This window comes from Melopsittacus undulatus, chromosome 6 (assembly GCF_012275295.1).
Source record: "Melopsittacus undulatus isolate bMelUnd1 chromosome 6, bMelUnd1.mat.Z, whole genome shotgun sequence".
NCBI lineage: Eukaryota > Metazoa > Chordata > Aves > Psittaciformes > Psittaculidae > Melopsittacus > Melopsittacus undulatus.
This window is the reverse complement of record NC_047532.1, coordinates 76,357,268-76,429,356: the sequence shown is the minus strand read 5'-3', so window position 1 is coordinate 76,429,356 and position 72,089 is coordinate 76,357,268. Positions and strand designations below refer to the sequence as shown.

General features: G+C 45.6%; 1 protein-coding gene across 1 annotated transcript; it reads right to left on the bottom strand.

Annotated features, from left to right (window-relative positions):
* Positions 1–39,767: 39,767 nt before the first annotated feature.
* Positions 39,768–68,311, bottom strand: LOC101868260 (transmembrane 9 superfamily member 2-like). Its single transcript, XM_034064064.1, has 17 exons — positions 68,116–68,311; positions 67,555–67,622; positions 66,169–66,262; positions 64,114–64,241; positions 63,767–63,896; positions 62,450–62,577; positions 60,098–60,209; positions 57,938–58,017; positions 56,934–57,042; positions 52,559–52,691; positions 51,683–51,802; positions 51,450–51,507; positions 48,871–49,030; positions 48,226–48,377; positions 46,718–46,829; positions 46,122–46,293; positions 39,768–40,356 (listed from the first exon to the last, which is right to left on the bottom strand). The coding sequence occupies exons 1-17, from the start codon at positions 68,230–68,232 to the stop codon at positions 40,289–40,291; spliced, it is 1,941 nt and encodes a 646-aa protein (XP_033919955.1). The 5' UTR covers positions 68,233–68,311; the 3' UTR covers positions 39,768–40,288.
* Between the last annotated feature and the right edge of the window lie 3,778 nt (positions 68,312–72,089).

Below are 72,089 nucleotides of genomic sequence, written 5' to 3'. Positions count from 1 at the left end.
TGATCTGTCTGCAATGGAGCTGGGCTCAGGGAAATGGCAATGCCCGCAGAGTAGCACGAAGGCAGATTTTTCCCCTCTTCTGAGCTATAAGCAATAGGAAATTCAGGTGATAACTTACTCCGCAGCACAGCGCGTAAAGCAGGAGCAGAGGTCCTGCTGCCCCTTAAAAAGCACACACACAGGGGAGAAGGATAAAATAAAATCTGAGATATTTATAGCTGCCAATTTGCAAACCCTTTTTTTTCCCCATAAGTTATAATTGTAAATCAAGGGGGGAAACAGGATTTCCAATTCTGTCTGCATGTTTTCTGCATCTGCACTTTCAATTAATCCAAGTTGAATGGGAACGGAAGAGGTAAATGTTTACCTCCTCGCCTCTGAAATGAAGGAAGAAAACTTCATTTTACAATTATCGCATGATACAGAGACAAAACTAAGAATGTGTTTCCCATTTTTGCTTCTCTTTTTCCCCCCCTTCTCTGCTTCCCAGAAATAAAAATATAACATTTTAGATTGTAAATCTATTCCAGAGCAAAACACTGGTCCTCACAGGAAGGGAATTTAACCTGATAAATCAGTTTTCTGTAGATTGTGATTGAAGTGGGTCATGTTCATATTTGAATGGGTTTTTTTTACCTGCATATTTTTGTTAAATAGTTTAATAAATTATGACAGAGATTTAAACCCTGATCGGGGCTGTACTGGATAGATTTATGATCAGCCAAACAGCGCAATGGAAGGTAAAGGCACAAGATTTTAGTGCTTTCAATAGGAAGATTCTCTTTATTATTATTATTAACTGCTCCAAAAGAATAGCTGAAATCCAACACTGTTTGGTGATCATTTTTCAAAGCAAACTGCAGAAATGGAAAGTGTTTAAATCCAAAACTATTTTGACCAAACGAGTTGGAAAAGCTAAATCAGAACAGCATCGTAACGACAGACTCAAAGCACAGAGTAAGTTAAAACTGCAACAAAACTGGAAAAGGGAAAACAGATATTCAACAAATAACTTTTTCAGCTCAGTCATTTGGGTTAGTTTATGGTATTTCAAGTCTCTCTTTTCCTTTCCACACTTTCTCCTAAAGCTTCTGCAGCCAAAGCAGCAACGACTTCTCATTTCTCATGAAGCAGCTGATGGGATCAAAATGCCGTTCCCTAAACCACAGAACAAACCAGGTCCATGCCCTGCAGTTTCCGAGGTGGTGTTAATAAATGACGGACAGATGACTGTACCCTTTTGTGAGCAAACTGTGAGAGCCAAAGGGATCATCACTTTTTAAAAATACCAAGTAATTTATATGTTAAAAGTAAATGTCACCATTTCCTATGACTAGTTCTATTTAGGTCCCTTCTGCATTTAATATTATTGCAGAAATCCAACATAGATATCTATATTTTTTGTTAAATTGAGATCCATAGAAAATACAAACTAATTAGCCACATGTATCAAAATTATTAATGCAATCTCAGCTATTCTCTTGCCTTATATATGATCCAATAAATCAGGTAACGTAACAAAACAAAAATGAGGCTTAAGTCTCGGAACAAATTAAACTATAAAACACTATATTCAGTGCTTGGAAACATCCCATCCTTCATTTCTGAATTAGAATTTAAAACCCAATAAAAGTGGTTTCATAAAATAAGCAGAAACTTGTTCCCATCTGGGGCGAAAAAGAATTGAATCTGACAATGTTACGAAAGGACTTTGTACAAGCAGAGCTACAAAGGCACAAATAAACCCCAGTGATTACAAACCAGCTCCAAGCACCCGAGCTGTGTTTTACGTGCTCAATGCTTGTAAAAACTGGAGATTATAAACGTGAACCATGCACCATAAAACCCTGCACAGCCCAGGAATGGAGAAACCCCCCAGACTGGAGAACACAATCGCTCTGCACCCTTCCTACGTCGCAGCCATTCTCAGCGAGAAGGCTTTTAACCAAACCTGTCTCCAGGACGGGGATGGAACGTGGATGAAATGTGGGTTTGTTCTGCTCTTTCATCCTTTTCTCACAGCAGCAGGAGAAGGGACACTTCGATGTCGTGTTAGTCACAGGCTGGAATTTCCTCCAATGTCCTGACCACGACACTGGGCTGAATAACCCCGAAATGAGGCTGTTTGTAATTAAATCTGCTTTCTCAAATACAAAGAGGGGGCTAACGCTGTCCCTACCTGTGCCCTTCGTTTCATCCCACAGCCGGCTAAGGAGAAATCCTCTTACACCCACAGTAAGAGGGTAAATGCAGCCAAAATGAAACAGCAAACTTGTGCTTAAAAGTGGTGGCAGAGGCAATGCTGAATAACTCCAGCAAAGGCAGAGAGTGTTTTGAAGGTTTATATCCCTAAATGAATCTGGTGTTTATTCTCTAAAACATCATTCCTGAATTAAGAAATCCCCCACAACCCAACTTTACCTTTAAAACCCCCTCTAAAACTTTAACTGATTAACACCCAAAAAAGACCAGGAGAAAGCCCCAGAATAGCCTCTCCAGTTGAACCAAAGCCTCACATCAGCACAGGGAAAACACTGGAAATCGACATGAACTTCAAGGCAATGTTTTTGTCCTTGTTTAGTAACTACACAGAGCGAGAACACTCCAGTAGAAGCCGTCACACTTGATATAGGTGAACCACCAAAACCAGCACCACTTTTTTCTTTAATACCCTGGTGCCCCCTTTTGGTCTGCACAGTTCAAGGCATTTTTTCCCCCTTTCCCGATTAAACCATAAAAATACAGTAACTTTTCACTGGTGAGGTCTTAATCCGGAGCCTCACGGCTGATCCGTCTCTAGTGACTGTCCCCACTATGGCTTTAGCCCCCGTGAACACACACAAGCAACAGCAAAGGTCAAAGGAAGGGGCTGATTTCCATTAGGAAAATCGCCCTAGTGCAAAAGGCTGCTTTATGCGGTTATCCTGAGAGATGGGAGGGAAAAAGATGATAAAGAAAGACCCATTCATTACCTTTGCTACAGTACACTCAAGGGGGGAAGCTGAGGCTGGTGTGCAGATAACTTTGCCTTGCTATGCTTGGGCATGCAATACTGAGGAGAGAAAAGCTCCTGAGCCTTTGCTCGTGTCCAGGTCCTTGGCGGATGCTACCATTGCACCCAAACCTCACTGATCTTTAAGAAGAAAGCAAAGTTTGATAGATATTAATTAGGAAAAAAATTAATAACCAAAAAAACCCAACAAAACCCCCTCATCCTGAAGACTTTCATATTGCAGCTTGAGTAATTATGCCACAGAAACAAGATCTTTCCACGTTCAACATCGCTGTGTGAAGACGAGCTTATTTCCAGCAGGGATATTGAGTCCTGCCATCTGAAGGGCCAATCAAGTGTGAAGTACAGTATAGTTTTAGACTCAATTGAAAGGAAAAAGCTTGACTACTAGTTCATAGCATGACAACTTTCATGGATTAGCTCAGACCCTATTCTACTCCGTGAAAGGGTATCACAGCATGAAGACAGTTTTCAATGCACTAAACTTTAATAGCTGAGTGGGGGAGCCAAAGCTTCCTTTTGGTCTCTATAGAAACAGTATAGCCAAAATTTGAGGCAAAATTAAGATTCTTGGATTGCAGTCCTGTATTTACCCTCCAAGATCCCTATTCACAAAAAGCCTTCAGACTTTATGCACATGTACATATATAATTATATAGATAATTACATATGTGCTTGTGCAATGGAAGATAAAGTGAGTTGAACCCAATTAACTAATTCCCCAGAGCCCCACCACTGCTTCCCAGTGTGCCCAAAGCCCTGGGAGGAAGCAGCGGGTGAGGAGAGGCACCCGAGGAGGCATCACCAGTGCTCACAGCCATTTTCTTCCTATCTGAGCTGCAGAGCTGTCCCCCCTACATGTCATCATCCACCCCCTTAGCATCATCCAGAAAGACAGAGGTTTTATGTAGGTGCCAGCTCCCACAGCAAGGCACTGCCAGCACCAGGCATCTCCTTAGGGAATATCTTGTTTCCCCTGCTGATGCCAGAGGCTGATGGAAACAGAACCTGGAAGGAGCGGTGACAGAGGAGCAACAGCATTTGACCCAGCAGAAGTTTCCCATTTCCTTTCGGAGACAAGCACTCTCCTGATGGAATTAAACACTGAGAACAAGGGAAAAAACGCATTCCCAAGACAAACTCTTCCCCATCCTGCAGTGGCTCCCTGCAGGCAATGTGCCCATGGGGCCAGCCTATGTCACGCTGCACATGCACATCACACATGGGTGCAGAGCAAACCCTGCCAGCTCCTCCACAGCATTAACCTCATTTCTTGTGTCACACTTGACCGTGCATTCACTCACTACAGTTCCCAGTAGACATTACCCCTACACACAGACACACACACGAATACATTGCCTATTCCCACCTCCCGCATGTCTTCTTTTTTGCATCCCCCCATCCGTGCTGTGGGGTATCGGGGCCAGGATGAAGGCAGGAGGGATGTTACCTGCAGGTACCCACGCTGCGCTTTCCACCCATTCTACTCGGGTTTGACACCTGCGTCTGGGCAGCGGCAAGGGTGATCTGGCTCCCTCAGCAAACTTGGCCGGGCCACAGATGCCTTTCTCCCGCCTCCTTCCCTCCCCGCACCACCGGGATGTATGGGTGCCTCCTATGGAGAGTCTACATTTCACTATAATGCTCCTACCCTCCCTTTGTGGAGCACTAATCCTGAGTCACCAGAGCCAGAAACTCGCCTCGCATGGGCAGAGAAGCAATTCCACACACCCCAACCCCCCCTGTTTTGGGTTTGAAGTTAATCCAGCCATGGGCAGAGTCTGGAACCATGAATCCCTGTGCAGGCAGTGGGGTTTGATGAGGATCTGATGCACGGGCAGGGGGATTCTCAGGGTGCTGATGGGCCAGGACCACTCTCCTTGGCAATGCAGGGAGCCAGGATCAGCACAAGGTCATCACCCACTGAGCAGGGAGCTGCTGTGGGAGCATGTGCTTCACTGCAGGGTTGCACTGCCGGGACTGCCCTGTCTGTCTCTCCTGAGGCTCCCTTGCACTCTGTCTCCATGGCCAAGAACCATGTGGGTCCCACAGACCCTGGCATCACCCCCCCAGCCTCAGCTCAGCAGCATCCCAACAAGAATCAAGGCTCCTTGTAAGGGTGAGGAAAGCTGAGCATCACCCATCAGCTCTCAGACAAGCACCATCCAAACCTTTCCCTGAACACACTTCACTATCTAAATTTGCTAAAGAAGTTCTACAAACACAACCCAGAGAGAGTCATCACAGCAAGGACCAGCAGCTTCACAACCTCACAGCACATGCTTACCACAGAAGAGCTTTTTGCTTCATCCCCCTCCTTCAATAGCCTTCAAGCTATTTCCAGGTGAAAAGTAATGTCCTGGTGCCACAAAGAGCAATGAAAATCAATAGACACCTGATGATCTTAAGAAATCTGGGTCATAACCACATCCCATAGAGCCTGTCCCCAAGGAGAAGTCAGGACCAGCAGCAGCAGCAATACAGGGGAAAACCCATCCTTGGAAATCAAGGCCTTCTCTTGTCCCCTGGCAAAGGGGGATGAAATCCCTGTGGTTTCAGCATCAGCAAAACTGCCTTTGATGCTCAGCCCTGCTCATGATTAAGGCTGTAAGCAGAAATTAGAGAGACATGCTTATGGTTAAACACTGTTTCCTCTGTTGGTTAAACACTGCCTACTTCTCTCTCCTTTAGGTACAACATCTCCAAAGCCCAGGGGTCTAATAACAGCTCTGAACAGAGACTTTTTCCTTTGTGCAGCGCTCAGCTATGGAAGGAAGCAATTCCCAAGTGAAATTATCTCCTTTCAACAGGTTTGAGAAAGCCACAGTGTAGTAGTTGCACACACACTGGACAGGTTCTGTACCCCCAGTCACTCCCTGAGCAGCCAAATAGTGTTTCCAAGGCTTGGCTCAAACCCAATGCACCAAGACCAGTCATTTCATATAGGGTATAAAGTCCAAGATTTGATCCATGGGCATGCATTGACAGCTCAATCCATCACTGGGTTCCTGCCACCAACAGTCTCATGTACACAGGAGGACAGATTCAATGGTCCTATTTAGACCTGCTCCTGGAGCCCTCAGGACCTACATGTGTCACTGTGTTAGAGGCCATTGATGCCGAGTCAGCTGCTTTGCAGGATGTCAAAGCATAATGGAGCAAACCTCTCATGTGTGAAGGGAAAGCCAGGCCTTTTACATCAAGGAATCCCCTCTATTCAGCCCGGGAATGGTTTGTGTTTGGAGTCAAACCAGGAAGACATCAATGTGACCAAACCCTATGGTCTATGGTGTGAAACAATGGTGACAACCAGCCAAGACATGCCACTGCCACCCAGCCCCATCCCCAGAGGAGGATTTGGGGTTTGGCAATAGAGGCAGTTTTGCTTCCCTGCAAGCACCCAAAAGGGAAGAATCCCAACTAGGATGTGTGAAACCTGACTGTACCATCCTTGGTGTTGGGATGAGATGCTGGGAAAGCCCAACCTTGCTTCTTCTCCAGCACCAGGGCAAAAACAGCAATTGAGTTGCCAGTGGCTTCTCCTGGTCTCCAGCCTTCCCATCCATGAACACGTCCTTCTCCACCTGTGAGCAGTCCCTCATTGAGATGGGGATGATCTGATGATGTGGCATCAGCTGGCAGGAAAGATGCAAGTGAGATGAATAGTTGTCATCACACTGGATCAATGCTGTATTGGATGGAGCTCCTTCCCTGTACCCCCTGTCCTACTGCACTGTCCTGCATATACCATGGTTCCAAGTGCAAAGCCACATTTCTCCAGGGGCTGGGGCCATGCCCTGATGGGTACCACCCACCACAGCTGCAGGAAGGCACTGGGAAGGATGCACAAATCTCCCCATGTCTCCAGGTACACCGCACATCCCAGGCTGATGCTGTGAGACCCTGCGTCATCTCCAAGGAGAGCCATGCACCAGGTATCAAACACCATGGAAAGCCTCGCTCTGCTTCAGCTCCTTCTCCTCAGCGAGCTGCAGACTCCTAAATGGACACTGAGTCTGATAAGCCCTTTTTCCTAGGCACATCTGCCTCTCTTTTCCTCTGTTCTATCCACAGCTTAGTGCTTTCCCTCCACAGGAATCACCTAAAGGATCTCTCATACTTTCTGCTGCCCAATTCTTGCAGCAGCAGGGCATAAACTGTTTGATAGACACTGAAGGGTTGCCTTTGTTTCCCCAGAAAGGTGCTATTTTGTTCACAAACACTCCGAGAAGCTCAGCAGTCTCTTTTCCTACCTCTCTTTTCATCATTTTAACAGGGAAGCTTGAGCGTTTTGAAAGGCCCGTTTTATGTCAGTACATAGATATCTGGATTCCTCCCACATTTGGAAGCCTGAGTCTGAACATGAGCTCCCCCCAAAAAATCTCAAGTTTGCAATTTAAGCAATTTTCTTTGATGCATTATTTAAACATACATGTTAATTATTAATTGAGATAGCTGACTGCTGTCCTTTAATAGCTAAACCCTGCACTGGTCCAGATCCTCACCTGCTGCTACCCTGCTTCCATCCCAGCATCCCAGGCTTGCTCCTCTTCTGCCCTCTGCTCCTATTGAATCACTTCATTACATTATTACAACAAACTCTAATTTGAGTTCAAAGGACTCAGCTAATGAAGTATTTTTGTACCCCACATTAATCAATGTATAAAACACCTGCAGAAAACAGTGATAGTTTCATGTGAAACCATGCTTTGGAATGCATCACTAGAGGGGAAATTGTGCCGTCTCTGCAGCCACCATTCCCTCAAGAGGGGACTAACGGGTTTCCAGTTCCTACCTCAGGTGGGTCTACCCTTCCTCAATGCTGCACCAAGTGCAGAGCCAAGCCTTATCCATAACTCCTCAGGCAAGACCCACTTTCTTGCTCCTCAATGGGACTAGAATTTGCTCATCCTCAGCTGTCCTTTCATCAAGGTCTGTCTTTCTGCACAGAATGAGCACAGAGGATGGATGTACATCCCTTGGGGCAGGTAAAGAAGGGAACGCTCCCCCTGGGAGCTGGGAAGGGTGTTGAGGAATAGGACTGGTTGGCATGAAAGGAGAGCAGCCCCGGAAGAGCTGCTCCATGCAGGGGATTCCCCATGGGGTCCATGCAAGTACCACCCCTTGCTGCATGTGCCCTGCTCTTGGGAAGCCACCCTTGGTCTCTCTACAACCAGAGCTGGGGATTTTAAATGCTTAAATCCAGGCCTTGTGCTGAATTTGGGGTGTTGAGTGAGGAGTATGAGGGTGTTGGGTGAGGTGCACTGAAAGCAGGATGCTGTACCCAGGAGGGTAAGGACACAGGCCTGAAGGCAGAAGGTACCCAGTGGTACAGTCACCTCTGCTCAATGGGATGTACTACATGACCTCACCGTGGTCCTCAAAGAGAAAAATAAGGACACAAGGTGACCTGCACCCTCCCAGCAACAACCTTCTCCATTCTGGCCCCAAAACCAACTCCTGTTCATCCCAGCATGTGAGCAGGAGCCCGGAATAGCCATGGCCATCCTACAAGCATCAGATTAACATGCACCCCTTTCCACTTTGAGCATCTGCCCAACAAATCCCAGAATCCCAGACTGGTTTGGGTTGGAAGGGACTTTAAAGACCACCCAGTTCAACTGCCATGGGCAGGGACACCTTCCACTGCAGCAGCTTGCTCCAAGCCCCTGTGTCCAATCTGGCCTTGAACACTGCCAGGGATGGGACAGCCACAGCTTCTCAACTTGAAGACCTCTGCTGTCCACTCCAGGCTTCATAGAGATGCTGAAGTTGCCCAGCAAGCAGCTCCCTGGCATCTCCCAGCGTATCCATGTTATCCCTCCCTGTCCATATACCAATAGCCAGGAGGGGCTGCTGCCTGCACCATTGGAAGCAGAGGGGCCACAGAAACAACAGGCTTTACTGCTGCCAGATACCCCCCAAGAGGAGCCGGTGAGTTGATTTATTACTGCTGTGCTTTGGCTTGAAGTCATATGCTCCCCAAACCATAATTAACTGCCATGCTAAGAAAAAAATACGTTACAATAATGAATGACACTAAACAAAAGCACACGGGTCTTCCTGATGGGATGCGCTTTGTGCGATTACACGGCACAGCACAAGGGCTGGAGATGCTCACCACCTTCACCAGCACCAAATTCATCCACCCCAAATCTCCTGCCTTTTCTTTTAGCTCCCTGGGATGCTAAAAGCAAAGAGATCCCTGGGATTCAGGAGGGTGATGAAATAAACCCCACATCCTAAGGGGTTCATCCATTTCAGCTCAGTGGTGTTGTAAAGGAGGGTTGCTGTTATTGCTGCCTCTTCAGCTGCCCTCAGCCCCCATCAGTGTCTGGCATTGATCAGATACGATTTGCTCACCCTACACATACACACACATGCCAAAAGTTAAGGCAATTGCAGCCAAGATTTCCCCTCCTGTAAAGGGATGCTGGGATGCCCACAGCACCTCAGAAACCAGTAAATGAGCTGCACGCACTAAAACTGAATTTGGTTTCCTCTCCACAAACCCATGAAGATATTTATATATAATTTATCTTTCTAAGTTGTCATGTGGCAAAAGACCTCTCGCTGTGAGGCAAGCTTCTCTTCCTACTTAGAGAGAATTACGTGATTAAATAGAGACCTGAAAAGTTGTGAACAAGCACTGAAGAAGAAAAGGTTTCCTCTTAAAGCCTTAATGAAGTGGGTTCATTCCTCCTCCAACATCAACTTAGCCTTGTGTAGTTTGTTTTCACTCTGGTTAATCACTGACCAAAGCTGTAGTGCGGACCACCAGTTCCCAATAACCCATAAAAGGCAGATCAGAAGCTATTGTTCTTTTCTGTAGGGCTTAGCAGACAACAGCTGAATAAACCTGTTCAAAGTCAGAACAGTCAAGGAGGAACAGAAGCCCGGCCATGGGCTGCAGGGAATCCTGAAAAGGAAATTCATTTATTATGACATAATTGATAGCGCAACGCGAATGCGTTACACGGACCTGATGCAATCTTGGGTAATTAAATACAGGGCAATTAATGGGTCACACTTAGAGAAAGTGATGTGGTTGTAAAGGGATACAACCTTTTCCTTGCTGCCGAGAGATGCTGGCAGCTGGTGAGTGCTCCTGGCATCCCACAACTGAGATTTTGGGGGAAATCCTTCCTTAGGGAAGGAAAGATGAAAAGGGGAAGGACTGCAAGTGGGTCTTTGGAAATTACACCCTGTAACACTGTCAAGGCTGAGTGAGAAGCAGGAAGGGCTGGAATGTGCTAGGAAAAGGCTGCTCACGGTGAAGGCTTCAGGGAGGTGCGAATGCAACCTTTGATGGGAGGCATTTTGTCTTATTATGATTTCATCTGGATTAGCAGCACTTGTGAACACGCACATAGGGTGCTCTGGCTGCAAGAGGGGTCTCTGGTGCCATAGAAACCCGGCCCTCTCCTACCAGCACCTACCCAAAAGGAAAGGCTTTGCAAGAGCAATATCTTCTGAAATAAAGAAGTAAACCATTGAGATGGTGCTTTTGCTCCAAATCTCTTCTGCCCCTTCCAAAAGGAGCAGGGTGAGAGCCCCCCGAGTTCACAGCAATGACCCCTTTCTGCTCCTTCTCAATCAAGGCTCTTATTGAGCAGGGGCCAGATGAGAAAACAGGTCTACAATGACACATTTAGAGGGCAAAAAAACCTAAATAAGCCATAAACAGCCACGCTGGCAATGACATGATGAGGATGGACACATCCTCTCCAACCCATGGAGCAAGATCTAGTTCAGCTGCTTCTCCTCCCCAAAAATCTTTGAAGCCATTTGGAAGCGGCTCGTCCCCTGCATCTTTGCCCCAGTGCCAGCTCCGGGGTGAGCTCTTCTGCTTTTATAATGGGAGGGGAGGTTTCTCATCCCTGTGTCCAAGAGTTGACCTTCCCCACTATCTCCTCCTGGATGTTCCAATGCCAGTGCTAGCACCAGTCTCCATCTGCTCCAGCAGCTCCTTTTCCTCATTGGGTGTCATTTCCGTTCTCCACACTGCTGACAGCCAGCCCTGCCTGGTAGGCCCAGCACAGGACATACCTTCACCATCACTTCCCTGTGTAGCTCAATGTCCATTACACTTATGCTCAGCACCTTGTCTTTCAACTGAGGCAAAATCATTGAGAGCCATCCAAAAATAGATGGCAGGATCCATAGAATGGTTTGTGTTGGAAGGGACCTTAAAGCTCATCCAGCTCCAACCCCTGCCATGGGCAGAGACACCTTCCACTGGAGCAGCTTGTTCCAAGCCCTTGTGTCCAACCTGGCCTTGAACACTGCTAGGAATGGGGCAGCCACAGCTTCTCTGGGCACCCTGTGCCAGTGTCTCATCCCAGTGAGTCCCAAGTGCCAGGCTCTGCTCTTCCCAAGGGATGATACATTGAGGTCAGTGGAAGATTTATGATGCTTGACCACACAAAACTTGTGGATGCAGTGAAAATCGTACCTCCAAAGGGGAAAAGCAAACAGGGCTGGATGAAAACCTCAACGATTCACCCCAGGAATGGCACAGGCACTGTGTTTTGGAAGTCCCTTGGGAAAGACAGGGCACTGATCTGATCTTGATGGGGGGAAGGAATAAATGGAAAGGTTCAGCGAAAACGAGGAGTTGTCAAAGCATCTTTTCCCTCCTTTTCTTCCCTGATTTGAAGTAAAATATAGGTGAAACATGTCAATAAAAATGAAGATTAAGGAATAGTAAGCAGAGGCTGACGAAGAACAACAAAGTCGTCGGCTGAAACAGGGATTTGCTGCTGCTGGGAGCAGGGATAGAGGGAGGAGCAGTTGGGGGGAAAAGGCACTTTGGTGAGAGCCCTGCACACTTGAGGTTTTAGGCATCATTTTCTCTTTTGCAGCAGTTTATTCCTCTCACCTGCGTGCTCCGTGGGGAAATACCGCTCGCTTTAATTCTAACATTTGGAGTGGAACCCATTCACGAAACTTTCTGGCTGTGTGATTCAAACGAGCCCTTCTCTTCCCTCTTTTTGTTCTCACAAGAAAATCAATTCACTTGAAGAGCCTCTTAATCCCATTTTTGCAATCAACAATTGCCACTTGTATATCGCTCTAATAGATTAAGAAGTGGGATGATGCGGTTGTCTGGTCTAATTCAACCCTATTCAGGTAACTGCAGCCCGAGGCACTTTGTAGTGCCAAGTGTAGAGCTCTACAGGAAGACTTTTGCTATCATAATTTCCTGTGGAGCTATGCACTGCCCCCACTGAGTAGCCTGAATTACTTTGAATTAGGCCCGACAACCACAGAGAGCAGAAATCCAACAAGCAACAATAACCAAGTCTTTGAGCATGACTTGCATGGGTTATTTTCTTCTTTCCCCCCCTTTCTCCTTTATCCCCCCCCCCTTTTTGCATTCGAACAGAAAGGAGGAATTTCAAAACGCGCATCTATTTCACTGACAGCGACCTGCCATAAATCAAGTGGGAAACAAAAGGGGGAAACGGTTTAAGTGAGGGAGAAGTTGAAGTGGAGGAAAAATTAATCAAAACAGTTTTCAATATAAAAAAACCCAAACTTCATCTTAAGAGCCTGTGAAAAAGAGGGAAAAAAAAAACAACCCAAAAAACAACACAAAAACCCCACAATTTCGGGCCTACAGCATCTCCATGGCAACAGAGAACAAGCACATGTTGGATACCAAAATCATAAAAGGTTTGTTTTGTAGCAATGAAGCCGAAACAGATGGATCCGGGTGTAGTTTTAGCTGGATTTGTTAAAACATTTCAGGCAATTTATCAGCCCAACTATTTAGGAAATACCCAAAAAAGATCATAAAACCCCTCACAAGCTTTGCTGACAGCTCTGCCCCCAACAGCTGAGAAGCACAAGAGCATGTTTAAAGCCATAAATATAGGGTTTAAAACACGGATCTGACGTGAAAACCAGATTGATAACGTATCAGGTAAAGCAGTCCTAAACCCATCTGTACAAAGGAGCAATCCTGCATGTGTGGGGTGGGGAAAAACCACCCCCAGCATCTGTTAAATTGTTGTGTGGTTCCAGAGAGTGAATAAATGGGACAACGTGGTTGAAAAACGCAGCATCTTGAGGAGTACAAGTTAAAACGTTTTGGGTAACAAGACTCTGATCTCAGGGGGTGAAAAGAGGATTCCTCCCTTTTCCCCCCTTCTTTTTCCCCCCTCTTTTTTTGTCGTCGTCCCTTAATTGTTACCAACATGGCAAAAAATGACTTAAATCTAAATAAATATCGAAGGTTTCTCTTCTGAAGAGTTTCAATCGCCAGTCCTACTCTTTTACCTTTCTGTGTTCAGAAAATAAAGAGAACAAAGCGGGAGCCCTACTGGTTCAAAACTAGCAGAACAGACAAACAACAGAGCACAACTGTTCCCTCATGCATGCCTGGGATTAGGATAAAAGCAGAAAAGACTTCTGAGAAAAAGAAAACAACAAAAGAAACAGGAGTGCTGACAAAACTTTTTTTCTTTCTATTGAGGCAAAAGAGAGAGAAAAAAAGGAGCCCTGCTAATAAAAAAGAAAGAAAGAAAAGGGGGGGGGGGAGGAGAAAGAAAGAAAGGAGAAAGAAGGGTAGAAGAAGAAAGATTAACAAACAGACATAAAGGGTTTCACCTCCTGTTTTACTTTTTACTTTTAGCCCAATCTGGGCAGGGAAACAAGGCACAGGAGGAGAGTGGATGCTAACCCCAGGCACCCAGGATTGCAATGCGCTGCTGGGTCATCAGCTCCATCATGGCCTCTTCCTTGCCTCTCCTCAGTGAGGAGCAGCTCAGCTTCATGCTGGTGCTCTTATACCCCAAATTCTTCAACCTTTAAATCAGCAATTAAATGTAAAATCAACAAAATGACCCAAAACTGAACCAAATCCACACAACAGAATAGTTTTGAATGGTCCAGGAGGTCAAAACAGCTCCTGTGGCAAGAATTTAATGTGTTATGAACTATAAACTTCAACTGAACAAGTTACAGTCTTAGTTAACAGCACTGCAATTGGAAGTCAGCACCACTTCGCTGGGTGCTGTAACTCACCCAAGAGCTCCAAACTCAGATACACAACACATTTGCATAAGGCCAAGACAGACCAAAGAGTTTTCCCCTGATTTTTTGTAGGGATTCCAGCAAAATTTGCCCACTGAGGGCCCAAAGTGGTTCCTGGTGTCTCAGGGGCATCACAGATGCTCACAGGGCAGCTTGGTCCAGCACCAGCCACTGCACAAGACAGGTCAATACCCTTGCGCTCTGTGTGCCAGCACACAAGGGGCCTACCTTGATCCCAAATCCTCAAAAGTCAATCCAGGTCTTGAAAATGGTAGTTTACTGGGAGTCCCCTGATGCAGGTGGATGCCTTAAGGTATCCAACCCCTTTGCGATACAACCAGACACGCACATCTGTATCCTCACTGGGTTGTGAGCAGCAACAAGGACATCAGCAGCTTCTGAAGTGCCAAACACATAGGAGGAAAAGCAAAAGCTGCCCTCCCTCCTGCGCCTGCCCTGCAGTGGCCCTTGGAGGGATGCTGCCACCTCCCTGGGAAAGGAACCAAGGCCTGCCCACAACAGATGGCAGACATGGAGCGGGAGGACCTCATGCCCCAGCAGCTCCCACACAGCCCCAACCTTCTCTCTGGAGGGGAAAGGCTGCAGTAGGATGGTGTGGGGGTAAGACGTGGTGGCTGGACACAGCACTGAGTATCTGGGGATGCTGTGAGAGGGATGCAGCAGTGCCCAGGTAGAGGAAGGCAATGGGATTTCTGCTTTCCCCGGGATAAAAGCATTTGGCTAATGGCAGGGTCGTCAGCACACAAAGAGCAAGATAAGTACTTTGGGGTCTACATTATTTCTTTGAGACAAAACCAAAATGAGCAAACAAAGAGCAAACTGAGGCTGTGGAAATGCTGCTCTGAGCCAGAGCAGAGGCAGGATGCTGCCTGCATCGCCCCTGTCCAGCACCATCTCACACCTGCAGAAAAGAGGCTGACACTGATTGAGCTTGAGTCAAAACTGAGCTTTTGGCATTAGTGGCTTTTTTCTGAGATGTCCCAGTGTGGAGGTTGTGGGGGGTACACGACCTGGGATGACACAGTGCATGTGGATCCTGGAGGGACCAGCACAAAGCAGACACAAACCCAACACACCACCAGAGCCACAGGATTCTGTCAGCAGACCATCTCCAGATGTAAACTGGCACCATTGGAAGCTTAGCCCAAAGCCCTTCCCCCACTGTGCTCTGCCTTCCTCAAGCATTGACATCAAACATCACCCTCAAACTGGGTCCCCAGTACCAGAAATCCAGCCCCAAGTCACTGCACTGATGTTTCACCCATCAGCAGTGGGGAGACCACAAGGAAACATCAGAGCCTGATGCTCTTAGGGGCATCTCTGGTGGGATATCTCCCACTACTGGGGCACAGTTGGGCCAGCCTGGTCCGGAGGGATCGCTCTTGTCCTGGATTAGCCCTGCTGGCCACTGGTTGTCACTGTTGCACCATTAAAAACTAGCTATGGCCAGTTGATCCCAGCTGTACTTAAAGTAATTGTAATGGTAGGAGCTCAAGAACATTCCTGGGAACTTGGTTCCATTTACAATCTCCAGTTGCAGTGCTGGATTGGGTTTCTGTGTCTTGAACAGATACTGACATGCAACACCAGAGACACCAGTGGGTACAGCCTCCATGGCAGTGCCCATCTCTCATCATTTTAGGAGCCAGATATCTGGCTCCTGAAGTTTCTTCTAACATAAGAATAGCTCATGCATATGGCAGCACCAGTGAGCTTTACAGTGCTGCCACGTGGACTTCACAAGGTACCCTCATCCTGTCTGGCTCCTCTCTCCACCACCTTCATGTCCAATGCCATGAAGAACACTCTTCCCTCTGATCCAACCCCTCCTCTCCTCCTGCCTTGCTCTGACCCCATCTTATACAGTAACAATCTCTCATCCAGAATAATACCACTAAAACTGGCAAGACCAAAACACCAATCACAAAAGCATCCATAAACATCAAATCCAACCTACTCACTAGCTTTATCTTCAGAACTTTCCTACATCCCCTGTCCTGCCTGCATCTTTCTGTTGGGATATCACATGTGCAGTGCCTGTCACCAAAGTGGGATCTGTCAGAGGGCTGGCATCCCTATGGGCTGCACCAAGATGGGCTTGGATTTTAAGGAATAGGGAAAGCATGGGAAAACTCTCAGGGATTTTAGAAGACAAGTCCTTGGAAGACTGAGCAAGTGAGTCCAGAGGAGGCCATGGAGCTGCTGCGAGGGCTGAAGCAGCTCTGCTCTGGAGCCAGGCTGAGAGAGATGGGCTGGGGCAGCCTGGACAAGAGAAGGCTCCTGAAGGGGAGACCTGAGAGCAGCTCCAGTGCCTAAAGGGGCTGCAGGAAACCTGGAGAGGGGCTTTGGACAAGGGCCTGTAGGGACAGGCCAAGGGGAATGGCTTTAAGCTGCCAGAACAGGGGAGACTGAGATGAGCTCTTAGGCAGAAGCTCTTCCCTGTGAGGGTGCTGAGGCACTGGCACAGGGTGCCCAGAGAAGCTGTGGCTGCCCCATCCCTGGCAGTGTTCAAGGCCAGGTTGGACACAGGGGCTTGGAGCAGCTGCTGCAGTGGAAGGTGTCCCTGCTGGATGAGCTTTAAGATCCCTTTCAACACAAACCAGGCTGGGATTTAAAACAAGATGCACACTGCAGTTACCCTGTGTAGTATGAGCCTGTGGAAAACCTCTGGCTCACTCTCAGATGTGTTGCTGCATCACATCCCATATAGGAACATGGTCCTGTTCATAGCATTCCTACCCCAAATGAATAGTTAGCAGAGGCCCAAAATGCAAAATTCTAAGGTGATTACAATGATTAAGACTCACCATTCCCTCTGCATGGTCCAAACCCTCAGTCCCTATAGAAGCTCTGGCAGTTCCTATTCCAATAGCAGATTATGCTCTATCACACCTCACTCGCACGCACTGAACACGGGCAGGTGTTTATTTCTACAAAGACTCTCTAGGGGCTTTTCCTCCATTCACAACAGATTCCTACCAGGCTCCAGGGGACTCAGGGAGGAATAACACTGATCCAAATGGAGAAATCAGCCTGCAGAGTGTGCTTTCACTGATTTCTATCATTATCTTTTCTTTTCCAGTTTACTTGCAATGGAACGTTCTGGTTTGCTGGGCTACACACCATACAAGCAGCCTTCAGAACAATCCCACTGGAAAGTAAATATAAGGACCAAACACTGAGGCTTCCCCTTCTGTTACAAGCAGCCCATGCAAAAAAACCAGGGAAAAGTCTACTAAAAAGTGTTTGTAAAATAGAACCAGACATTAAACATCCCAAGTGTGAGATGTTTTGTCTGTGAAATGCCTGGGATCTAGTCCATCAGATCCCAACACACACAGCTGAGCTTGCAGAGTCTGACGTCCCCAACATGTGGTGCATCACCTCAAGAGTGGGACCACAGCCTGGTCCTCCCTGACCAAACCCACTGTGAGATGGAGAGTGGTCTACAAAGCAACAACAACAGAGAAAGAGAGGATAAGACAGAAGCTGGACCGGAAAGGAGATGAGATACCACAGTGCTGGCTATGCACAGAATGTCCCATTTGGTGATGACACGGCTTGAAGATGTGCTGAGACCATGGTAATGGTTGCATTAGCGTGTCATTAAAACCAGCCCTGCTTGTCAAAAGCATGTGCTTAACTGCACCAGAGGGCCCAGTTCCCTATGGGGTGATGGAGCACACCCTGAATGGTTTTGCTGCATGATAGGTCCAGGATCCCTGCAGGGAAAGGCCTCCATCAGCATCTGGGCAGGATGGAATCCTACAAACTTACCCCAGAGCCCATGGAAGTTTAGCTCAGTGGGAAAATTCACCCTTCCAGCCTGGATTTCCAAAGAAATCAGATCATCTCCAGGATTCATCTCCCGGCTTTTTAATCCGGTATTCAAATCACACGCACACAAAACCATGTATAACTATCAAGATTAATAATGTAATCAAGTCTCATTTGGGCAAGATATCATCTTGCTTGTACTAATATTTGATTTCTATTACAAATTCCTCATGCTGCTAAAACCTTCCCCTCCGGACTAGAGGGTAACATTTGCTGCTGGGGATATACATATATATATATATATATATACACACACAGGGATGGAGAGGAGGATGGAAAACACCCACATGGAGGCAAATCTCAGATAATGATTGAGTACATTTACATAGAGATAGTTCCAGTTTTACAGTGGGCTGAAACACTGGATTATGCAGAATGAATCTGATATAATGAAGATAATTTTCTGGGTTTATCTATCACACATCTCTTTTATTGGCAGATGCCAAGGACCAGAAAGGTTTTCAGGTGGCAGCATCACTGCTTGGCTGGCAGCTATCAGCAGCGGAGCTTGTTTGGGCAATGCAACAATGGGTGTTACATAAACTCCTATTAGGTGATCTGGGCTTCATGCCACATGCTTCTTTAATACCAGTTGTGAGGTTTTTGGGCAAACAAATCTTATTCCTTTCATGTGCAAATATGAAACACTTTCATGACACATAAAATGATGTTAAAACACCCAAACTTACAGGCTGAAGTTTATTTTCACCAGAGAAGCATCAGACACGTGTAGATAAAGTGGAAGGATATTTCCGAGTTGTATGCTATAAACGTTCATTGAAGTCAAACAGAGTGGCTTTCACTGACTTCAGCAGACACTGGATGAGATCTTTGAAGATCAAAGGGTGCAATTATATCTCACTTGCTGCTGTGAATCTGAGTCTTAAGCAAATTATTCTGTTGGTCTCTTTTTTTTTGCCTCCCAGAGAAAAGCTTGTTCTGAACAAGAAAGCACAGCTTTGGGATTGGAAGCCTGCAAAGAGCCAAAAAGAGTTGCTATGGCCCCTCCACGGAACATCTGAGATACCTGCCAGGCTCCTTCGGGGTGGGAAAGCTTATCTTTGGAGCCATATTGCTGCTCGAAAACCCCAGGAAAAGGGAGTTTTGCATGGACGCCTCACCACCAGCACAGACTTGCATAGGAAGCAGCATCCTCAGCACCCACAGAGCTGTGGGATACCATGGGCACCAGCCACAGGGTGAGCTGTTCACCAAGAGCAGCAGAGGTTGGAGGTGCCATCACCCCCATGTTAACCAGTCAGTGCTCCTTGGTTTTAAAATGAGGGGTAATCAGCAGAAGGAAGCTCTTGCCATGGGATGGGGCAGGCTATGAGGAGGAGTAGCTGATTTCCCATAGGGTGACATCAACCATCTAAATGACACCAGGGTCAGACTGAGTCCCAAGGACTCTTGCAGCCCACCAGCAGGCAAGGCTCATTGGCTGAATTAAACACTCACATGAAGGAAGCACTTGTAGAGTGCAATGAGTTAGTTCATCAACTAACCCCTTCCCATCCATGCTTCCACCAGGCTTCATTTCTTAATGCAGTTTTCTGATGCATCTTACACACATCTGAGCAGTTCTCCACTCAAGGACACTGGTCACCATGGCCTAAAAGCACAGTGGGCTGTCTCATATAGACTGGCTGCAGGCTGGGGACATGGCAGGATGTAATAACACTGAGGTGTGTAGGTATGGCAAGTCATGGGAAAGGTGTGGACCCATCCAAGCACCTTGTTTGAACAGGGCTCTGGACCTGCTGTGATCCAACAGGAAAACCCAAACCACATTTGTGCTGTCCAGTTTGGATGGCTCCAGATCTGCAGCTCCCTTGGCCAGTCCACCTCCAATTCCCATGTGGCTCTATGGATATCTCAAGTTGGCTGTTTGATGCAGCCCCACAAAAATCCCTGCAATCCGAGGGCTGAACAGTCTATGCTTACTGACAGAAACCAGCCAACCTTCATGCATATCCAGTGACTTGAGCATCCCCCAGAGCCATGGGCATTTCCAAACCAGTCACAGCAGTGTGAGTCTGAGCTTTGCTAGCTTGAGCCAATCTATGCCTGGATGGATTGGCTGAGCCTCCTACTCTTTATCCCTGCTCCTCGCCTGCTTCCTCCCAATCTCAGCCTCCTACTCACACAGCCCAGCTCCACCAGCCTGTCTATAGCCGCAGCCACTCACATCGCAGGGATGCAGCCAGCAGCTGATGCCCGCATCCCAGCAGGGCTGGGACACAGACACTCCACACTCCAGCACCCTCGAGAGCCGCAGTGGGTTTTTGCTCAGACGACACTGTCACCAGCAGAGCTAAGCCAGAACTGCAGCTTCAGCAGCAGCAGCCCCTGCGGTGCCCAGAGACAAAGCCAGAGGCTTTAAGGAGCTTTCAGTGCTCACACAGAAACTGTCACCACCCTGGAGAAGGGAGACATCCACATGGGGACTGTCCCCTGCTGCATCTAATGCGGGCACCCAGCGCCTTCTTCCCAGCGGGTACCCTGCGAGCCAGAGCCTCTGCACTAGTGCCAGCACCAGCATCTCAGCTGCATCCCACCTAGGGTGAAGATGGGTAACAGAAACTCTATATTGCAACAAAAACCAGTGTTTTTCCCCCAGACAAGGGCTGCTATCAGGCAGTTCCCAGCTGCTGGCCCTCACCTTACACATGTGGCAGCCACTCCTCAATGTGGCTGGTGATGATCAAGTGCAACTCACAGATTTAATCCTGCCTAATTCGATAACATCTGTAAAAGAGTATGAAGATGACAAGGATTTGTAGCTGCTATGTATTGGGCTCCAGCGGGTGTTCAAGGGCACTACATGGAAAGCCACGGCACTATCCCCTTTCCCTCATACAGGACACAAGCCACACTGGGACTGGGAGGGCTCCAGGGCACAGTGCCATCTATGAGCATGTGCCCTTGTCCAGCCACCCTGGGGCTACTTAAACCAGAGCAGGGACCCCCAGAGGTGCCGATTTTATCCACCCCCTGATGCTCATCCATCCCCACACACCCCATCATCACTCCAGAGCCTGGAAATTGCAATTCACCTGCACACAGCTGCCTATAGAATTTGCATTTCTATAGCACTCTCTCCATCCACCAGCATCTCAGTGCTTTGATTTAAAAGTGAGATAAAGAAATCCCCACAGTAGAGATGAAGAACCACTGGTGAAAGGAGCTGCCACCCCTGCTTCTCGCAGAGCCCTTCCCACTGTCCCACATGGATCCACCTTCCACCTGGAGCTGGAAACCCTTCAAAGTGCAGCCTGCATTGGAATAAAGCCCCACATCTCTCCCTGTACTAGTGATCAAACACTAACTACCAAACCTTCTAGGAGGAGCACGGACATGAGTGCTCCTCTATCAAGGAACTACAGTAACTTATCGCTATAATGCAGCCCCAGTCACAACCACAGGGCCAGCTGCCTGTAGCTGTAGGGAGTTTAAACAGGTAACATGGTTAAGATTAACACCATTCGCCCCAAAGTAAAGAGCTCCTCTTTAAGGACCTTTTACTGCCATGGGTCTGAACACTTTCCTAGACCCAGCTCGAACCTTTCCTTTACCCCGGAGGGACACCCCCCCCAGTCAATGTGTATTCATTAAAATCCTGGCCTAATTGCTCCCTCATCAGCTATGAATCTTAAGGAGCTTAACTGCTAAGTGCTTAAATTGTGTTTACTGACAGAAAACAGAATATTCACTAAGGACTACATGGTGATGACTCAGGATTATTGCAGGGCCTCACACCTAAGGCTCTGTAGAGGAGGCAGCATCCCTTACACCCGGATCTTATCTTTAAGAATGGGTTTTATCCTGACTGTATGACACAAAACACCACCCTGCAAAGCTGCTGGGGTCCTCTCCATCTAAGGGAGGCTGGAAAGGCAGCCTGGATCCCTCAAAAGCATCTCTTTTCATCCCAGTTGATGCTATGACTCCCAATGCACCCACCTGCCCTGCAGTACAGCAACACCAGCAGCCCAGTACAGGGTGTTCCCAGTTTGGCACTAGTTTATCCCATTCCAGGGTGATGCACGCATCAAGCTCAGGTTAAGTTGAACCCAATGGAAACTCAGTGCTGAACACAAATATTAGCTTGATATGTTACAGCTCCTCTCCCTGACTGGTGGTGGCTGCTGTGGGGCAGCCCAGTGTCGAGTAGCTGATGTATTTATGACGTCCTAACTTCAAACCCATTGCCAGCAGCAGCCCATAACCCCCTGACCTATGGGGTTTAACCACTGACCTGAGCAGACTGGCTACCGGGAATAGATGGGCTGGGTTTTCCTTCCCAAGTTCTCCTCTGAGATGCATTTACTGAAATACTTTATTACCTCATCACTGAGCATGATTTAAAGCTGCAGTTAAGCCCTCAGCGTTGCACATGCATCATCCTGACAGCATTGGGTTGGGAGGGTAGGAAAACCTCACAAGCATTAGCCCCCAAATGTCCTTCAATTCCTGACTATTCACTCTGCAAAGACTTCCCTAACTCCATCATGTTCCCTGATGTGCATTCCTGAGCTTCAGCCCTCTGTGTTTCAAGGTAACTGTTGTGGATTGGCGAAATGTGTGACTTTAATGAGTGGAATCTAAACAAAAACAGCATTTCAGGCCCTGCTTTAATCCATATGAGACCAATATGTTGATCTGTCAATGTGAATTTAATTAGTGTCCTCGAGCCTAAACGCCAACTCCCCCTTCTTTTATCTAATTATCACATTCATAGCAAACATTATCACATATTCCTTGGCCTAACTGGTTTGCCACGCAGTCAGAACTCAAGTCCCAGAGTCAACATGCACTTCTAATAAGCTCAATATGTTTCGAGAGCACTGCTCTGGGCTCAATAGCATCCCATACACCAACTGCACGCTTCCCCTCGAGAGGCAGAGCACAACTTGGCCATCGTTGCCGCTTTTCCCCATCCTTTACCATGCTGAGAAAGCGAGATCCTTGTGGTGTAACCATCGGTGAAATGCATCAATTAGGCACCGTTCTGGGGGCAACATTCACTTAGAGATGACTAATTGAGCAGAGAACAATTGCTATTCATTCCACAAGTGGTTCCCAAGGGCTGCGAGGGGGCAGGGGGGGACCGCAGCACTTCACTCTTCATCAAGCAAACATTCAAGTCATCAGCACGACCCAGATCTCCCCGGGGTGGTTGAGGATGTTCTCATTTCTCCCTACAGCCCATATTAGTTAAGAATAGGAAGGTGGCTCCCAAAGCCAGCACTGTGGGGTGCTGAGCCCCATAGAGTGGGCAACAGAGTCCTGACCCTAACAAAGCCCTCCATGGCCAAGGACGTGGTAGGAAGTCCCAAGACAAGGTGCTGTATGTCCACCTCCCAGCAGAGAAGCTTCTTCCATGCAGAAGGAGACAGCAAGGTGAGATCCCACCTGGCCACCCTGACACCCTCAGAGTATTGCACCCACTCTGTTTCTCTGTGTGCCAATGTTATCAGGCTCCAAAATGCACTCCCCATCACTTAACCAGGAGTGCACAGCTTTTGGCTTTTCAGATGAGCAGACAAATTCATCCGACAATGAGCAAATCCCATGTAGCTGGGCAAGCTCACCTACTGGAGCCATGCAGGGATCCCTGCAATAAAAGCAATGAATTCCTTTACCCCTGGCTACAACAGCACTGCGATGTGTCTTTCCCTAAAGGAAAGAAACCCTTCTGCAGGTTATTTTTGGGGAGAGAACAGCTGTATTTTTCCAGGACATATGAAGTTTAGACCCAGATACTGTTTGTCCTTCAAATTCAGGTAGGGTTCCCTAAACACAACCCACTGTAAGTCCTCCAAGATAGAGACATGATCAGTGATCCCAGATTGTTTTGTTCCCCTTCATATAAGAGGTGATGAAAGATGCTGACTTTCCCCCTTTTCCCCCATCCCAAAATCCAGTAATAAGGTTAAAGGTTGGATTTCAAGAGGAAAATACAGCAAAACTCCATCCACCAGGTCATTCTGCTTAGGCAGGGCATCAAGATACAGCACAGCATCACGCTGGGATGTTTTTCTTCCACATACAGTTATTGCATTTGGAGATACACTGACCTGCTCACTCCAGTTGTGATTATCAGGCAGTTTAACCAAGAGATACTGTCAAGGTACTTAACCCCTGAGCTATTGAAGGAAATAGCATGAGGCTTTACAGGAGCACTTGGATCAGGTTTCTGCTCAGAAACAGGCAGACAGCTCTGACAGAAGAGCAAAAGCCTTGAAATGCACTTTATTGCACTTTAAAAGCTACAATACTGCCTGGATTTGTTTCCATAGAATGGCTTGGGTTGGAAAGGACCTTAAGATCTTCCAGTTCCAACACTGTGCCGTGGGCAGGGACACCTCACTCTAAACCATGTCACCCAAGGCTCTGTCCAACCTGGCCTTGAACACTGCCAGGGATGGGGCAGCCACAGCTTCTCTGGGCACCCTGTGCCAGCGCCTCAGCACCCTCACAGGGAAGAGCTTCTGCCTTATCTCCAACCTGAACTTCCCCTGTTTCAGTCTGAACCCATCACCCTTTGTCCTACCACTGATGAAGAGGCCCTCTCTAGCATCCTTGTAAATACTGCCTGGATCCGTGTCTATCTGAGGTGCTTGGTTATCTCACCTGTGCTACCAGCAAAGATCCTGCAGCTCATGCCAGGGGAGGAGAGGAGCTGAGCTAACAGCGAGGACCTGTGCAAACACCTCAAATCAAGCGCTGGAAATCAGAGAAGAAAATTGGAGAAAACGGGGTTGGGAATGTTATTTCCCTGAAAGTCGCGTCCCATGGAGGGCTGAGGAGCTGTTGTCCTCTTGAGACCTTGCCTCATGCCTATGGTCCTTGTGAATTTAGTCTCCTTGAAGTCAGCAAGTGGACAGGACAGAGCAGGCATCCCTGGCAGTGTTCAAGGCCAGGTGGGACACAGGGGCTTGGAGCAGCTGCTGCAGTGGAAGGTGTCCCTGCCTGTGGCAGGGGTTGGAGCTGGAGGAGCTTTGAGGTCCCTTCCAACCCAAACCATTCCATGATTCTATGATTTAAGGAGCTCACTTACACAGTGGGTACAAAGAGCAAAAGCCTGGTCTCGCTGTGGATGGAAAGCAAGGTGCAAGGAAGCATCCCAACAAAGCCAGATTCAATGGGTAGAGAGCCAAACCAATGCAAAGCTTTACAGAAAGCAGAGAAACTCCAGGACAAGGCCAGGAGCAGCAGAGCCATATCCTCCAGCACCTGATCCTTAGCTGCCCAGCAGTAGCATGAGGAGCAGGTGTCAGAAACCATCATAAATGGAGCTAGAAGAGATGCTCTTGTCTGTATAAGCCTGCAAATGTACCACAGATGCTCTGGCCAATCCCATCCCCAGCAACTTTTTCCACCTAGGAAGGGTTTCTGAGCATGAAGCCTGCCCATTCCCACTGCAGCCCAAAGCCTTCTTGCCTTAAGATAGAGGAGATTCGTGGTCCATGTAGCAGTTGTGGGTATTTGACTACCACATGTTTCCTCCTGCGTGTGTTCGAGCTGGGGTGGCAGGAGAGGGGGAATCTCCATCAGCGAGAGCCAATCTTTGTCATGCAAAAAGATGAAATTCTGCTTTTTGGCAAAAGCGATTTTTCATTAATTCCCCCAGCTGGAGGTTCACCATTTTCCAGAGGAATTTGGCCATTTTCCCAGTGCGCAAAGCCTCTGTGGGTTAGCACCAGCAGGGTTTCATTTTCACATGATCAGCCTCCAAATATGCAATACAGCCTATTGTCTAAATACAGTATGAGCACAGCTCCAGCCACCTGATCAGGGCCTGCTTTCCTGGCATTTACTCTCCCCATCTGTTGGCTTTTAGCATAAATTGAAGCCCGAGTGCCTACTAACACTAGTCGTGCATGTGAACGTGCTCACGGAGCCATAATCTAACATGCAGAGCATATTGGACCCAGCTCAGCTTATGTGAAACGCAAGGCACATCCAAAGGCAGAACTGGAATTGCTTTGAGGGCACATTCTTTGCCCAGACCACTTTCTGCTGCACATGCATACGCTGGAGACCTCTTTTTTGGATAGAGAGAAATGCACGTAAATGGGAGCTTCCCTCAGGCTAATGCTGATCCCGCTTCATTTCCCATCCGACCCCCAGACACGTTCCAAATGAGCTTGGAGAAATGGAGGCCATTACGTGGAAGGCACAGAGTTCTGCCTGATGCTCTCCCACATTTCCTTGCACGTTAGTGGCTTGGATGTGCGAGGCAGTGACGCAGCCCCATGGAGCGGGATGGCTCCCTGCAAAGCGATGTGCCATCCCAAAGCCAGGTCGGTGGCTCCAACCTGCCCATGGCTGTTGCAGCCCCTAAGGATGCTCCGTGCTGTGATAAACCTGAGCTTCTGGACCAAGTGAGAAAGCAACCCTCAAAACTGCAATGGATTGATAGAGAAACCAAAGCTAACCTCCCACCATCAGTCATTTCCAAAGGATTCCCTCTGAGCATCACAGTTCAGTGTTGTCTTAGGAAACTGGGGCTCTGAGGAGCTGAGTTTGACACAGAATCCCAGCCTGGTTTGTGTTGGAAGGGACCTCAAAGCTCCTCCAGCCCCAACCCCTGCCACAGACACGGACACCTTCCACTGCAGCAGCTGCTCCAAGCCCCTGTGTCCAACCTGGCCTTGAACACTGCCAGGGATGGGGCAGCCACAGCTTCTCTGGGCACCCTGTGCCAGCGCCTCAGCACCCTCCCAGGGAAGAGCTTCTGCCTTATCTCCAACCTGAACTTCCCCTGCTTCAGTTTGAACCCATCACCCCTTGTCCTATTGCTACAGTCCCTGATGAATAGTCCCTCTCCAGCATCCTTGTAGCCCCCTTCAGACACTGGAGCTGCTCTGAGGTCTCCATGCAGCCTTCTCTTCTCCAGGCTGAACAGCCCCAATGTTCTCAGCCTTATCTCTGCCCTTGACCATTTCCTTCCGTCTTCCACCCTGTGTCACAGCCCTATGGAGCTGGGGCCCCTCGCGTGCCACTGCACAGCAGCAGGGATTGCCCTGCTCATCCCACACCCAGGTTTCTGAAGGTCAGTTTCCCCTGCAGCCCGGGCAAGGAGGGATCATGCTGAGTAAGGAGCTTACCAAAATCAGCACCCAGCCCTAACCCACGGGGCTTTCCTGGATTTGTGTGCCTCTAATTTCAATAAAGGAGCTTCTTCCATATGTGCGTCTTCTCAGCACCTCCGCTCACCTTCATCTCTTGGATTCACCCTTAACCACAGCCATAAAGGCTCGATTCACATTTCATCCTCTGCTCCTGAGAAGTGCCTTTCCAAGGACAGTGATGCACCAGCTCCCTTCCTGGGGATAGGATGTGACTGCACTGATGGAGTTTGTACATCCACGTACCTTCACTTGGTGATATATCTAATATTGCTCCAAGGGCAGCCTCTGTGCCCTGCCCTTTGAGCATCCAAGCAGCAATACCACACTCTTTATACATCCTGTTGAAGATATTTTGCTTTGCTTTCCCCAATCCCAAGCAAGCACGCTGTTTTCTACTTGATATTCCTTGGGAATTTCAGACAAGGCCTTACCCACGTCCCTGTGCACAGACAAGACTCCCTTGTGAGACCACAGCTCCACTGATCTCCTGCTTCCTCCATTGCCACACGCACATTGTCCTCCCGCAGTGCAGGAGCAGCAGAAGACGAGCAGGCACAAGCCAAAGAGGCAATGTGGAGCTCAGCAGGAGGGCTGTGAGCTGGGCTGACACAGCATGGTCCTAGGGGAGCTGCAGCACAGCGATGGGCATGACCTGGCAGCTCCTGCTGAGGCCATGCATGATGCTGTCACACCATCACGCACCCAACCAACACCCTGCCTTGCTCCAACAGCTCTCACAGTACTGCCCTGCCTGCCCCCAGCCCCAGCAACTCCACTGCTTCCAGTCTCTATCACTCCTCTATGGGACCCCCTTGCTCCCTGCGCAGCAAAACACTCCTGGGTAAGCACAGGCTTTGCAAAGAAGGTGTCCAGGCATCTCCAACCTCCAGCAATCACTGCCAGGAACAGAAACACCTCTTTAATCTTATTCATTCTCTCACCATTGCTTGCATAAACCATGACTTGCCAAGAGGTCCAGGGACAGATCCAGCACTGCACAGAAATGGAAACTTGTAATAGACAGTGGTGGTGGTTGCATCCATAAGCCAGCTCCATGGTATTCTGGGGGCTATGGAGGAGCTCAGAGGGAGCAGGGACATTCCCAGGTGATGAACAGCCACTAGAGACACCCCTGCTCAAACCCCAAGTCTTGGCATGAAAACTGAAGCAAAAGGCAAAGGCACAATCACCCCATACGTCCCACAGCACAGGGCCCCCAGGACAGGGTGTCATTCCCCCAGAGAACAGCACTTTGGCAGGGAGCATCCCATTCCTCCAGAGGAGGAACAGAGGGATGCAGGACTGAACAGCAGCACAGACATCTCCCTATATAGCCCTGTGCTATTCCCATCACAGGCAGCTCCTGCCCAGGGAAGCCTCTGTGTGACCTGTGCTCGTGTGCTGCACAAGAAGCACAGTCAGGAGCTCACAAGGAATGTGCCAGGTATCATCTCCATTGATACAGACCACATCTGGAAACAGACACTGCTTTGCAGTGCCAGGAGATCACTCAGCAGCAAAACACACCCTGGGGAGGTTCCCAAGACCAGCACTGGGGGCACACATCACTTCTGCCCCTCACCAAGCTCCTATTAAGATAGGGTAAATCCATCTCTCCAAGCCACAGCAGTTGCTAAGCAGTCCATTGAACACCATCATTAACAGCCAGGCTTAGACAGAGAAGTGCACAGGATATGGCCATTAGCAAGATCCATCTTTGTGTTACTTGCTTTGCATTGCACAGCAGAAAAGCTCCATAAGTTGGCAGTCATTGAATATGGAAAGTAGTTTTAGCACCTGAGAACAACAACAGATCCAGAAGTGAGTGGAAGTAGGCTCGGCAGTGATGGGTTTGAAGGTGCTGTCCCTCCCATCTCTTCCAGGACAGAGAGAAAACCATTGCTGACTGCGCTGGTTTTGGTTGGAAGCTGCCCACATCCAGCACCCTCCTGACAGTGACCCAAACACCAGGTTTTCAGCTGCCAAAGTGTATTTTTAATGGAGAAGCCTTAAATTCCCCCTTGCTTTGAGCTTCCCTCCTGCCATTGCTGGGGCCTGCCAATGGGTTCACCAACCCACGGCAGGAAAGGGTTTGCTGGTGTAAAAGAGGGGAGAAAAGAAGTCTCACATTGCACCTCCTCAGCTAGAGGAAAGCCAGAAAGCCCCATTTTCACTAACTCATCTCAGGTAGGAGCATAACAGCATCAGGGCTTAGGAAGTACTTACACTGCAGGGGATCCAACTGAGTATTTCCACTGCAGCGTTCAGTGTGAGCCACATAAACCCAGTATTGCTCAGTAAATACACTTAGTGCCAAGAGGAAAACATGGCTGTAAAACTGGATTCACTCCCAGCTCTCCTTTCCTACCCCAGCAGCTTTGGCTTTTCATGGCCATCAAAGACAATAGCTCAACAGCATAGACTCTTAGTGGGAACACAGTCCAAACCAGATCAGGTGCTGCTCTCTTTACTCTACTTGCACCATGGGGTTCTCCTTCCCACTTTAAACCATCCCAAGGCTGCGGTTGTCCCATTCCACCCATCAGATGCAATTGCCATTCCTGTCTGGCTCTGCATGGCCAGAAACAGAGCGAGGTCCATGCTGAGGCTGGGTTCTGGATGTTGTGGCTGTTGCTTAGCAGTGGTAACATGTGGACCATCACCTCTGGGGATCCCAACTCTGGCCTAAGTCCATGGAAAGATGGTCTTAGCTTTGGTCAATGGTATTTGTATTACCCTACTATGGAGCATCCCTTGGAGCCTGACATAACCCTCCTTTCCAGCAGAGCCCAGGGCTGGGTCCTCCCCCAACAAGCACAGGTACTTTTAGCAGTACAAAGCACAACATCTAGCCCTTCGGTTGCACTTTTAACGACGGCACAGTGTGAGATGAGCCAATAGGTATTATGGAGATGTCCTTCAATAATCAAGATCACGCAATGAAGTTTGAGTTTTTAGCCAGAAAGTCAAGGAAAACCACTTCCAAACAGCAGGTTTTTGCACCTTTCCATTTCAGCCATGGCGTTGAGTAAGTCATGTACTTGAGAAAGTGCCTTTGCACACATAGCGTGCGGAGAACCTGAGCTCCTGGCAAAGCCAGCTCCACTCAGACAAATCAGACTTACAACCTCACCCCTTTTGGGGAGGGGGGAGAGCAGGGAGGGGGCTAATGGCTTCTTTATTGCATTAGGCAGCATCTTCATTAAGGCAGAGGAGAGTAACCGAGGGGAATGCGCACGTAGCGTGACTTCTTTGCTAGAACCCCACAAACCGCCAACTGGCAGCTCCTTGGCTCCCAGCCACCCAAATCCAAGAGACCATCTGGCAACGGGTTCAGTTATCCCTCCCTAGTTAACAGATGTACACTAGACGGTGTGGGAACAGCGTTTTACAGAAGCAATTAGTTTAATCCTCAGCTAAACACTTTAAATTCCAAGCAACTTGGAGATGGGGGGGGGAGGGTGGAACAAGAAGAGGAAAAGAAAACCCCAGAACAAACCAACTTGCTCCCAATTTCAGTGAGTATAAGTAACAAAAAGCCCATTCTGCTGGTTTCACCACCAATGCGTGCCTATGGGGCTTGGTCCTCTTCCCAATTGCATGTGCTGGACACTGGAAAACTGAGATTTATTTGAAGGCTGCAACTGGGTGGCCACCACTTTCATGGCCGTACCATAGCTGCTGTCCCATGGACAAAACCCAAATGGGTAGAGGCTGAGCTTTGAAATGCAGCTCTGTCCTGGCCTTGGCTCTCCATGTGACCTTGGGCAGACCATTTCACCTGCTTAAAACCAGTTGCCTGGCTCACATACCTCCCCATCTCCAAAAAGGGGGTAAGTGATAAGCAAAGGGGGTTAGTGACATGGTCCTGCTGCAGGGAGTGGTAAGATGGAATCAGTTAGGGTTTGTGAAGCACTTGGAGGGCCTTGGATAGGAAGGATTGCAGGAATACAGAACGTTATTAATGACATTGATTAATTATTATTAAATTAGCACAATTCCATTCTCTGGAGAGGAGAAAAGAGACCTTCTCCAGCCATTTCTTTTGCTCCCCTCCTTTAAAACAGTGACTTTCCAACTGGAGAAGACTGAATGAGGAGCTTAACCCAAATAAAATAAATTGCCAGTAATTTCTGGTATCCCCTATGCCATTATTGAACAATTTGCATTTGAATCGGGGCTTTTTCCATCACAATCCAGCTTCACCTGATCCTGCTCTCTAATCACCAGCCCCATTTATGAAATCCCAGCGTGTTGCCGCAGAAATTATGTCACAAATTCATCATTATGACTTCCCCAGCAGGAGTGACTGGAGCCGAAGATTGGCTGCAAAAGTTGCCTTTTTAACCAGTGCTGCTTTAAAGCTATTTCCATGTTGGTTTAAGGTACAGCAGTGAGATTAGCGGCCGTGGGGAATTGGGCGACCACATCAGGAATGTCCAAGATTACACCCATGAGTCGCAGCCACCGTAAAACACGATCAAGAGACGTGATGGAGGGATGAGCCTTGAAATCAGTTCTGATCTCTGAGAGTTTACAGGAAACATACTATGAGTTCATAAAGAGGGAAATAAGTCAGGATTCAAAAAGGAATCAGGCTGCTAATAGCAACGTTACATCCCTTTGCTTCAGCAAGGCTTAGCTGTCAAACAACCCCGAACACCGAGGCTTACAGTGTTGCGCACCCCTTTGATACCATGACAATTAGCCAGGTATCGCAGCAAGAAACAGAGTCAACTTTTGAGGTGAATAATTCATATTTCAGTATTTTAGGCTTCCTGTGAGGCTGCACTCCTCTCCCTGCTGCCTGTCACAGGCTGGAGTGTTGTTTAATGCCTAGTGAGAGCCAATGGAGAACTTTGACACTGGGGAGAAACCTTAAAGCAAAGACCATTGATGCTATAAGCAACATACTTTGCCAGCAATTGTCTTCTCATCCCCCTTGGTTATTGAAAGTAAACCACACTGGGATAAACCCCTCTGTCTATTGCTGCTAGAGCTGAGGAAATTGTTCAGTGAAGAGTTAAAAACACCTTATAGTGTAATGGCTGGCTTGGGGACCACACACTGATGTGTGGGTGCAAGCCTGAAGCCTCACCAACTTCACAGGGAAGAACTTCTTCCTTATATCCAACGTAAATCTCCCGTTTCAATTTGAACACATCACCCCTTGTCCTATCTCTACAGTCCCTGATGAAAAGCCCATCTCCAGTATCCTTGTAGGTCCCTCTTTAGCGCTTATCTCCTGCTTCAGCATCCTTCTGGAGTGGGACATGATGTAGACAGGCTGGATAGAGGGTTCCCAATTATCCTCTGGGCATTAGCAAAGGAGAGGAGGGGAAACACTCCAGTTACTACTGGCCCTTGTCCAGTAGTCTTAGCATCCTTGTGATGCTTGCTGGCACCTAGTTGGAACTAGATGATCCTTAAGGTCCCTTCCAACCCACACCATTCTATGTTCATGCCCTGGTAGATTAGCAGTGTCCTTGGCTGGTTCATCAGTGCTTGGAGGAGCAGGGAGAGATGCTTAAGAAGGGCACAGTGCAGGCAGGGTTTGGGTGCCCTCCACAGCAGAGGAACATGGTGCTGGAAAGGGGGAGCAAGGAGAAAAGTCTAAATGTCCTCCCATCCACCCTGGGCTCTGCTCCCATGGCACTGCCCCACTCCCAGCCCTCCATGGTCTGGATCCCATCCGCTCCTCCAGGATTCAGCCCATGAGCCCTACCAGCTTCCCACCATTCTTGAATTAAATCTGAGCAAAGGAGACGGCAGCTACAGCCTGTGTTTAGTTACAGGAGATCTTCTTGTAATGTTGTTAATGACTTCTTTGATGTTTCCTAGAGTGCAACATTTGACTGTAAAGGAGGCACCATCCGATTTACACCAACTGAAAACATTCAGGATGAGCAAGAACCCCCAAGATTTTGGGGGGGAAAGTAACAAAAAGAGAAAAACTATGACCCAAACAGGGGCTCAGCCCCCATGTCGCAGCAGACCAGCACTACACAGTGACCACCAGTTGTAAACTGGTGTTATTCAGCACTAGTAAGCCTGTTTCATTGCAGCTGAGCCCCTCTGCTTTGGAGGAGTGATGATGATGATGATGAATTAGTAGCAAACACCCTAATGGCTACTTGTTCCTTATTCCAGCAATAACTTTCAGCTGAGAGGTCTGTCCCAGTGCAGCTGTAACACATTAAGGGAAAGAGCAGGAGGAAACTTGGGACTTATTTAGAGCTGGAGGAAGAAGCCTGGTCCCATGTGCCTCATGCAAGATCCCAAGTTGCTGGCTAATCAGATGTGACTTCATACACACCAAGCACATCCCTGAAGCCTTGATACCTCCAATAGGCACATAAAGATCATCACAGAAAGTATGTGGGAATGGTGGTTTGAAGTAATTAATGACAGAGTGCATGGGAAGGCATCCTGCACTTCCCAAGGGATGGCTGCATTGGGCCCAGGAAGCATGGCTGGTCCTGCAAAGAGCAAAGAGCCACCCCATCAGCCTTTCCACACAGTGCAAGCCCTAAGCATGCTATAGACGTATCCTCACCAACCATAGCATAGACCACAGCATGACAGGAGCTCAACACAACACACATGCAGAGGGCCTCTCCTGTGCAACCCAATGCAACATCCAGACACCCATGGCAGGGACACCCTTGTCCTGACATCTCTGAGAGCCAAGCACACTCTCCCATTACAACCATAAGAAAAGTGCCTTCCTGCTGCTTTGACACCCAAGGTCCCAAAACACCCTAGCTGATGGGGGAAACCCATAGGGTTTCCTTCCCTGCTTTAAATTCCCCAATGCAGGCACTTTACCACAAAGCCATTTGGTCTCGGTCAAGCCCAGAACAAGCCATTCTCCACCTGTAAGGTCCTACAGCACCCTGAGCACCAGAAAACATGGATTTGCCATCTCCTTGGTCTGGGGGGACCCCAGGCTTGCTGTGACCATAGGGAACACCGAGCTAGGACATGCTATAGCACAGCACCATCCTGCCCAGAGACACTCCCTGCTCCAAGGGAGCCTCAGGAAACAGCTCCCAGATGCCCACACAGCCCCAGGATATCCCTGCCCGGGGCAACACCACCACAGTTACAGCCATAAACACCCCCTTCCCTCCCCCCCCCCCCCCCATACAGAGAGGGGACATTCAACAGCCATGGTGCACTTAACTCACACATTGTCTTGCCATGGGGATAGGGAACAGCAGCAGCTCCAGCAGCAGCCCAACACTCACATCCTTCCTCCAGCTCCACACCTCACCCTAACGAGCTTCAGAAAGCCAAGGGTTCTTATGGGCTTTGCTGCTTAACCACCCACAGCTGCACCAGTAACACCAGTTCATCCGGCTCCCTACTTCCCATCTTGGGTGCTGGAGGGAGCTCAGCCCCCCAGGGCACACACTACCCCATTCTACCTGCTGCTCCTCTGCCTCACCTTCCCTCATTCCTCATGGGGCTTACTCCTGCAGTGTGAGCATCTCTGCAATGCATAAAGGACGATGGGCAGCTTTTCCTGCTGAAGCATCCATCTTTTCTTCTTACCCAAAGCTTCCCTACAGATGCACCCTCCAAAGGAGGTGTTTGCAGCCATTTCTCCCTGCTCAAACACCACGGGACCCCCACAGCATCAATAACACTTCCTGCTCACAGAGCACCACCGAGGAGCACAGAGGGTCTCTGCTGCTGCTGCCCGGGAGCATCAGAGAACACCGGCTTGATGCACCCATGTCCATGGCAAATGGGAGGCCCACCAAGAGCAAGCCATAGCAGGCAGGATGGAATCATCCTGAGATACCCAGTGCTGGCACCAGTAGGAAACTTGCTGGAAAAGTACCTGCAGGACAAACTACACCTTGGCCCCTGCCAATCGCATGGATTCTCTCTTAATCTGGATTAAATTTAACCCTGAGTGCACAGCCAGGCTGTACAAAGTGAGGACCTGTGGATGTAAAGGCACGAGCAGCATCTGCTGGGTGAGCTTCTCATCACCCAACACCCCCAGGCTACGGAAGTTACAGCCCCATTGGGAGCTCTGGTGCAGATGTCTCCTTTCTATTAATGGTAACTGAAAAGGGAGATAAAGATCCTCTGGATGTACCAATGCAGTCCTCATCCCATGGAGTCCAAAGGACTTTGTCCAGGGCTCTCACTCCTTTTCATCTATTGCAGAGCCTGTCAAGGAGAAGCACAGGAAGGTAAGGAAAGTAGAGAATATGGGAGGCACCTGTGCACAACCCGTTACCCCCACTGCTTATGCTGAACACAGCAGCTCCTGGGCCCTGTTCTCTCTGCCCCTGTAATAAAAGTCTGGTTTTACTGGTTTATGATGTCAAACATTGAAGAGTTTCCCTTGAGTTGCAGATAGAACATAAACTACCTTGGGTAAGCTTCATGTCAGCTGTAAACATCCCAGTGCTAATAACTTCACCAACAGGCCAAGGGCTTCCAGTCTGTAGGAGCAGAGTTAAGCAGTGTATGTAGCCTGTGAGTAAGAGGCAGCTCAATCAGGAAGGGGAAGGACCACACTGTGAGCTCCCCAAATGTAGTTGCTTTGGGTACCAAAATAGACAGCGACCCGGACCCGAAGGTTTGGGTACAGGCATGCAGCATCTCAATAGAACAGGAAAGGCATCCATCCTGAGAAACTGAACTCAGAAGGATGCACTGCATCTCCAGGAGGTGTTATCCTGAGGGAAAAGCCCAGGTTGGGGTAAATCCCTTTCCCAATACAAAGTCCATTATCCACAAGCAAATCCTACTGTGGTCATGACGTTGCCCTTAGTGAAGAGGCTAAACCAGTTTGATCTCACATACGCAGGCCCTTGGGCACTGGCTGCATCCTTTGGGACACATTGATGGACTCCCATTACTCCAGATGTGCTCAGGGAAGCAGGCTCAGACTCTCTTCTTCACACTTCCCTGGCAAGAGGAGCTTTGTTCAGGGCAAAATGGTGTTCTCAGACATTATAAGAAAGGGAAAGCAAAGCTGATGCAGCCCTGAGCCACCTCCACCACCCCAAGTGCCTTTTCGAAGTACAGTGAATGGCCATTGCACACAGTTTGTATGTAATGGAGATAGGAATGTTGAAATGACTCAGATCTGTGACAGGAGGTGGATGCTTCACCATAAAGCCATGTGGTCCCATAGCACAGCGTGCCTTGTTTTAGGACTTTCAGTTTAATTGGATTGGACAGGTCATAGTGGCAGGTGAAGAGCACAGCAGCTTCAGAGGGAAAGACCAGAGTGGTTGGGCAGCGACTCCATTCCTGTTGGCAAGTGGCAATGCAAAGGAACACAAGAGTGGTCCGAGAAGCAGTAACCTCACTGCTTTGTTTCCATTAGCTTCAGTCACACGGAATGGAACTGGGCATCTGAACCTCTGGTGAAAGCCAATTGAGGACAGATCTCCATTGAAATCATACATCTAAGAATCATCCTTTCCTTCCAGCTTCCAACCAGCGTGACCTCCTGCCATCCATTTATCTTGGCCCCAGTTCTTACAATGCAAAACACCCAATATTCTTTCTTCTGTGTAAGATTTTCACAGCTGAATCTTCATATGGTGATTGCAGGTAAAGATCTGATCCCCAGGTTCCAGAAGAGATCCCAAGACTACCCAAGCATTTAACTGCAACGCGGTTTGGTTTAGATCCCCTCTCCTCCAGTTCTTTGTCACAGATCCCTGTAAGCATCCCAGGTATTGGCACAGTGTCCTGGGTTCAGCAGTAGCAGCCATTTTTTCTCCTTCTTGGTAGCTGGTGCAGTGCTGTGTTTTGACTTTCAGGCTGGGAACAGTTGCTGATAGCAAGTATGTTTTGAGTTACTGCTCAAATGTTTGTCCAAGGACTTTGAGCCTCATGCTCTGCCAGGGAGGAGGGGAGGCTGGGAGGAAGGAGAGACAGGACACCTGACCCAGGCTAGCCAAAGAGGTATTCCATACCATAGCACGTCATACCCAGGATGTAACCGGGAGATACCTGGAAGGGCTGGAGCTCTGGTGGTTGGAGGAGGTATCGGTCGGTGCTCAGTCAGGCAGGGTGGGGTGAGTTATGGGTCAGCGGCTAGTGAGGTGTTGTATTCTCTTCACTTGTTATTTGCTTTATCATTATTACTATTATTAGTGGTAGCAGTAGTGATTTGTGTTATGCCTTAGTTATTAAACTGTTCTTATCTCAACCCATGGGGGCTACATTCTTTGGAGTCTCCTTCCCAACTCTCCGGGAGTTGGGGGAGCAAGGAGGGGAGCGAGTGCACAAGCTGTGCAGTTTGGTTTAAACGATGACACACAGTAAACTTAGGAAGCATATTAAATGTGAACCAGGAATCTGTTATAAAACACAAGAGCACAACTAGTATAAGGAACATCAGACAAGCCACTAAAGGCAAGTTCATTGCTGTTCCTCACACACCCTTCCATCACAACTCACTATGAATAAGCCCCCTGTTTCCAGCTCTCCCCTGGCAGCATTGTTTATGGTCCTCAAGGAGGTTTCCAGAGATGTGGGCACAAATGCCATCTCCATCCTGCACTCACTGCCACACCAGCACAGCCTTGTTCCTGGCATTTCCAGTCAGGAATTGAGACGCAGCTGGATATGTTCAACGCTATTCCAGCAAGCGGAATGAAACGTCAAACATCAGCGCTGGAATCCCTCCTTCCTTTGAGGTTCTGTTGTAACTTGTCAAGTTTTACTTCAAGTGTGACAAACGAGACATCGTACAAAGTGTGGATGTGGGTGGTTGTTACAAGTGAGATGCTATTACACAGGAGATGCTTTACTTCATCTGCAGAAAGGCTCAAGTATCTGCAAAAGCATAGGGAATGCTTTACTGAGCCCGTTATTCATAAGCTAATACAGAGATCAGGCACCAGTTACAACACCCATGTCCCGTACTGACCATTTCATCTTCAAAACAGGTTCAACACAGGGTGGACAAGATCTTTACCCAGCATCTAAAAACTCCCAAAGAGCACTGATAATCACCAGAACCCCACATTATTACAGCCCATTCTGCACTCAAAATTCAAACTAAGAGTAGCCTACTATTGCCTGGCTAGTCTGGTTTAGATACACTCTATAGCTCTGCAGCATTCCTGTCTCCAGGACTGGTGAATGATGAATTATGCCACATTTCCATGACTGGGGTCCATAACCAAAGACAAAGAACAACGACCTCCCAAAGTCCTCTGATGGTACCTGTTTGAGAACGATTGTACCTGCATGGCTTTGGCTCCACACTACTGGCAAGCTTCAGAAGCTGGTTTAACCCAGCTTCTGCTTTGCAGCTCACTGGTAGTAAAAGCACCGTAACTACAGCTTTACAACTCGTTTTACTTCACCTCTTGTTAAATGTGTGTTTATTAACCTGGCAAAGATTCCTGCTGGGAGTTTGTGCCAATTGTAACTTCAGATTCTCTCACAAATTCCTTTCCCTTTGAAGGTGTAGAATTTCAGAGCTGCTTCAGCCAGTAATTCTCTGTAATTATTAATTTTTAACTCTATAAAGAAATTTCCCCCCAACTTCCAAATTTAATAGGAAGGACCTATTTAAACAGAGCAGCACCAATTTCCCAAGCATTAGGTCTTTAATAGAGCGATTGGTGCTCTTGAACCAGCAGATAACCACAAGCTGATAGCAACTCTCATGGTAAATGTAGTCTTCCACCTCTGAGATTTTGATGGTAGGAGGGGAGAACATTTGAGAGGCCAAGCTGCCATCAAGAGCATGCCTGAAGCTTATCTGAAACCATCTTTATTGCAGCCAGCTTCTCCTCATACACTTGGTTCTTTTTGGTGTTTAAAGCCTCCTTTTTACCCCAGTTTCATCAGGTGATGTTGTCTTACACTAAGTAATCTGGATGGACCAACTACACATAGAGGTGAGACGATATCCTCACAGCAAAGAGTCCATGTTGGCATTAACTACAGTTACCTGGTATGTGTATGCCCACAAAAAGATAGGGAGTCATTTTGGGTCTTGTTAAATTGCAGGCTTAGCCATGGAAAAGCAGCTTCCCGCGATGAATGTTTCCATATGCCAGTTAATAAGCTTTGAGTATTTCACCCATTAATCTGAGTGAATATCCCCTTATTCATCATCTCCAGCAGGGTCAGTACCACTGCTATGTGAATTCTGTGTCTGCAGTGACTCTGCTCAGCTTCAAGGGCAATCCAAGACTTTGGAGAGCCTCTAAAACCTCGCCATTCCTGAGAAGAATGCAAGCTTATAACTGAAGAAGCCATTCAGATACTGCAGCTCATGTAATCCAGCATTTCAGCACAAGCTCTGCAGAGCAGGAAGAAAGGCTTCACCTTTAAGAATCACCCAAAATCCTTTCCCAAGCCACTGAATTCATGGTGAAACTTCCAGAGAAGCTGCATACAACCTTCACAGGATAAAGGACAATGAGATGTGTGTACGGCAGAGCTAAAAGGAGGAAAAGGCTTTTTGATTGGAAGTACCTGGGTGAAGCGAGGATAGCACAGCTGAGGCACAGGGAATGGCAGCAGCAGCTTCAGAAGCACCCGTCCATCCTACAGGCATGGGTCCAAGTGACCTCCTAGTCCTTCTGCTTGCCAGTGTACAGCCAAGCTGCTTACCACCAATATAAAACTCCAAAACCATACACAGATCAAAACAACGGAATCTGTGTCCAAGTAGTTAAGGTTTAACACAAAAGGAACCAGGTCAGGCGGAGTTGTATTTGAACAAAACCCAGTGTTGGTGCCTTTAATAAAGTCTACATGACACTAAATGCATGTACATTTGGAAGAAGATACCTACTTGTAAAGAAGGTGCAGGAGAATATGTACAATCCTAGTTAAGTTAAAAAAAATTCACATTTTACATAGATTTACTTGACAGTTCTATGCGTTCATGGGATATAAATGAGTAACCAAAAAAGGTAACAAAAGATAACCCAGATCACAAGGAATTTCAGCTGGAGGACTGTATAATGCACTCAAACGAGAATTTTGGGGTGTCCTAAATCCAATTTGGGATGTCATTTGTTTGAATTCTTAGAATTAACATGTTCAATGAGTATACTGATGTAAACAGGGTTCCTGTGGTGCCATTTCCTTCCATAAAAATCCCTATTTGATGCTGTAGGCCACTCTTCAGTATTTACAAATCAGAGTAATTACACAGGATGCTTTTCGATACATGGTATAATTATCAAACAGAGGGAGATGTGTTCAAAAGCCACTTTGAAGCTTCTCAGTCCACTTTCACAACGCTGTAAATCTTACTTACAAACCAGAAGCAGGCAAAAAATCCAATCGTCCCTAAAATGAGAAAGGGGAAATGGTTAGTGCATCTTAGAGGTTGCTCACAGAGAAACCTAACAACTAGTTCCCAGCAGGACAGAGTATAGCACTAAGCCAGCTAACTAGCCAGAGAACAGCACTTGTTAACACCACACATTCATCCCCAGGTTAAGTTATTGACTTGGATCTGAAGGGGTTCAGTCTGGAGAAGAGAAGGCTCAGGGGGGACCTGATGGCTCCCTACAAGTGCCTGAGAGGAGGATGGAGCCAGGAGGGGCTGGGCTCTGCTCCCAAGGAACAAGGGATGGGACAAGAGGAAACGGCCTCAAGCTGCACCAGGGCAGGTTTAGATGGAGCTGAGGAACAATTCCTTGCCCAGAGGATGCTCAGGCAATGGAACAGGCTGCCCAGGGCAGGGCTGCAGGCACCGTCCCTGCAAGTGTTCACACAGCTTGGAGACGAGGCCTCAGTGCCCTGGGGCAGTGGTGGCCTTGGCAGGGCTGGGAATGGTTGGGCTGGATGAGCTTAAAGGGCTTTTCCAGCCTGGTTGATTCTATGCTCCTATGACTTTTAGGACCAGGCTGCTTGACATACATTTCTACCATTGAATATGATGCTGCTCTCACCACTTGTCACGCAAGTGCCATTTAGGAAACACTTTCATAGGCACACAAAGTCAACCCCTACCTGGGTTTTTAGGTCTACAGTCTAAACAGTTCACAGCCACTTATGTGTATATTTATAATATAACCCACTTTGAGCTTTTTACAACTTTGAAAGCAACGTTTCTTCTGACTGTTTAACAGAGGAGATCCATTTTTGTCCTGTGATTGTGTTCTAGAATAGCAGATAGATACTTAAGGTATAACTAACACCAGAATGAGATTTACCACCATTTTCTGAGCATGCCATAATTTAATATGGCAACACATTCTAACCCCACAGTATTATCCTTCAGTCCTTGTCACTCTGAATCTTTCTAATGCAAGTATTCTGTAAAACATGGCCTCATAGCAGAACCTGAAGATTTCACAGAGAGAGGATGCATTTCATCTATAAACAGATTTTCACAGGTTTCAATAACGCTGATCTTCAACTTCCCTCCTAAAAAAGTCTGCTTTAGCATCCTTTTTAACATCTTTTTAATTTTTAATCACAAATTTTGCCAATGTACTGGAATTAGAGCAAGCCTATGGTTTCTAACACAAGCAGTAAGTGGCAATGCTTGTCAGACACCAGATTTGAACTGTGAACTTCCAAGCTCAGAAGGGAAAGGCTACACTCATCACCAGGATACTGGCTGCATAAGGCTGTACAACCCATGCCCCATCCCTGGCAGTGTTCAAGGCCAGGTTGGACACAGGGGCTTGGAACAAGCTACTCCAGTGGAAGGTGTCCCTGCCCATGGGGCAGGGGTTGGAGCTGGATGAGCTTTAAAGGTCCCTTCCAACACAAACCAGGCTGGAATTCTGTGGTTCTCCGATCAGCAGAGACTCCTTCTGTTGTTACCTCCACATCAATAGTGAAGGCTTACCAGGATTACCATTTCTTCTTCCCTCCCATGAATAAATGTATCCTACAGATTCCAGATGTGGATAGCTCTGTGGACCAGAAACTTCAAAAGGAACATGGACCTAAGGCCCTCACTGTCAAAAGTACCTCACCTGCATAGTACACAAGATTCTCAGAGATCAGAATGGACACTAATACCTCCATTGGCTTCTGATCTTTGTTCTCCAGTTCATACACTGTTGAATAGCCTGGTCTGCAATATACATACTACCACTCAGCAACAGTTCTCTTACACACAGAGAGGAGATCTTAAGCACAGAGAGCTCAGATCTAGCTGGGTAAGGGAAAGTTATTAATAACTAGTTTAAATTCAACATTAAAAGCAAGGATTATTGCACAGAAGAATGCCAAAATACATTAAGCAGAGTGTTCTGCTCTCCTTGCTTCTGGTAGCTTTATTGTTTAATGAAGAAAAAAGAATTCCAAGCACGAACAGATTGTAAGAAAGCAAATAGAAAAGCACTCTTCACTTGGCTGATACTTCTTATGTACCTTAAAAGCTCTCTGTATCATACTGCTTTCAATCACTGCACAGTGGTAGGTGCTTCAGAATCTTGGATTCTAAACACAATCTACCCAGAAGATCAAAACTCAATTTTGAAAATGGCATTAACTCACAAGTGAAAATGATGCTCAAAAATAGAGGTCACAGTAAAGCAACATGCTTTGACTATATTCAGCATTGTCTCCTGGCATAAACCGCATGTAATCATGTAGCTATCCCCCCATTCAACCACACTTATTTCCTGAAAGATTAGCTGCACTTTGTGCATGGAAATAAAACTGTCTGCTTTGGATGTGCACATTAGTTGTTAGATTTCACCACAGAGCTGATATTATTGTCACTGTTAGCATTCACCTCCTATTTACTTATTCATTATGATTCCTTTTGTCATGACCACACAACACACTGCCACAAAGGAGGTATTAACAGTCAGTTGCTGAGATCTAATAGGCAAGAATAAGGAAAACCAAAATACCTAGTGCTAAGTTAAGTGGAACAGAACCAGGTCCCATGTGGGGAACATACATACACAAGAATGTTATTAACACCAACAGTGTGTAAAGTTCTATTAGCAAACTCCCTCACACCATGAACTTGTGAAGGACTCAACCCTTATTTTGCAAAGACAGTGCTATTAAGTAGTATTTGACAAAACAAAGTTAGGCGTCCTCTGCTCAAGTCCCCTGTTCAGAATAGCTCACATTCTATGGAATTACAGAATGGTTTAGGTTGGAAAGGACCAGCTCCAACCACCTGCCATGGGCAGGGACATCTTCCACTAGAGCAGGCTGCTCCAAGCCCCATCCAGCCTGACCCTGAACACTGCCAGGGATGGAGCATTTACCACTTCTTTGGGCACCCTTTGCCAGCGCCTCAGCACCCTCACAGTAAAGAACTTCTTTATCTCCAACCTGAACTTCCCCTGTTTCAGTTTGAACCCATCACCCCTTGTCCTGTCACTACAGTCCCTGATGAAGGGCCCCTCTCCAGCATCCTTGTAGCCCCCTTCAGACAATGGAAGCTGCTATGAGGTCTCCAAGCAGCCTTCTCCAGGCTGAACAGCCCAAATGGTCTCAGCCTGTCTCCATATAGGAGGTGCTTCAGCCCCTGATCATCCTCGTGGCATCCTCTGGACTTGCTCCAACAGCTCCATGTCCTTCCTATGTTGAGGGCGCCAGAACTGCACACAAGACTCCAAGTGGGGTCTCACAATAGCAGAGGGGCAGGATCACCTCCTTCTACCTGCTGCTCATGCTTCTTCAGCCACCCAAAAATCAATCTTCAAACTAAACATGGAAACTTATCACAGCATTTTACATTAGCAAGGATTTACTACACGCTCCATATACCTACTATGCCCATTACCTTTCTCGTGCCTAGCTATTCTATTAAAGGGTGACCATGTAGTAGCTTTCTTCATGAAGCAGAAATACAGCACAGCCCCTGATACTGGGGTTCTATTAAAACAATAAGACACTGCAAAAACAACAGCAGCCTGGTTTCTTCTTGTACTTTTGGGGCTTCCACATCAAGAACTCCAGAAGCAGCAGCACATCTGAAGCTTTTAATGCTATTCCAGCAGCTGCCATGCCCATTGCAATTATCTTTTTATATATGAAAGGGATATTTTTTAATTCTCCCAATTTGCATCTTGTAAGTGAAATTGAAATTGGCAGGATAGCAAGTAACCTATGCTAAACCCCAGGCACATATTAACATATTGTTTCAGTTTAAAAGGAATTAAAACAGTTTAGACTACAGTTTTGTGCTTCTTTAAATACATCTATGTTACAGAGGACATCTGGAGGTTGTGTGTTTCACCAGGATTTAAGTAAAGGTTTAAATGGCAATATACTAATTTCTGTGTTTCATAGAATCATAGAAACATGGAATAGTTAGGACTGGGAAAGATCTTGAGATCATCTAGTTCCAACCCCCCCTGCCATGGGCAGGGATACAGTTAAAACCTACAGTTAAATCCTTCTCCCTTTTTATCTCCACTTCTTTATAGAACTTTTTTGTTCTACTTTCTTTAGGAGCCACAGGTCTAAATAACAAAACAACAGCAGAAATCCTGCAGGAAGTGTCAGTTAATATTATTAACTATAATTGTTCAAGCACAGTAATTTCCTTCAGTGTATTACTATAAACACTGCTTGATTTTGTCATATTAACCAGCATTAAAGGCAATAAGCATGAAAGAGGTTCTTCTTGGTGTTAAACTGACAAACTTCAAGTCTGATGCTAAGACTTACTTTCAATACTTATTTTAGCCACTCTTTCTTGACTGCATTGAGAGAGCCAAGTGATGCATTTCATAAAGCCAACACAAAGTTATTAGAGCAGGTTTCAATAATCAGGCAGATGATGTTAAAAAGTAACAACACAAACTATCATGCCCAGAGAGATCCTCTATTACAAATCTTAGGAATTAATGTAAAGGCCGGTTTTATAAACAACCCACTGTACAACTGGGCTTGTTCAGCCTGGAGAAGGCTCTCGGGAGAACTTGGTGCAGCTTCCAGTGCCTAAAGGGGCTGCAGGAAACCTGGAGAGGGGCTTGGGACAAGGGCCTGTAGGGACAGGCCAAGGGGAATGGCTTTAAGCTGCCAGAACAGGGGAGACTGAGATGAGCTCTTAGGCAGAAGCTCTTCCCTGGGAGGGTGCTGAGGCGCTGGCACAGGGTGCCCAGAGAAGCTGTGGCTGCCCCATCCCTGGCAGTGTTCAAGGCCAGGTTGGACACAGGAGCTTGGAGCAAGCTGCTCTAGGGGAAGGTGTCCTTGCCCATGGGGCAGAGGTTAGAGCTAGATGAGCTTTAAGGTCCCTTCTCACACAAACCAGTCTGGGATTCTGTGATTTTCTCTAGTTCTGCCACTGCAGTACTTCATGATACTAAAGAGAGCCGTACATAAAAGATGTGAATGTAGTTTTAACACATGAAGTCACAACAGCAGCAGTATGATGAACACCAATATAAAACGCTCCTGGCTATTTTTAAGGGCCAGTACCCTTCAAAGAGCTTTTAATTTCATGTAACACATGGTAAAACTGGCACAGATTTCTCATCAATTCAACCTCAAAATTATAGTTTGAGTCAAGTGATTATGAACATTAGAGTCATTCTTTAGAAAACATTTGGTCTGCATGAGTAACATCAGAGAAGCTGGACTGCTATTAGTAGCCATATTTCAGATAGGGTCCTACACAGTTAAGGTACATTCCTGTCATTAAGAAGTGGTGCTTAATAAGCAGGTAAGACCACCTCTAATAGCATCACATCTCCATTGTCAACAGTCACATTTTGCACAGCACCAACCTGCTTCATTTGCTAATAATGAAAGCTGAAAGCATCTTTTATTCTCCATATGCAATTATCTATCTATACAACTTCTAGAACCACAGTTGAAATCCAGACTCAAGTTAAAACACCTGATATCAAAGTGAACAAGAACAGCACTTTGAAAATGTAATGATTTGAGTTCACTGCTAATAGAATATGCAAGAAAGGAAAATTAATTATACTATAAATAAATGTAATTTTAAGTTAGGGAAAAAAATACCTTAAATCTCTTATTGTGATGTGTGAATCAAAAACCATAAAAGCAACACAGCCAAAAGTGTATTTGATGTTTCAGATAGAGTTTCTCATTGCAAAAATGGACCACCCCCCACCCCCCCTTCATTTCAGTTGGAACACTGTACTTACCTGTGAAAAGGAAAAAGATGAGGACCATGATCATTGTGTAACCAAAGTATAAAATGGTGCTGGCAGTTCCTGTTATCTGGAGTTTCGAGAAGAAGTAATGAACTGCATAGATGAAGAGATAAACTGCTGTAAAGCTGCTTGTCAAGAATGAGCGCCACCACCAGTGATAATCCTGAAAGAACCAGACCATTCAGTAAGAGACAACACATAAAAACCAGGTTAAAAACTCACACTGTCTCATGAAATACACTTAATTCTTCAAAATTTGCCTCAAAAAAGAAAAATTCCAACATAGCACAGATAGTTCTTGCCTTCTCCAAGTCAGCTCTATCACTTCCACTATGAACATTAAAGCATTCTAAGATCAAGGCTGCTGATTCTGGAAAGAGTGAATTTGGAAGCACAAGGTGCATTCCAGAAGCATGCCTAAGACAAGCGTGTCAAAGGTTGACAATACAATCCAATCACATATGGACTGTACACAGGCATATATGGGTATTCCCATATACAGCACATCACAGTGTATGGGAATACCTCGACTATTTCTAACATCTTCTACCTCAAAGTGGTATCTACATCAAAACTGCACTTTTTACCTCTGCACACAGATGGAAGTAGCACAGCAAAACTGTAGCTTCTGAACATGTAATAAGGAGTATTATAAAAACAAGGAAGAGGAATCCAAACATGTAATACATCTGATGAGACCTGAAATAAGAACAAAACCAAGAGTCATTTCAGGTTGAAGTTCTGAGCTAGTTTACAGTGCAATTGCCAGGGCTGAGGTAACCAAAACAGAAACCCCAAACCCCATGCCACTGAGGTAACTGTGTCTTTATCACTATTAGCTGATTCCCAAGTTGTGCTCAGAGTTGTGACCTGTAAATATCCATTCATTTACACTGGCAGGAATAAAACCACTGCTCTACAGAGCTCAAAGTGTCCAGTTCTGCTTCCTCTGAAATTAGTGTCTATGAGTTTTCCCACAGAACAGTTATGGGTCATTTCCTCTAGAGATGCTGATCACTTCAGATCTCTCTTTTGGGAGGACTTTAACTTATCTGACTCCTGCATCACCTGTACCCTTCCTCAGCTACAGTATGTGCTTCCTTCCTCCTGTTGCAGCTAAATCTTATCAGGTGTCTCTGCATCTCATTATTACATCCAACAGGATGCTCCTCCATTCCCAGTCTATCCCCAGACCAAGTCTGACCGAACCCAGAAAACACTCAGGAAAATAAATGCAAGGGGAACATATTTGCTTACTTTTAAGCTGGTGTCTTTCAGGTAAGAGAAGTAACCAACTTTACTGAGTGATGGTGACAATTACTGCAGCATAATATTTGACAGAAGGGATATCAGTTGCACATTCCCTCATTGCTTCCCTTTTGTGGGATAAATAATGAAAATTACCTTTTCCAGCACAGCTATAGCATATGGTTTCTACCTTTGTTGAGGACTCACGTGAAAGGCTAACAAATCTAACAGATTTGATTCAAGAACTGATGTAGAAAGCTGCTCTGTAAGAAATCTCAACATAAACAGAGGACACCTTAAAAACCTGGCACCTTCAGGTTAGTATTTTCCACTGAACTACAACATACCAAACATTCCGCATCTGCCCTGTGGAAGTTATGACAGACTGCACTGGTTTAACTCTCCATGCACTTGCTTAACTAGGTTTTGACTAGATTTAGGAGTGGTGTTTGCATGTCTTTGTTTTACAGATCATGGAATCCCAATTTCTTGACCTGATTCTGATTTAACAGCTGAAACTGCTCCATATTAGTTTTATAAATCATAACACACAATGGATAATCACAACAGCATGAAACCACAGTGGTGCTATTCAGAGCCAGAAAGAAAACAAGACAACAGGATTTTAACTTCACACTTTGCAGCTGTCAATGAGAACTAGTTTTATAAGTTCTGAGCACAGGGATAAATATGCAGATGCTGGAATTCCCCACAAGTCTGCAAGAAGATAAATTGACAAATTGGTTTATTCCTTATATTAACTGGTTTGGGATGTTCAAACTCACTGTGTGTTTATTGTTAAACCAGCATAAACTAGAACAACAACAGTAAAAAGAGTGATACTCACCAAATGCTATTGAGAATGAAAAACAGTTGAATGAAAATACAGCCAAAGGGCAAGATGCCCCCCATGATGATACCAGGCAAGGGCTTTGTGAAGAAGGACTGCTCTGGAATTTGGCGAGGAATCTGGTTTGTACGCACTGGATGCTCAATAGGCTTTAGGAGAAATGAATGTAATTAAAAGAGTTGTTACATCATAAATCAGATTACTTTTCCCCAATATCTGCATCCGAAGATTTTACAAACATCACCTGATTTTCTTTCCTACGCCATCATAAGTTACCAAATAAAATAAGCTACAAACTTGGTACCATAATTAGGAATAAACACATATGCCCCATCCCTGGCAATGTTCAAGGCCAGGTTGGACTGGGCTTGGAGCAATCTGCTCTAGCGGAAGGTGTCTCTGTCTGTGGCAGGGGTTGGAAGTGGATGAGTTTAAGGTCCCTTCCAACACAAACCAGACTGGGATTCTACAATTACAAGCATAAACCCAAGTTATGGTTGTAATATATAATGACAAAGCAAAACATTTTACAACCATAGTGCCACAGACATTTCAATCCAAACATATTTTGCATGCTTGGGGATCTAATGATTCAATTCCAGAGAACAAATGCATTTCAAATGTGTGCTCAAAGAGCCCTACCTTCTCTTTGAAGCCAAAATATGCACCAACAAAAGTCAGTGGGACCGAGATTCCAAACCACATAGCTAAGATAGCAACCAAAGTGCCAAAAGGGATGGCAGCTGAGGATCCTTTCACCCACAGGATGAGGTTCATGATGAAGAAATCAGCAAAGACAATGCTGAAAAATATATCACAAAAGACAGTAAAACATTTGGGAAGGAATAAATATCAGCATTAAAAACCATAATGCAGTTACAAGTCTGCATCAGAACAACTGAGCTTCTTACAACCTTTCATTGCCTAACAGTCATCGTTACTTTGACGTAAAAAATTCTTCCAATTCAAGTATCTACAGTAAAGCCACTATTTCAATACAGACTCGGCACATAAAACCAGAAGTAACAGAAACATTCCATTATAAAAATGCATATAAAGAATGCAAAAATAGAAAATAAACAAAAGCCCCTCTATCTGAATCACCTTTCCTGTTACTGCCAGGCATTTAATTCCTTTACTGAGGTCCTTCAGAGTTAGTAAATGCCCTCTGAAACAACACGATGGCAAAATCTCTTATTCAGGAAGGCACGTGTCACTCTCACAACAAACATACTCCCTGCTGCAGCATCTGTCACAGCAACACAGGAGCAGAAGGGTGGATTAAAGAAAGAATCTCTGTATTAATACCTCACAAAGTCACAGTTAAGCAGCCCATACCTTTGTCAAACTCAAAGACTGTAGCAGTCATGACACATCTCCAGCCCTGTTCTTCCCTCCCCAGTTAAGTGCATCTGCCTCATGTTCTAAACATCCTGGGAAAACCACTAGAAAACAACTTTGAGATGTATGATGAGGATTTCAATCATCCCATCCTAAACAAAGCAGGATGTAAAGGAACAGTTCTGCTTTTTCCACAGAAAAACCTGCTTGAATTGCTACTGTTCATGGATTCAGAGATGCAGCACAGAAAAATCAGCTCAGGAAGGGCCCTTTGTCTGGGGTTTTGCTGAAAAAGTGTTCCCAAGGCACAGTCTAAACTGGCCCGAAGTGAACATGTATCCTCCACTCTCCATTTAAAAATGAAGGAGGGAGGATTAGAGCTCTGTCTAGGGAGAGAGCACAGGTTCCTTTTGCCCTAGGAGAGGCCTTACACTCACCCAAACTAGCTGGGGCAATGGTTAAACAAGCACACCCAAGCGACCCCTGGTGTAAGTGTCTTGTGGAACAAAACATAACAAATCAAAGCCAGTCTAAAGACCTGATAATCTTTATAATGTGCCCAAGCTCCTAACACAGACCCCAATTACCCCATCCAAATTTAGAAGTACTGCAAATACGAGCTGCCATCAGTCTCCTGGGACTTGAATGGCCTTGGGCTGTTTATGATATTATGCAAATTCACTAAAGTAGCATAACATAATCAAGACATCTGTTCCTATTGCACCATCCCCAATCATTTTCCTTCCTCTGTGCAACTTCATTTCTTTGGGAATGTAAATGAGCAGCATGGTATTTCTGCCACTGATAAATATTTTCTTTGCTCTCTTGATAACATCTAAATGACAGCAGGGAGACTGCAGCACATTTGGTTTAGAAGTAAGATTTCCTCATAGAAACACTACACTCGGTTGTTATCACACACTTTACACTTGATAAAATTCTACTTGACTCAAAACCAAGTCATGTTTTATTCATTTGAGGGGGGAGAAATACCTTAACAAATGATTTATAACCTTTGGCTCAACTTTTGCCAAGGGCACTTCTCAAGGGAAAGCTTCATGTACTCAAAGTTGCACCTTACAGAAGACTTGAAGAAATTGGTTTCTGCTCCCTTTCTTCACTGATTTAATTCACATGGAAGGTCTTGAGAGCTATGAGAACATGAGAAATAGGAGAGGCACTACTCTTCCCAAGCACGGCAGTATTTGCCATAGTGTGATACACACTACAGCCATATCAGAAACACTACCTACTTTTATGTAAGATTATATCCAGTTGAAGAGAATCTCTGCATCATTCTCACCCAGAAGCATAGGAAACATCTGCTGTTTAATACAGCACTATATAGCTGTAAGACATTGAAGTTGTATTTCCTGTGTTCTTTTTAATAATATGGGTACAAGAAAACACTGATACTATAATTAAGGTAATACAGGTTGTGCTAAAAGGCTGTCTCCCTGTTTACAGAAAAGCACCATACACACTCCAAAGTTACCACAAAACCACAAAGTGGCCATAACTATTCCCAGTTAGGACAGGATTATCTGGAACATTCCAAGTGCCGAGGTACATAACTGGAACTGGCCCATCACTATGCCTAATGCTCTGCTGCAGTGATTCTCACAGGCTGTGATGCTGCCTTGTGAGGGAGTCCCATCATTCCTCCCAGCCCTGGTCACCAAACAAGATGCTAAGAAGCTCTGTCATACAGTTCTAGGCTCCAAATCTTCAGAATTCATTTCTCTTTACATTCAAAGATAAGCAACATTCAAAAGGAACAACTAGGAGAACAACAAAGAAAAAGAGCACACGGATAGTTCACTTTTCCCCCCATTCCTCTACACTTAAAGAGTAAAAGAACAAGGGCAAACAATACTAACCCAGGGCAGAGCAGAGCTGTAAGCAAAACGTTTGTCTTCCACTTCTCACCTCTAAATGCTGAGGGAAAGATAAAAACAAGTTGAAGTTCAAGGCTTTTTGCCACTGTTTTGCAGTATGGCATCAAGAAGCAGGCTTGCTGTTCAAGACACCAGCTCCAGTGTGAGTTTTCCATTAAACCCAGTAATTCTGAATTCACCCTGCTGTGTCACACTGAACAAACATGTGTACTTACTCTTGTACATTCTAGCAGACACGTAACCAGCTGGAGTTCCCAGTAAGACCCACAGTACAACTGCACAGGTCATCAAAGCACCACGGTTGGCAGGAGAAAGAAAACCAAGGCAAGCTAGAACTAAAGAGACAAAGGATTAGGCATCTGTGGACATGTAGCAAAATTCCTGTGTAATGCATTACTGTAAAGGTTTATCCCTGTACCCCATATTTAAATGAGCATAAGCTCTCATATAGACCAATCCCATGGCCATAGCCCTGGATGACATGGTCTAGTGTGAGGCATCCCTGCCCATGGCAGGGGACTGGTACTGGATGATCTTAAAGTTCTTTCCAAACCAAATCATTATGAGATTCTATGATATATTGTATAGACAGCATATAAATAAAACACCAACTTGTGACAGTCTCCATCACCACATGTATGTAACAGGCTCTCAGTCTCAGTGTTGTGTCAGTATTGTTACCCTGGTGTGCATTCTTACTCTTATTCCTGCATGGCTGCAGACTATTGTGTCACAAGTATTAGAAAGTGTTCTGAGAACAAAACAAAGCTTTGATTTTATGTCTTTGAACTTGCATTACTCAATCTTTGGGTAATTTACACCACAACAAACTCCTTTTACAAACCAAAACCAAACTTGTAACAAGGAAGCTTCATTTCTGCATCATGAAGAATGAGAACGAGCCCAGAGAGCATGTTTGGAATGACTGCTTACAGAAGCATTACTGAAGCTACCTAGGTTACTGCTATGAAACTACATTAATATTTTACTAAAGGAAGGAGCTTGTTTCCAGAGGGCTTCTATCATCTACTAATATTGCATCTTTCTTACACGATAACATGACAAACACGTCACTTAATAAAGTTACTCACATAAGGTAATAAATGTCATAATGAAGATCTGAGTTCCTTGGCCCAAGAAGACAGACAGTAACATTCCCTTCCTTGGAGGTCTAAACACATCTCCATGGACCAGCTTCCAGCCAAACTCCTCTTGGGCATCTTCCTGTATAAAATCAGCAATGTCTTTAGCAAAGACGTATAAAGGAGTAGTGAATTAACATGATGCAAAATCCATATTTAAAGTCTGATTAAATTCCAGTTTAGATCTAAAGACAGACTAATTGCATCTGATTCATCACTCCTTGATTTTTATAACCCCCTAATGGTTCAGTGAAAGAAAAAGGCAGGCTTTATCAAGAAAAATCATCATCTCTTAAAGCAAGGAGAAACAAAGTGTAATTAGCCAAGCCATATAACATCATTCTAAATTTAAACTAAAACAAAGCCTTCCATTTAACTTGGATTATAGCATTTCAAGCTAGTTCAAGCATTTGTCTTTTCTTGCCTCTTCCAAAGCATATCAGTCTTAATGACAATACTGTGAAAGAATTAAAAGGCCTCTGTACTCCAGAAGGAAGTTTGCTCCCTACAATCACAGGGGCAAGTACCAATACTCTTTGTCGCAGTGCCAGAGGTGAATGGATGGATCAGGGAAGGAATCCTTAGTCCAGCAGCTCTAAGGAACCACTAACAACAGAACTTTTCAACCAAGCCACTCAAAACAAACACTTCTCTTCACAAAAACAACCAAACGCACACGACCACAAAGAAACAACCACTCAAGAAGATGATTCTCCTCCTCACAAAATTCAGAGATATAGGTTTCATTCAACAAGGAGTACTGAGGTTAGTTTAATGGACTACTTACCACTAGGAGTACAGCACACGAAAAAACAGGGCTAGACAGGATACAGCCTGTGATGAATGACACAGAGCATCTTAACTTGCCTGTATTTTCTGGCTAGATATTACTCTCCAAAGTCTGATTACTAACACAAAACCTAAAAACTATTAAATGTAAGACAGCACAAAGAAACTCAAACCCTAGCTACCTTTCCCTGCAAAGCAAATGCTACCAGATCTCAAGGTATAATTCCAACACATCAGTGCTTTTCCAGTAAGGAAAGGTTTGTTTGGTTAAAGCAGCACAAAGACCTGACTTTCCTTTAAGTCTGAACTTGAACTAATTGTGATGATGATGAAGTTGCTGAGGTAAGACAGAAGGTAGTTGTAAGTAAGGAATTAAAGAATTTAAAGGTTATAATCTGAAGTAAATCCTTATGTTTTCAAAATTATGAACACCAAGTAGAAATAAGTGCTTAGTCCTTTAGTTCCTGACACAACAAGGAAGCTACACTTTGCAGTCACAGCAAAATATCTAAGGCAAAGCTAAAAAGATACATTTGAATCTTGGCCAATACGCTACAAATTACTCTAAATCTTAAAAGGAATCAATCAATCTACATCTTAGCCATTAATTTAGCCTTGTTCTCAAAATAGTCTAACAAAGATTAAGTCCCCTGCACTCAGTCATGATCAAAGAGATTAAAAAAGTTTTACCACTCACTCTTCAAAATGCATTAACATGAATTCTCTTCAGTTCAGGTATCTCCTCTTAGTCATAAGATCCTCAAAGCAACTCCATGACTTCCAAACACTTCATCAATGTATGTCTCACGTCTACACCACACTAAAAGCCAGTTGGTATCAGCTGAACATGAAATGTGCATACCAAGACCACCGGCACTGGCTTGCACATTAATCACCAGCATTCCCTATGTGTGAGATACTAAGTTGCTCCCCTGTGGCTGCTTCAGCCCAGGTCCTCTTTTGTACCACTAATTCATACCTTTATAAATCAGCTTCTTGAACTGTAACAAATCTTGAAGTCTCACAAACTGGCAGGAAAACAAAAGTGTGGCCTTTTGGAAATCACACCCATTCCTTCTGTTATCCCACAAAACTAACCAAGCTCCTACATGTCTTCCTCCTTATCACATTAATAATGGACAACTAATAAGGACAAGACAGTATAAGATATTGAACATAATTTAATTGAGAGATCAAACAGGAGCTTCTCAAAAGCCATCAGTTAAAGGATGTGGAAAAATTCTTCCCCTTTAAATGAGCATCTGCATTTGCATTAACAAAAGATATTAAATATCAAAACCAAAGAAGAATAAAAGTACTTTCAGATGTTAGTTTCAATATGAAACATTTTTGTGCATTTTAAAGTATTCCTTTATCCAGATAGCAACAACAATGAAAATTCAAACCTTTGTAGTATTTGACATTTCTCCTCTATGGTTAGCACATACCATTTTTACCAATGAGAAGGAATCATCTTTATTCAGCCTTTCACTCATCCACTGATCAAGTCTTATTAACTCACAGTTATATTCTTTTGCATTAAGGGAGCAAAGTCATTATAGGGACCAAAATTAAAACCCCATCATTCACACACATCCCCAAGTAGTTCTAACACAGCTAGTAAGCAGAAGTTGTGTTGAAATGTTGCAGTTCATATGTAATCTCCTAACAGCAGACAAAGCCAATCGTATCCATCAAAAGAAGTATGAGCAGCAGTTGAAGGGGGTGATCCTGCCCCTCTGCTCTTGTGAGACCCCACTTGGAGTCTTGTGTGCAGTTTTGGTATCCTCAACATAAGGAGGACATGGAACTGTTGGAGCAACTCCAGAGGAGGCCATGAGGATGAGCAGAGCCTGGGGCATCTCCCCTATGGAGACAGGCTGAGAACACTGGGGCTGTTCAGCCTGGAAAAGAGAAGCTGTGTGGAGACCTCATAGCAGCTTCCATTGTCTGAAGTGGGCTACAAGGATGCTGGGGAGGGACTATTCATCAGTGACTGTAGTGATAGGACAAGGGGTGATGGGTTCAAATTGAAAACAGGAGAAGTTCAGGTTAGATGTAAGGAAGAAGTTCTTCAGGTGGTGAGGCACTGGAACAGGGTGCCCAAAGTGGTAAATGCTCCATCCCTGGCAGTGTTCAAGGCCAGGTTGGAGAGAGCCTTGGGCAACATGGTCTAGTGGTGACAGGGGGGTTGGAACTGGATGATCTTAAGGTCCTTTTGAACCCAAATCAGTCTGGGATTCTATGATTTCACCACACTTTCTATCCACAGGGAAAAGGCAACATCAATTTGTATTAGTCAGACTCTTTCCCATAACATCCAGCAAGACAGCTACTGAGCCTCCCACTAATTGCTCTCCATTATTTCCCATTGGTTTAAATTTTGATCCTTTTTTTTTTGCAATAATTAACTCATATAGTGGGTTTGGTTTGGGGGTTTTCTTTGCTTTATAAAGTTGCACAGTATCATACTGCCCATGAAATGTAGAGTACAAACTTCCCAAACATCACAAGTGCTAGCACACTTGCTTTCCAGACAAGCTATACTACAAATTACTCTAAAGAAACATCACCTTAGAACTGGAAAAGTAACAACACCTGAGCTTCCTAAAGCAGCTTCATTACAGAGGGGTAATACCTGTCTGCAGTAGTTTTAAGCCTGACCTCCTGAAGAGGCAAAAAACACTTATCAAGTTTGATAGTTCAGACTATAAAATCTATTTTTAGGCAGAAAATATACCAAATTAGGTAGTAAAAGTCTTTAATTCTGTGCTACAGATGTCTCTGCAACAGATACAGTGCAGGTCCTTTGCTAAGGCCATACAACATGCCTTAAAATGGGCCTGCATTAACAAGGAATCTCATCTATCACTCAGTGATTGATGGGAGGGACCTCTGGAGCTCATCTTGTCCAACCTGCCTACTCAAGTAGGGCCATCTCAAGCAGGTTACCCAGAACCATGTGCAGATGGGCTTTTGAACATCTCTAAGGATGGAGATTTCATAAATAATACAGAAATAATACATTGGCTGCTTAGGTGAGTGTCATACCACCAGCTATATGTACAGACTGACTCCATAACGCAAGCACAGAGGAAACTGACACATCTTGAACCAACGCCAGAACATTTTTCAGTGTCTGCACTGTGTCTTGCTGCTATTGGCGTATATGAAAGTACTTATGAAGTAAAGAGGCTTTCCTTGGTTGAGACCTTGGAACAAAGGGATTTACATTTCAAATACTTCCCAAAAGTTTCTATGAATCACTCCACATACTTCTAAACCCTGACATCTGTCCTTGCATATTACAAGTTCATCGAATGATGCTACAAAAGAAAGCCTGGCACATCTGCCCATATACTCCTGCTGTTAGGAAAGATGAAATAGCACTAAAGTAATTTTTAACCCCTAGACATATTATCATGTAGCAAATTCTTGGTAGCTCTACATCTCTTCAGATTGTATTGAAAACTCATTGATAGACATGACTAGCACAGAAAAACATGCTCATGTAAAAGCTGTACATCTTACTCACAGAGGAGTCAATCTGGTTGTATCTTGCAATGTCTTTATGAAGAGTCCTCAGAATGATCATAGCCACCATGCCAGATAGGAAGAGAACAATCACAAGGGAATTCATGATGCTGTAGATAAAGAAAGAAAGTTTTCAATCCACTTATTAGGTTGAGACATGCACTCCAAGTCCCACCACAGAGGAACAGCCTCAGATACTCAGATTGTACTTAAGTCATTCAGACCTGTCAGTAATTTCCCACTCAGAAGATAAACTGTTGAGTTATGCCCCTTTACAATTTCTTAAGAGCCAGAAGAAAGAATAGTATTTCATGATATATTGTTAATTCTCAAGACTTACACCTTGCTTTTCTTTATTTTCCTCCTTAGAGAGATCAAATATTCTCCCTAGTGAAACACTACAGCTCTTAGAGCAGGCTTGGTCAAGCAGATTTTATATCTAGTGACCAATGAAATCTACATCATGCCATTTAATTTAATCAGATCAGCCTTTTCAAACACTCTGTATTGCAAAACATGAATGTTTCAACTTAGATTATGTACTGGATATAATTTGCATGGTGCAGAGGGAAATGAGATTTTTCGCATATATCTTTCACTCATTAAAAAGCCCTTCTTTTTACTGTATGCAGCTGCTGAGTACCAAACAGGCAGCACACACATGTATCTCTCACTTGGCAGTTAGAGAAAGCCAGACAGTAAGAACATTGCAGAGCAGCATCTCCAAAGCTTTACAGATTGGAGATGCTGAAGTAAACCCAATGGAAGCTGCTTTCCTTTTGGACACTAATGGTGCATTCCTTTGGTGAAATGCAATACTGCAGTTGTTCCCAAGAGATGGAACACTGATAAAAGCAACTTCAGATGAAAACAAGAAGGTTTTCTTGCCTAAAAACTAACAGACTTCGTTTTACCACAGCAGAAGCTATACAGCCCTGGAAGCACAAACAAGAAAGCTTTGTGCTCCCCTGAAACATTTATGCACTGAATAAATGCAAGTCTTACCTAAACCACTGGATGTTCGTATGTGGCATGGACTCCAAAATGTAGTCCCATCTGGAAGCCCACTTAATATTATTCTTTTCCTACAAAGGAATTAAATAGCAATTAATAGAAACAAGTTTGTTGCAGTCTGAGAAGGTATATGCACATCAAATCTCTTCCACAAACCTTCCATTCAGCACAAACATCTGAGCTTGGTTATCAAGCCTGTTTGTTAGACCTCCTTGCATTAATTCATCTCCTGAGCCTCTCAAAGAATATCCTGTTTACTGAAATCTTCTATCCACATGTTCTACCTTCAACTGAGGCTTCACTAAGCCTCATGTTTCCATGATTCAGTATGTAGCTGCCTTCAGCTTCTAAATGCATGCTGAAAACAATCGTGCCACCACAAGAAGATACTCCCAGCGTAACACAGCTGAAGTTGAAATATCACCTTTGTTAAGTATACTCTATGTTTCTTGTTTCCCCTGGTATTTTACTCTTATTACCTATGATGTATTTAGCACAGGCTTCCTCACTCCCTGCCACAATGCTGTCTGATCCAGACTATTTTCCACTCTGATTCCTTACAGGCAATTTTCATTTCCAGATATCCCCGTGAAGGATTTAAGAAGAAATCATTCAGCAACTTTGACCTTCAAAAGATGCTTCAATTTTCTCCTGCCTTCTCCCCTAAATCCTTTGTGCGGAAGCTGCACAAATGACGGCTCTTTCTGACCTCAAGCCTTGCTCCCTAGAGTATGTCCCATGGGATGCATGCCTGCTGTCCTGCTACCGAATTCTTTCTCCTGAATGGCATGAAGTTCTGATGAACTTCATTTATTTACAAGCTGATAAGTTTGTAGAGTCTAAAAATGATCAGCAGTGATGATCTTTAAGGTCTCTTCAACCCAAACCATTCTATGATCCTAAGTCAGCTGACATATTAGAAAAGGACCATATAACAGTTATTCATTTTACTGGTTTATGTATTCAGGCTTAGCAAAACTGATGTTCTCTTATTTAAAAAGACCTCTTACTGATAAATACTCTCCTTTAAAGCTATTTGGAGAATACTATTAAAAAGTAAATCATATCAGATAATATTTCAAATCAAGGCTAACAGATAACAGAGAAAGAAGCAGTTTTGAGGAGCCTGGTGACCAAGATGTGCTGGAAGCGCCTGACCCACAGCAGCTAAGCTTTACCTGCTCTCTGCCTGAGGGAAAGGGAACACATAGCCCAGATGTGGAACACATTGCAGGAATAACCAGACAAAGTTCAATTGCAACTAATCGTCAAGATTCAAACACAAATGTTAATAGACAGGAGGCTCATTCATGTAGTAAGATTAGGATTGGGTGTCACAAGAGGAAAGTAACAGGATATAGAACCTTGCACCTCAGGGTCATTGGTTCAAATCAAATTCAATTTGGCAAAATGAAAGCTGCTTGATATGATGGCTGCTTGATGCCTACAGAAAACAAGCTGGTGGTCAAGTAAATCCTGAAAGATTGGTGTCTTGCATCAAAAAAAACAACCAGGTTTTTGGGACACACTGAAACCAAGATAAAGTAGCTTGAATCAAATGATTCTCACCCCCACAGGAGGCTCACTTTCCATGCTGGGGTAAAGACCCAGTTGGTAAGAAAGCCCAACTTCCTCCTAACAGACTGAATTTAAGCATCTGTGTGTTAGCAAACACTAGAGTATTAAGTCTAAAAGATAAATGAGCACCTACTCCAAAAGAAAGTGAAGAAATACAAAATGAGACAACACCTGCAACTTCACTAGAAGAGCTTCACCTTATGCTAAATCCAACATTGAACACAGAAGTGACTACAAATATAATACAAGTATCTCTTCTATATGAGATTCTCAGTACCCTGATTGAACTGACCACTGACAACATAGAGCACACCTCAAGGAAGACAAGCCTTGCAGTTATTCAATCTACTACCTTTGTGTTAGTAACAAAACTGGGGGAAGTCTTTATTTATACATCCCAAATGTCACACTACAGTAATAGCAAAGTAACAGGTTTGGGGCAAACTGCTTCAACAAGACCCTCCTTATGGAATTTACAGTGCTTTAATCCACTTATGGCTATTAGCAAGTTAACCAGTTTTGATGTCATTCTTTTGGGGAATTACATATTGATGTACCAGATTCAATACTTACTTCAAATGTCACAGAGTAAGTGTAGATCAGTTTCAGTTTGCTGTTGAACTCTCCAGGAATCTCCATAGGTGGACCTTCACAACTTAAGTTGTTCTCATCTGTATGTTTGTAGCTAAAGGGGGGGAGGAATAAAAAGTTGAATGAAATTGTATATGTTTTACAATATTCATTTTCATTAAATCTTTTCTAAGGTAATTTAAACAAGTACTTCTTTAAAAGCCAAACAAATGGAGAGTATATGTTATTCTGCACCAGCTATTCAACCTCTTTGAGAACCTGCTTTTCAGTTCTTCTACCAACAAAAACTGAAGATCTTAGAAAGTATTTTTGTTAATGTCTGCAGCTTGAAATAACATTAGAATAAGTCACATATATAATTAGGTATCATTAGTCAGAACTTCTGTACAGACTTAAAGCCACATCAGAACTGAACACTTTCTCACAAGCACCTGTAGTGAGAGTTAAGAGCTCCACAGAAAGCATCTTTTGGATCTTGGATCACTATCCCACATTCAGTTAGTATCTGTTTACACCTGAAGGCAGTTGAGGAAATTATAGGAAAGCTGTTTTCTAAGCATGTGGGAGACAAGAACCACAGAGCTCTAAAGGGCATGAGATGAGGTTTCACCCTACCCACTTTTCTGCTATGAATGAAGTACTAGTCCTAGCCTCCAATGCTGCGTGGTTAACCAGGCTGTGAAGTCTGGAGATCCTCACCTGGCAAGACAGCACAAAATCCCTCTTCTCTGCCATCATGCTCCCTCCCCCCTCCCCCCAAGACAGCTTAGAAATCCTCTGTTTTCCTCACTGACACTGAGGTTAAGTCCCTCACCACTAATGCAATCTCACAGGTTCTCACCTTCCCCTCAAGTTCTACAGGGAGAAGAGGGTTTATTTTGATGGATTTGGGGGTGTCTTTTTATACTGGGGCAAAAGAATGACTGTGGGAACCTCTCCATTTTCCATTCCTATACAAGTGGTCTAATTTCACCTCTCATCAGTCTTGTGTACTCCGGAAAATACAGAACTCAGAACAATATTCTACATTCTAAAGTTCAAATACTGCAGAGAAGGGTTTGTGTATCTTAGAAACACTGCAGCTGTAGAAGCACAAAGTCAAAAAATCCTTGAGGTTTACTTGAACTCACCCCTGTGAACACTGGAAAATAGCTTCACTCTCACACCCACTTGGGAAAGTTGTATTTACATCATTTAGATAAACAGTTCCACTTCATATGTGTTATTTTATGTCAGCAACTAAGTCAAGCCCCAGACAAAAGCTTTCATGTAAGACCTAGGGTGCTCCAACCACAAATACGGCCATCAGGAGACCTTCGAGGTTGAAGCAAAGCAGCAAGCAAAACACTGGGTCAGAGAATGACAAGATCAAGGTTATGTGCAACCCAACTGTGCCCTCTTGTGGTCTCCGTTACTGGTGGAAAGTCAAATCCTCAGTTCAGCCATTCAGGATGCAATCGATCAAAGCTTAATCAACAGTGGAGAAGGCTGGTAGCACTAAAACCACACTATACCATCGCAACAGAAAAACCAAGGATACCTGAGTCATGTTGTACCATCCATGTCACTATGAGCTGAGAAAAGCTGGTAGTGTAACTTAAGAATGTATTTAACCTCTGTAGAAAAGTAGAAAAAGCTAAAGACACAACTTGGAAATCTTATCAATGGACTGTGGTTTTCAATATGGGTAAGTATAAACTGCATAAACAGACAAGAAGCTGAATTAATCGCTTCAGTCCTTTTCAGACCTCTGAACTGTTGTACCTCCTCTCTGGTCAACACAGTAACAAAGGAGCTACTGTTTAAGAAAGTTAGTCTTCTTGGGAAATCAGTTCTTGTCTTCCACTGTCCGGAATACCAGTATTAACTTGGTATTTCACCTGTATCTCAGTATCCAAACTAACACAGGTAAAAGCACACCTGTACAGATACTGTGCACCCATACAAAGCACATTTGAGACGCAATGCAGCAACAAGAAAAAAGGTGACATGGCAAACTTGTTACTCCATTAAAGGATGTCTTTTAAAACAAAGTAGCACACATCCAACTGTAAATCAATAGACATAAGAAAGCTTCTATTGTTTGTGTCAGGTTCTAAGAAGTCTGCACAAGCAGTTTTTCCATCAGGAAGGACTTTGGGAACATTTTAAAAGCAGGGTTAAATGACATTTATGAACCTGGAAGTGCCCGTTGTAAACAGAGTTCCAGCCATGAGGTATACCAAAAGCTTCATCAGAAATCAGAATAACCAGTTCCTCAGAACTTACTGACACCAGCTTTCAACTGCTGGAAGGATCCTCTAGTACTAGAACTTGTTGCTTTAATGCAGTTACCTTTGTGGTCTCAGTCTTGCCGTCACCAGTCGTGCACCAGGCCAGTTTTCATCCTTCCCACTATGGTACATGATTGTTATGTCAACGTGGTTGAAGAGGTAGAAAGTGTTCTTCTTGTTAAACTCTGACTACAAAATAGCATTGAGACATTGAGAAACTGCTCAAACAGGAGAGAGCACAAGCACTCAAGAACTTTAAAATGAGACTATTGCCCAAGGAAGGAGCAAGAAAGGAGGGGAAATACTTCAACATTCACTTCTTTTTAATATACCTCTAAAAATATGTCTTTTTCTGTGTATTATATTTAATTACACACATAAAAACTCACATAAAGGATCACATCTGTTTTACAAGTAAAATTTAAATGTGTTTGACATCATTTTTGTACTTTACACAAAAAGCTGCCAAAACAAGTGCAAAGATCTATTTATTCTAGGTACAAGTAATTCAGATTCAGGATGGAACTAAATGGTCTTAAGGTCCTTTGCAACCCAAACCATTCTATGATTCTATGAACACTGAATTGCAATAGGTTACTCAAGATATAGACCATTTTCAATAGTCTATGGAGCCTGAGGAGTAACCGACTTGGAAGGTGACTGCAGACAGAGTAAACTGAATGTGCACTTTCAAGAAGCAGACCTGCTGAATACAAACTGCCTGCTCTGCATACAAGTACTAGGTCAAGTAGCAAAGCACAGAGAGAGAGAGCTCTCTCCTCCCTGTGATGAATGTGGTCCCTTCACCCCAGGAGAAATAAAACTCTATCACTATTATCTGTAACTGTATTAGTTCACATTGGAACTCCCAGGATAACTGACACATCTCAGACTGTTGTCAATAGAGTTCTTTCCATGTCACAGTTGTGTTTATTATCTTCCAGCCAGCTGGGAAAACCCTGACACATTTAACTTGTCAGCTGTGCTAGACCTAACTTTTGCAACTAGAACACAGTCCTGGTTTCTAGGTCTTCACTAGAAAGCTTCTATCCAAAAATCAATAAAAGAAGATCCTGCATGCAAATACAACATGGACAAAGAGTAGGTAGGTACGAGGATGGAGACACATGAAATTCCAGAACAAAACCTCAATTTTTCTAAGGCTTTCAGACACCAACACAGTTGTTTTAAAGCTTTATGTATACTGGTCAAAGAAAAACACTGCATATAGGAGCAGCATTCAGTTTTGTCAATGCCCACATTCTGAACATCAACCATGTTTACAAGGGTATCTGTTCTTTCTCAGGAAAGGAAAGCTTAAAAATACTGTGCATGGAATTATATCCACTATACTGACCAAAAAGGTTCCAGCACTTACATTTATAACACAAGCATCTTTAACTCTACCATCTGGAGTAACAAAACAGCCTATTGGAAATCCTGGATTACAGTATTTTTGTCCATCTTCCACATCATAGCACCACGTTACAGGCATGTTGTCAATAATCCTAGAGAAAGCATCAAAGAACACATCCTCAGAATGGGATGCACTTTACTTCACATTGACATTTGACATTCATGTAAGGCACACAGTTTTCAGTAGTGGCCACAAGATGCACAGCAGAGGACAACTATCACATAAAAGGAAGAAAGCAACCTTAGAGCATACTTAACAATGTAAACAGCAATACACCCCCCCAACCTCAAGCACACAGCTCAGCTTACCAGTGATGCTGATAATTCAACTGCATTCCTTTCTTCAAAAAAGCCAGTTTGCTTTTATCAGCACTGTTTGCTGGGTCATATGATCTTGTACAAACTTTCTTACATGTTTCTTGCTTTTTAAAAGTGAACTGTTAAAAAAACAAAACACAGTCATTTCAGTTTTGCTTAAAAAAAACTTTTACTCTTTTTTGCCACGTAAAGCTGACTTTTTTGAAATACTTGGCTTCCTTGCTACAGAAGCTTATAAAGACAGAATTTCCCATATAAAATCTTTAATTTAAATGTCAAGATTTAGGTATATCCAACACCAGCATCATAGAATGGTTTGGGTTGGAAAGGATCTTAAGATCATCCAGGTCCAATCCCCTGACACGGGCAGGGACACCTCACACTACACCATGTCACTCAAGACTCCATCCAACCTGGCCTTGAACACTGCCAGGGATGGCGTATTTACCACTTCTCTGGGCATCCTGTGCCAGGGCCTCAGCACCCTCACAGCAAGGAACTGCTTCCTTATATCTAACTCAAAACTTCCCCTGTTCAAGTTTAAACTCATTACCCCTTGTCCTATCACTACAATCCTTGATGAAGAGACCCTTCACATTGCTAAAAATCTCTTCAACAGCCCAGATAAACTACCTCCACATGAATCCTGAGGACTGGAATCTGAAAATCAGTAGAACATTTACCACTTTCTTCTTTTACCAGTTTGGTTTATTTTTGGTTACTTCATCATCTACTAAACCAGGCTTTTAACTACACCGTTTTTGAATGTTCCATGTTCATTTCAGCTGTGTTTCCCCATGATGACTAGGTTGTTAAGACATGGCTGCCAAAAATGCAACAACTGGCCCAGCAAAGCTCACCTAACACAAATATGCTCATGTTTGTACACCAAACTTTAACTGTAATGGAGTTAGGATTTACCTGGCAGTGAGCTAACACATTTAAGCCATTAGTTTTATCAAGGCTTAATTGCTAACCAATAACAGCACTTTCTAATTACTGTAGTGTGCAGCCATTTCAAACAAGCATTTGTTATAATGCTTAATTTATTCAATGGGTATACAGCCCAAATAACCCATCATGCTTTAAAAGCTTCTTGTGGCCAGCAGTCATAAAACATAAAATTACATTAGCTCAGAGTCAAACAAAAACACTCTTGTAAGGAGCAGTTTACACAAGGGAGGAGGCATCACCTCTGTAACAGTCCTATAAAAAGATGTCACTAGGTCCCTAATGACTGAACAAGAGTATACTCCAACTGCTGCCTTTTTTTTACTCACAGGGATTTGGATTATCTAGCAACCCTCATACTCAAACACAGCCCAGTTTTCAGTTTCACCAGCAAACCCCATCTTGGAAACTGGACTTGAACAGGATACAGCCTTTAAAGCACTAAAAGCCAGTGTCTGACCACATTTTACTGCTAATAATTTTCCCAAGTTAATTGTAAGGCAGAGATGCTACATCAGGTCATTGCTAATGCAGGGCATGAGGCAGAAGAATATTACATACCTCATCTACAAAATACATCCATAGATTTATTTCAAATAGACCTCAAGTGGTATGGATCAACAACAACAAATTTGGTTTTAGACAGCAGGGAAAAGCTAGAAACAAGCTCAAACTTGACTTCTCCATGCCACTCTGCAAGTTGCCCAATAGTACAATCGAATATATGAAAGCGTTCCCAAAACACCAGCTTACAGCCTTCGATATTAGAACTGAAAACCTCCTGATTTCAGATCACCTAACACACCATACACACAGCTGCCAAAGAACTGCTTCAGTTATAGTTTCTGAACTTCTCTTCCACAGAGCAACAGGAAAGAAAAGCGATTAATGACTCAGCTTCCTAACTTTCATTAGCCACCCTAAGATGCCTTCGGGTGGAAAGTGGGTGAGGTTTTGATTACACAAACACTATAAAGCTGATGCTTAAATAAATCATCACACAATCATCAAATCTCCAGTTATGTCTATGGATTACAGACATCGGATTGACAGCAATCAAACTGAAACATGATCAACTTCAAGGGATAAAATAACCTTGTAAGGCGATGATGCTATTCTTTCCCCAAAAAGCACTTGTCCGAGATTTTCTGATGGTCTTTTCTCTTCTGTATCTTGACAGAAGTCAAAACTGGAAAAAAGTGGAAAAGGTTACCTTTAAATTTTAATTGATACATAACTGTACATATCAGCCTAAAACCATTTATTAAGTTATGTCTTTAACACAGTATTTTTCATGCTTCTTTTGGAGGGGTAGCTAAGAAAACTGAGTGTCTTTGCAAAGAAATTTGGCATCTATCACACAGATAAAATTCTATGCAATACATCAGTTTCAACCAAAATATATCACAGCTGAAGTACCTTTAAGAAGAATGGATGATGCTTAGCCCAAGCACCTTTTTCAAATGGCATTAAACAATAAGAGAATGTTTCATATTAGGAAAAAAGAGACTATGTCACAGACTGTTCATTTCTCTTGCAAAAATGTCTGGAAAAACTACTACACCCCTTTCTTCAAGGAGTATTTACAAGTGGTATTTAACATGAAACATGGTCCAAAGAAAGAATGGTGCTTTTAATATTAATGTGCCACACACCAATTCTTTTCAACTACACACAGTCTGAACCAGCTGAATATTGGAGAGAAAATGAAACCATTTGGGATCTTCATTATTTAAACACAGGCAGCAGTAGGTTATACTGGAGGTCAGGGGAGAAAATCACTTCTTTTTGGTGAAAAATGTACTTTGTCTCAGTAAGTGGTCCTAAATTCATTGGCTTCCATAACGTTTAATGCAAACAGAGACACTCTGGGCTTTTCAAGCTAGTCTTACTGCTACTGTTGCACTGCACAACATCAGACCTACACCACTTGCAAGTTTCTCCTTTCTGTACGCTCATGGGCAATACTGCAAATCACACTGTGTGTCATTGCTTTGTAGGCCCATAAACACCTGCAAAAGCATGTCACAGTTTGGACAGACAAGAATCAAAACTGCCCAAGAGTTAGATAGAGAACTGTGGTGAAGAAAGCCAAAATAACAACAACTTTTCCTCCAATTTCTTTTAGTTGCCAGAAACAAGGAACACAAAGCTCCTGTCTTCCCAGATTTGGCTACCAGGAAGAACCTTCAAACATATCAAACAGCCAACACACTAACTCGAAGTCAGCTCAAAACAAGGCACCCTTCAGAAACCCAGCAGCCTTTAACAACAACAGCGGATAGTCAAGAGGTACAGGTGTAGCTTCAACCTTCCCACCCTCTTGTATTTCATTCCTGCCGCTGGGTTTTCTCTTCCATCCCTCCATTCAAAACAATGCTTACAAGGAACACGTTTACTGCACCAGGAGTTGCATCACTGCATCAAGGACAGAAACCAGGCTTTGCGAACACCTCTGGAAGTCTGTTGCAATGTACTTACGCATCGTACTCATAGGGCAGAACCGATTCAACCGAGTCCAGTCTGTTCACAAAGAGCTCAATCAGCGACTGAAACAGGGAAGGGCAGGAGGAGAAAGAGTATGAAAATACAGGTCTGCAGTACCAAACGTAAGGCCGACACGAAAGCTGGCAAGGGCTGTGACAAATTTCAGTGCTCACTATCCCATGGCGGAGTTACCGCAGGCAGCTGACATGCCGCTGCTGACAGGCCGCTACCGCCGGGCCCCTCGAGAGCCGCCCTCCCTCAGCGGAACAAGGAACGAAGCACTGGTGAAAGGCTCTCCCGGAGCTAACCGTTAAAATCAGCTCGAAAAAGGGAGGTTTTCACCCTAAAAAAGCAGCCGACACACCGAGGGGAGAGAAGCTGGGGGTGCCTGGCTTCCCGGAGCAAAGGTTTCCGCCTAAAGTAGAACGCCCTGGGTCTGGGGGGCGACGCGGCGTTGCCCCCACTTGCCCGCTGAAGCCCCACTTCCCCCTCCATGGGACTTCCACAGCGAGAAGACGGAATGCCCATGCCGGGCCCTCCCGTGCAGGCTCTCACCTTGCAGCCCTCGCTCTCCTCGCCCTCCTCACAGAAGCTGACAGGAGCCAAGCCGGGCAGGTAGAAGGAGGCGCACAGCGGTGCCAGCAGCAAGAGGCCGGCCGTCAGCAGCCTCATCTTCCAGCCTGACCGGGGGAAAGCACCATGAGCCGAGCCTGCACCCCGACTGCTCGGCAAGCGCCCTGCACAACCGACCTCACCCCAGCTGGAGGCCGGTAGTCGCGGCGGCTGCGACGTCGCTACGGCGTTGGGGCCATGGCGCCTGCGCGGTGCGGAGCTGAGGCGCTGGGCGCCATCTTGAAGAAGGGCGCACTGAGGCGCGGGGGCTGTTCTTGATAGGGCAGCCCTTGGCTCAGGGAGGTTGGGGTGTGTTGTCGTTTTGCTCCCGGTGTGGAGGTTGCTTCTCGTCTTCCACATTTTATTCATAGAATCCCGGCCTGGTTTGAGTTGGAAGTGACATCAAAGCTTGTCCTGCTCCAACCCCTTCCACAGGCAGGGACACCTTCCACTGCAGCAGCTTGATCCAAGCCCCTGTGTCCAACCTGGCCTTGAGCACTGCCAGGGATGGGGCAGCCACAGCTTCTCTGGGCACCCTGTGCCAGCGCCTCAGCACCCTCACAGGGAAGAGCTTCTGCCTAAGAGTTCATCTCAGTCTCCCCTGTTCTGTCAGCTTAAAGCCATTCCCCTTGGCCTGTCCCTACAGGCCCTTGTCCAAAGCCCCTCTCCAGGTTTCCCATAGCCACATTGGCCACTGGAGCTTCTCTAAGCTCAGGCTCCATGGACTTCAGAACCTGCAGCCAACACAACTGCTCTTGAAGCCAAGTTCCTTCAACTCAAGACTGGGTGACAGCCTTCAAAAGGCTGAGAGAACATCACTGAGTGTCCTGGCTTGGGTCTAACGGTTCTGTCTCAAAGAAAAGCAGAGGAACCCATCCCAGAAATGTACAGGAGTGCAGAGCACCACTTTATTTCACATGCAGGATCAGTGCAGGTGGTGTTTCACTTGGACTTCATCCTGCAGAGCAGCACAGAGCCCTGCTGAAAGCTGAGAGCATCACCCAGCACATGCACAGCAGCGACAGCAGCAGCGCTGCTGAGATCACAGCAGGGTTACTGCACACAAGAGGCTTGGGGCATTTCTGCACAGGGGGAAGGTGCCCAAGGCACAAACTTGAGGTCTGGGCACTCTGATGCCCAACGCTGCAGCCTTCCCCATCCCACCTTCGGGACCAGCTCCCAGGGCCAACGGGAGGCAGCACGGCCCCAGCAGCACAGGCCAAAGGCAAATACAGTTGGGCTCACTTCTCAGCTCTAAACAGCTCTCTGCAGGAGAAGACAATGAGGCTTTCTAGAAACTTCTGCTGCCTTCCCCTGCCTGCTGCCAGATGAGCACCGCGCATGAAACCCTCATGGAACCATCACGGAAGCCTCATGGAACCCCAATGTCACAGAGACGCTGGAGAACTTGAGGGGCTGCTGGTGCCACAGCCCTTCAGTCTGCTGAGCAGCAGGACCCAGCCTGGCTGCTCGGGGGACACTCGGTGCCAGGAGTCGGAACCGAGCGGTGCTGGAGCCGTCCTCAGGGGAGGCATCCTCAGTGTCGGCCATGCCTCGAAGAGGTGACATGGGAGCACCTTGGGCTGCTGCCACCCACCTCCCGCAAAAGAAAACTCCCTTCAGGCTTTGCCTGATGAACCCTGGGACCTGACCAGGCAATTTTGTGTTTCAGAGACCTCTGCAGGCCACTCCTTCCCTGTTGCCCTCTGGAAGCTCATCTCCTGCTTCCATGTCCGCTCCATTCAGTGGGGCAACAACGGGAGCTGCGTGGTTATCGCAGATAACCTCTTCGAAAGGGATGGTTCTTAGCAAAGAGGGGATGCGCGCAGGGTCCTGAAGGCTGACACCATGAATGAGTTCCTCGACCGCCTCCACCTGCATGGATTCTGCAGGATGGAGGAGGACATGGTAATATCCATGTCCATCAGGGAGCTGCAGGCAGTGGCGGCAGCAGCAGGACCTGCTCCGGGGCAGGTACGTTGGTTCCTCTGCACACAAAAGAGCCCTCAATCATCTTGTGGCAGCTGCTCAATGCTGACAAGATACACGGCAGCAACAACTATTATTGCCAACGGGCCCATTCCACACTCAGGTGCTCTAAACGAGACCTGTTTGGGTTTCTCCATTGGATTTTAGGCTTTTGAAGACCCTGCACTTCTCTGCTCCCAGCACCTGGAAACACAAGGGTGCTTATGACTGACCAAAACTCTACCCTAACATTGCATTCAGCCCAACACCTGAGCTTTCAAATGCCCCAGAAAGTCCTGTTGAACACCCCAGTTTGCCTTTTTGCGATGCTGATGCCCACTTCCCACATCTCTGTCTCTCTCCTCCTTGCACCGATGGCAACTGACTCCTCTCCTTTGCATTTTGTAGCTGCTCTTTCTACTACCATCCCTACTTCCAGAGGGATCACCCCAACCTGGAGAGGATCCAGGGGATGGCAGAAAGCGCCATGGAGCGCTCTGAGAGCGGCCACTGCAGCTCCCCCGCGCCCCAGTGTCCAGGGCACCAGGAGGAGAAAACGCCAGTGTGGTGCTGAGTCTGGTGCTGCAACCACCCCAGACACCAGTGGCCCATCTGCACCTAAACGCAGGCGTAGGTAGATGGCAACAGCCATAGAGTAGGGATAGGTTATAGGTTAGTGTAGGGGTAAGTAACTGTTGTTGGGGTTTCAATAGGTTATAGGTTAGGATAGGGGTAAGTTACTGTTGTTGGGGTTTCAATAGGTTATAGGTTAGTGTAGGGGTAAGTTACTGTTGTTGGGGTTTCAATAGGTTATAGGTTAGTGTAGGAGTAAGTTACTGTTGTTGGGGTTTCAATAGGTTATAGGTTAGTGTAGGAGTAAGTTACTGTTGTTGGGTTTCAATAGGTTATAGGTTAGTATAGGGGTAAGCAGCTCTGTTGTTTGTTGTTCTCTACATTTTTCTTCGAATCATAGAATTATAGGATAGTTGTAGTTGTAGTTTAGTTGTAGGATAGTTAGGGTTGGAAAGGATTTCAAGAGCTTCTAGCTCCAAGCTCCCTGCCATGGGCAATGACACTTGACACCAGAGCATGGCTCCCAAGGCTCTGTCCAACCAGGACTTGAACATTGCCAGGGATGCAGCATTTACCACTTCCCTGGGCACCCTGTGCCAGCGCCTCAGCACCCTCACAGGGAACAATCTGCCTCATTCCTCAACCGAACTGCTCGTGTTGCAGTGCAAACCCATCACCCCTTGTCCTGTCGCTGCAGTCCCTGATGAAGGATCCCTCTCTGGCACCCTCGTAGGCCCCTTCACACACTGGAAGCTGCTCTGAATAAACATTGCTGATATAAATGGCATCATTTCTCGTCAATCAAAGCTGCCGTGTGCTGCCTCTGCAGTCTCACAGTCACTGACTCCACACCCAGCCCGGGGGTTGCCTTCAGGGACATGAAGGGTTTGGCTCCAGTCACAAAAGCCAAAGGTTCCAGTTCAATGTCAGAGGCTCTGCCCGTGCTGCTCTGCAAGGCAGGGGAGCACAGGAGCAGCCTGGCTGCTCGGCTTCTGCTCTGCACCTTAAAGATGACCTCAAAGCTCCTCCAGCTCCAACCCCTGCCACAGGCAGGGACACCTTCCACTGCAGCAGCTGCTCAAGCCCCTGTGTCCAACATGGCCTTGAACACTGCCAGGGATGGGGCAGCCACAGCTTCTCTGGGCACCCTGTGCCAGCGCCTCAGCACCCTCCCAGGAAGAGCTTCTGCCTAAGAGCTCATCTCAGTCTCCCCTGTTCTGGCAGTCTTAAAGCCAATTCCCCTTGGCCTGTCCCTACAGGCCCTTGTCCCAAGCCCCTCTCCAGGTTTCCTGCAGCCCCTTTAGGCACTGGAGCTGCTCTCAGGTCTCCCCTTAGGAAGCCTTCTCTTCTTCAGTACTGACTTGTAGAAGAGCCTC

Coding starts and splice junctions, on each gene's coding strand:
- LOC101868260 (XM_034064064.1), bottom strand. CDS start 68,232: ATGAGGCTGCTGACGGCCGGCCTCTTGCTGCTGGCACCGCTGTGCGCC. Junction 67,623..68,115: donor AGGAGAGCGAGGGCTGCAAG/GTGAGAGCCTGC, acceptor TCCCTGTTTCAG/TCGCTGATTGAGCTCTTTGT. Junction 63,897..64,113: donor TTGAATTATCAGCATCACTG/GTAAGCTGAGCT, acceptor TGCTTTCTCTAG/GATTATTGACAACATGCCTG.